The sequence below is a fragment of the Helianthus annuus genome, chromosome 11 (genome assembly GCF_002127325.2).
Source record: "Helianthus annuus cultivar XRQ/B chromosome 11, HanXRQr2.0-SUNRISE, whole genome shotgun sequence".
Lineage (NCBI taxonomy): Eukaryota > Viridiplantae > Streptophyta > Magnoliopsida > Asterales > Asteraceae > Helianthus > Helianthus annuus.
In genome coordinates, this window is record NC_035443.2 from 143,942,799 (window position 1) to 144,014,887 (window position 72,089).

The 72,089-nt window shown below is 39.9% G+C and overlaps 4 protein-coding genes across 6 annotated transcripts; all 4 read left to right on the forward strand.

Moving 5' to 3' along the window:
- Positions 1 to 4,307: 4,307 nt before the first annotated feature.
- LOC110927029 (organic cation/carnitine transporter 7) lies at positions 4,308 to 11,142 on the forward strand. Of its 2 annotated transcripts, XM_022170623.2 has the most exons (7): positions 4,338 to 4,460; positions 6,073 to 6,259; positions 7,706 to 7,974; positions 8,951 to 9,188; positions 9,737 to 10,250; positions 10,351 to 10,553; positions 10,653 to 11,142. In XM_022170623.2, the coding sequence occupies exons 2-7, from the start codon at positions 6,197 to 6,199 to the stop codon at positions 10,908 to 10,910; spliced, it is 1,545 nt and encodes a 514-aa protein (XP_022026315.1). In that variant the 5' UTR covers positions 4,338 to 4,460; positions 6,073 to 6,196; the 3' UTR covers positions 10,911 to 11,142. The 2 variants fall into 2 exon arrangements, with proteins under 2 accessions (XP_022026316.1, XP_022026315.1); XM_022170624.2 differs by lacking the exon at positions 6,073 to 6,259 and having other exon boundaries at positions 4,308 to 4,460.
- A 2,441-nt stretch (positions 11,143 to 13,583) lies between these two features.
- Positions 13,584 to 20,456, forward strand: LOC110927028. Of its 2 annotated transcripts, XR_004871036.1 has the most exons (3): positions 13,584 to 14,126; positions 15,626 to 15,909; positions 20,355 to 20,456. XR_004871036.1 is itself a non-coding variant. In XM_022170622.2 (2 exons), exons 1-2 carry the CDS (start codon positions 13,635 to 13,637, stop codon positions 15,794 to 15,796), a joined length of 663 nt encoding a protein of 220 aa, XP_022026314.1. In that variant the 5' UTR covers positions 13,584 to 13,634; the 3' UTR covers positions 15,797 to 16,008. The 2 variants fall into 2 exon arrangements, 1 of the variants encoding a protein (XP_022026314.1); XM_022170622.2 differs by lacking the exon at positions 20,355 to 20,456 and having other exon boundaries at positions 15,626 to 16,008.
- On the forward strand, positions 17,286 to 20,425 carry LOC110927027. The gene is made up of 2 exons (XM_022170621.2): positions 17,286 to 17,873; positions 20,057 to 20,425. The coding sequence occupies exons 1-2, from the start codon at positions 17,379 to 17,381 to the stop codon at positions 20,228 to 20,230; spliced, it is 669 nt and encodes a 222-aa protein (XP_022026313.1). The 5' UTR covers positions 17,286 to 17,378; the 3' UTR covers positions 20,231 to 20,425.
- Positions 20,457 to 22,149: 1,693 nt separating the features above from the next.
- On the forward strand, positions 22,150 to 24,166 carry LOC110927026 (oil body-associated protein 2C). Its single transcript, XM_022170620.2, has 3 exons — positions 22,150 to 22,467; positions 22,553 to 22,635; positions 23,656 to 24,166. The coding sequence occupies exons 1-3, from the start codon at positions 22,191 to 22,193 to the stop codon at positions 24,025 to 24,027; spliced, it is 732 nt and encodes a 243-aa protein (XP_022026312.1). The 5' UTR covers positions 22,150 to 22,190; the 3' UTR covers positions 24,028 to 24,166.
- Positions 24,167 to 72,089: the final 47,923 nt, after the last annotated feature.

Sequence of the window (72,089 nt, forward strand, 5' to 3'; positions counted from 1 at the left end):
AAAGGGTTAGGAGATAGCAACTTACAAGGTCGAATGCAACATGGGCTTAGTAAAGTTAGGAAGTTAGAAGACTTTGCTAGAGACCTAAGCAAGACCATGTCAAATTTGCCACCAAATGCTGAACTTCAACAGGTATTAAGGGATGATTTCTTAAACATCATCATGGATACCAAGCCCTACAAAGCCTACAGGACTGATTTCAAAGACTGGCCTCTTGAAGCTCTTAAAGAAGAAGTAGATAGAATTGAATTAATGAAAAAGGATCCTCATATGAAGAAATCTGCACCCATCTGGAAAAAATACAAGAAGGTTGATGTGAATGAAGCATTGAGGTATAAAAGAAAGAGAGCAGAACTTGTAGCAGCTAATTATGGGACTGCTAGATCCATTGCAAGATGGTCTAAGCAGAATATTGATCTAACTTATAAAAAGTTAGAAGAGCTAAGAAAGACAGATCCATCCCTTCCTAAGAAGCCAGTATATGATGATAAAACCACTGATAGACCTCAGCAGACCTTTCCTTCTAAAAAGTTGTTCTCATCATCAGATGTATCCATCAGTGTCTTGAACCAAAGAAAAAGACAACAACTGATTGATGAGGAAGATGAAAAGAGGGATGCATAATTTAGAAAAGAGGCTATCAAGAATCAGTTACAATTTGGATTGGATGAGGCTTCTCTGCAACTTCAAGCTCAATTTGCTAAAACAATTCAAAGGTTGGCAAGCAGACCTCAATCCCCAAACTCATCTCAAATAAAACTTCTCTCAAGAAACCCATCGGACCCAAAAATACTAAAGTGGAAGTCTGACAAACAGACCCACGTATTGACTCTGCTCAGGTCTGATGGTAGTGTTGAGAGGTTATCAAGGGAGGATGCACTTGGTCTGAATGGAACTGACCTCCAAGATCTAATGAACCTTCAACTTAAAAGGGATGAAGATGACACCGACTCCTTGGATTTTGAGCTCCAGTTCAAAGGGAAAATCCAGGAAAGGTTGATGAGAGAATAATGATCATAAATAAGGAAGTGCTTTGGTATCATCTGTTCTAGGGGGAGATTGTTGGCTCATGTGATCCTTCCTTGAAGAACAGATGATAGGAAAGCCAAAACTGGTTCTCAATAGATGATCACCAATAAGCAGTGCTTGAAGACTAATTCCCTCCGATGGCAGTGGCACTTAACAACTGATGATCCTAAAGACTGTTACATTATAAAGACTGTTATATCAAAGCCCTGTTGATTGCAAAGACTGTTGAAGACCAATCAACTGTTGGTGTCAAAGTGTTGCTGAAGACAAAGTACTGTTGGAATCAAAGGCTTGATCAACCTCAGAGGAAAGCACTGCTCAGACTCATCAGTGTTTAAGCATCATCCGTGGATTGCTTCATCAGTGCTTAGTTTAATTTCTTTATTAATGTAATAGTGTTTGTATAACATCAGTGTTTAGAGGTTGTTATAGCTGTTAGATGTCACTGTCTAGGTGACGTCAGCAAAGATGCCACAGTGGTTAGATTTGTACTATAAATAGACAGTGCCTGTACTGTTCTATTAGCTCTTGGCACACACTCATCTTGTACGAACAACTATTGTGAGCTCACGCTGAGGGGGAGTTAGTGTTCATGCATGCATAAGTTGAAACTTTGTAATCTTTCAATCTTTTGACTAATGAAAGCATTCTATGATGAACGCTAATCTTTCCTTGATTGTGTTATAAAGTTTTACATTCATTTCCACTGCAATTATTCTTTGTTTTATCTTCTTCCATTTACCAACTTAATTAAAACAACACAATCAAGTCAAACTCAGATCCTAACAAGTTTTATAAGCTTTGAGCAATCAATCATGCCCCGTATCATTTCTAATGCGGTTCCGGGTGTGACATCAAATACGAGGCAATCAATGTCGGCCAAAATAAACCTATTCACCCAATATTTTTCCATGGAGTTGGGGGTGGATCGAGTAAGAGGGAGGTTTGTTCTGGCCGATGTTGATGGTTTGGCCGACGGGTTTCATGTGGTGGTGATGTGGCCTCCCGATTTAGGTGGTGGTGTGTGGTGAGATGACGAAGAAAAAAAGTGTTAGGATTTAAGGGTAAAGAAAATCAGTAATTTTGTGACAACTCGCATTTTCGGGTTATTACCGAACACATTTACGTACTTTTATACTCTAGGTGAATTGTGAATATTCATACGTATAACTATTTTAAACATGCAACTTATAATATACGATATGGTTTCGTACAAACATTAAAGTTAACGCGGTTAACTTTCTACGCAAACTGGATACTTTGTACACATGAGTGGTGTAACTCGTCATAACACAAAGTTATTTGGAATAACTTTCGATACAAGATATCTCAGTTTACTTCCTACGCAAGTTTCAAGGTTTTGAAACTTGAAGGACTAGTCTTGTCATAAAACATAAAGTTAATGTATTAACTCTCCATGCAAGTTCAAGGTCTAGAGGCTTGGGGGTCTAATGTGGGAAATAATAAAACTTGGAATGATGATATTCTATGCAAGTTTCCAAGAGTTGAAACTTGAGGGACTTGAAGTGGCGGAGGCTGGAGGTGAGGGGTGAAGTGGCTGGTGCTAGGGTTTCATGTTTTTCTATCTGATGTTAGTATATGGGGACACAAGAAAAAGGTTAGAAGAAGCTGACCTTGAGGGCGTGCAGACCTTTTTTAATGAACTGTCTTTCAACAAAAAAAAACACTATGCAGACCTAAACGGCTGCGCGTGGTCTACTCGACACAGAGAAAAGAGGACAATAAGTGCTTTTTCTGAAAAAAAACAAACACCACCTTAATATCTATTTACTCCAAGAATCATCTATCTTAGACTATGCGCGGTGGAAATGCGAAGTGGGCATGAAGTTGCCCCATAACGCCCCATAATGCTCCATACATCGCCCCCAGGGGCGTGATCTTCATTGTTTTTTTTGTCCCAGACATGTTTATTAAAACACCCTCTCTCAATTGAATGGTCCAATAGAATTGTTTGCTTTTTGTTTTATTTTTCTAAATACCACTACACCCATTTTTAACTTCATATTACATAATACTCCGAGTACCATGTGTCGTTTCATGCCAAAGGAATGAGCATTATGATAATGCTCCACTACACATGATGTTATCGTTTTAAAACACTAGGGACTACAAATGGACTTTTCAATCTTAAGAACCAAATTTGCAATAGGAAAACACCACAGACACCATCCTTACTCCCTACTAATCAACTCCTTTTGAGTTAATTGTCATTTCAGTCCCTTAGGTTTGATCAAATTTGCCACTTTAGTCCAAATAGTTTTTTTCTGTCATTTTAGTCAAAATAGTTTTTCTTTCTGCCGTTTTAGTCCCTGACTTTTGTCATTTTCATCCACCACCACCACCACCTCCCACCACCCACCCCAACACAACCTTCTATCATCGCCACCACCTGCCTGCACCGTCCCCACCCTACCCACCCACCTCAGCACCATCGCCACCCACCATTTTCACCACCACCAGCCACTTTTCTGCCACCCACGTCATCAACCAACACCACCGCCATCATCGTAAACCAGCAACCACCGCCATCATTTTCACTGTAAATCGACACATCACTGTCCTCATACCATCGCACCTACAAAAAAAAGAAAAAAAAAGTGGCCTGACCAAAATGTCCCTAAGTTAACTGACTTTTTTGAATGGAGTTAGTAGGTTGGATTAAAATTGCAAAAAATGACAAAAGTTAGGGACTAAAACGACGGAAAGAAAAACTATTTAAACTAATATGACAGGAAAAAACTATTTGGACTAAAATCACAGTTAACTAACTCTTTTTAAGTTGTATACACATGTTTAAATATAAATCTTTTTTTTTTTTTTTTTTTTTTTTTTTTTTTTTTTTTTTTTGAACGGCCAACAAACTCAATCCCGAGCACTCTCGGGGCACCCACTGGACAAACGGAGTACTCCGAGAGTAACCCGAGTCCACCACCAATTCCGGGGAAAACCCGGTAACCCACCCGCCCGTAGGCACGACGGTGAAATTATCGGTAAAACCCGTTTGGCTCAAGGATCCAACCCAGATTTCCCTGGGTCTCCTATCATTGCCCACCAATGCCTCACTCTGCACCAAGTGGGAGTCGAACCTGCATCTCTCAAGAGAAATGCAAGCCCTCCACCACTTGATCTAGAGATCATTGGCGTTTAAATATAAATCTTAAATCTTAAACTAAGATTTGGCAAAAAGTAAAAAGAAAAAAGCAAAAGTGCAAATACGAAGTAATTGACACTTGACAAGGTTTCTCCCACCAACCAATGAAAATCAAGAAAACCTTAATAAAAGTCATAGATCTTCCCAATCTCACAAATTCATGGAAGAGACTCGTCAAACCGCACACAACAAGATCCATCGACATTTTCTCCTCTTTCTTCGTTGATTTCATCCCCTATCTTCCTTCCTGCTCATTAAGGTTCGATCTTTTCCGTAAAGCATTCATCTTTCTTATCTTTTTTGCTCTCATTACCAATGGCATTCGCCTTTCTTGATTTATTTCATCTGGGTATTTTTTCAATTCTTAAACCGTTTTAACTAGGGTTTTATTTTTTATTTTTTTATTTTTTTAATCATTGACATTGATGTGCATATGGTTCCCCAATTGATCTGATTTGTGTTTAATCTGTACGATGTAATGTTGTGGGAATTTGTATTTGATTAGGAATATTCTTTCAGTTAATCTTGATTTATATGATGAATAGGAAAAATAACTAATTTTGTGGATTAAGGTCAAAATTATTACTTTTGTTTTGTTTTTTTTATATATGTGGAATAATGGGTAGTTGGGATTGTTGGTGCACATGGAACAGAGAAAGTGTTTCAGATCTCTTTAAAAGATTCAATTTTTTGTGTTTTTTTTTTTTTTTTTTTTTGTTCTTTTTAAGATTCTCAGTATGTACAGATGCATTCCCAATAGGTGCCTATAGTAGATCCATATGTTGGAAACCTTTGAAAGTTTGAATACTAGGTTATAAGTACGGCGAGAATGATGAGGTGTAGAGTTTGATTAAGAAGTGTACTTAATGCATTATGTTTGTATCTGATTATGCGTATAGAGGGTCGCTCAATACTGAACCGATTTTAAGTAGAGAACTGCGAGATTTGTATAAAAGCCTTTGCATATTGCTTTAACTGTGATACATAAGGCGGTTATGTAACCGAATAACTTCATCGCTTTCTCTCTGTCACTAAATCTGGTATGCGTCGAGTACAAGTAAGTACGCAATTTTCTACTTAAAATTGATTTTGTAATGAATGTGCCCCTATGCGTCTATTGTTTCTGTTGGTAACCAAGACTCCAAGCATTGCATTGGTGTGAATTCTTTCAAGCAATTTGAACAAGGTAGGCGAAGAAAAAAATGTTTGTTATAATGCAGTACATCGTGGGTGGACATACATGGAAGACAAATGCATGCTCTAGATAGAACAAATACAAGATTGTTATTGTAGTGCATTTCTTGAGAAATATGTTATGGTAGTACATTTAGTGTATACTCATAGTTTAAAAAAACGGCTGAGGTGTGTGCCTCGAGGTGAGGCGCCCAAAAAACGAGTCTAAGGCGGCGCCTTTGTACGTGTGCCTCATAGGGCTGAGGCGGTAAGAAAAGGTGTGCCTCAGGGTTTTGATGTTTTTGACCTTTTGTGTCATATGCAAACATTTCATGTCTTTTTTATGCTTGTTTTTGATGAATCGGATGATGAATTTAGTTAGTATTTTATTTTTTATAAAATATATAATTTTTATATTTATCTTTTAATTCCGCCTCGGGCTTACGCCTCAGTTCGCCTTGAGGCCTACACCTCGAGGCACGATTCCTTACTTTTAAACATTGTGTATACGTGGTCAACAATCTTGAATGTGTGTAGGAGTTAGATATAGGGATCTAGTCATGATTTGTGCTGGAAAGTAATAACTAATAACATAAAAGTAGGAAATTTTATTGCTTTTTTTCATCATTTTGTCATCTTACAAGTTAGATGCTAAAATGTTGAATTTGGCATTGCATGGTTCAATGGGTCACTTAAAGGCTGCAGCATGCCGATATCTAAAGCATGCAGCGATTCTCTAACTTGATTCCAGGATGGGCCTGGGCTTTCCAAGCGCTCTCACGTTTTTGAATAATAAGAAAAAAAGTTGTTCCAGCCGATACTATGAGAAAGAATTTCAGTTTCACTTCCACTCAAATCCAAAAAAGGGGTTCGAGTTCTAAATTGGTAATTAAATGCATGATATCTGTCTCCATTGCTATTTACCGTTCACAATTGGTAGTTAGAGGTTAACATGGAATGGGTATTTCTTATATGTATATAAAGTAGTGTACAAACATGCTAGAACATCCGTTTGTGTTCTAATCTATGCTGTCAAAGGCGCATAGGCCTCACGTGGAGCATAGGCGCAAGGCGCTTAAAAAGCGAGGGCTTTTTTAAGCCAAGCACTGAGGCACATAGTATAAAAATGCCATTTTTAGGGGTTTTAGACATTTTTTAGGCTTGTTTAGGCTGTTTCAGGTTGATTCGACACTTTAGGGCTAGTGTAGGATGTTTAAGACCTGCTCGAAACGATTTTTGGCCGGAATTTGGCCTAAAAGGCACCTTAGTACCTGATAATGTGCCTATTCAGGTGAGGCGCGTATGCGGCGCTGCGCTTATGCGTCTAGGTGCACGCCTAGTGCGCCTTTGACAACATAGGTGATAGGTCCTAATATTCACAAATTGTGATATTCAGGCTTGGTATTTTCATCTGTTACATGCATATTTAAGGTGAAGAAATACATATGCGGTCTATGCAGTTAATATCGGTGGGATATCGGCCCTCTACAAAATATCGGTGTCAAATATCGGTTCCTATATTATCGGCGATATTGACCGTTATTTTGGATGCCTTGGTTGATGTGGACTCGGAGGAAACTTCGTGGCTTACGATTAGATCATGTTTCAAATATTGGCACTTTTGAGTTTCGACTTTTGATATCACTATTAATATTATATATGTTTTACGTTTTGTATAAATTCTTCCTGATATTAAAATTACTGAGATGTTGGTCCATTGGTCAAAAGGCTTGCCCTCCCTAGTGGAGACGCAGGCTCGATTCCCGCTTGGGCCATTTTCGAGGGACATCCGGGTGAAGGGACGAATTGAGGCTTTAACCCCTGGTTCGAACCTGATGGGAGGCGAGGGTTTACGAATTCCATCCGGTTTCCGCGCATCAGGGGGCACGGTCTCATGGTGGTCGAGGAGTCGACCTTGGACATAGCCCCGAGCAGGGTGGGTTTACACGTGAGATTCTTTACCGTTCAAAAAAAAAAGTTAACATTACTGATATCCCACCGTGTTAACCTATATCTCAAATATCGGCCCTTGACCGATATATGATTATGGACTGCATTAACTGCATGGTATGCAGTGTCCAATCATGTAGCAGACATCACTAACGCGAGAGGTTAACCATCTGTTGTTTTAGGGTCTCGAAGTGTGCTTCTTTGATCTTGCCCGATATAAGCCAGATGCATTCTTTCTATATCTTTATGCATGTATGTATGCATGCAGCATGTTCATACATCATGAGTTATTGATTTACTTTATCCAAATTCCATCATGGTTGGTATTTTTTTTTTTCTCTACTAAGTATTTCCCTTGAATGCATTGTAATGGTGGGGTAGATGGGAGATGAGGGCCAAAGGTACAGTGTGGATGATGCACTTGCAGCAGTTGGGTTCGGGAAATTCCAAATTCTAGTGCTTGCGTATGCAGGGATGGGCTGGATTTCAGAAGCCATGGAGATGATGCTTCTTTCATTTGTTGGACCCGCACTCCAGTCAGCATGGAATCTTTCTTCTCATCAAGAGAGCATGATAACTAGCGTTGTCTTTGCTGGCATGTTGGTTGGCGCTTATTCATGGGGCGTTGTTTCAGATAAGCATGGAAGGAGGTATAGTTTCTCTCTGTTATTTTTTTATAATGTTAACTCTCTTCCATTACAACTTCAAATTTCAAAGGAATCACAAAGTATGTTACCTAGGTGGAAATTTCGATCCGTTTATTTATGAAAGGGTTGATTTGAGTTGTGTTGTATGGCAAACGGATTAGATAAAAAATAGCTAAAAAGGGAATGGTTAAACGGGTCGAATGGGCATAGTTGTCAATAGCGGCTATAGCGCTCGCTGTAGCACGCTACGTAGCATTGCGTCCATATGGCGCTATAGGGTTTATGGCGACAAATAACGACTATAATTTTTTTTATAAATATAAATAGTGCTACCCATTAGGGTTCTTTTGTTTCACGATTGAAAAAAAAAGCATATTTAGAAGAAATATACATGTAAAAATTGTGTATTTTGATAAAATAGACACGTAAAATATTTCTTAAAATTTATACTACTTTATCGCTAAACATGAAATAGCAAACGCTATTTTGTTGCTATCGCTACGCAGCATATAAGCAGCTTGTCGCTATCGACCGCTATTTGCTATTGACAACTATGCGAACGGGTTTGACAGTTCCCAAGAGTTATCATTTTATTCAAAACTATAGATCACTAACGAACCCTCATTGTTTTAGTAATCATAACTATCACATTAATTTTTTGTAATTTTTTTTTAACAAAAAGGACCAAAGCTTCTTTTGCGGGTAAAGTTTCAACCCGTAAAAAAATGGTCCGTTTCTTCCCAAACTTGTTATGACCCTTACCAACCTGTGTAACGATTTATCTTCACACTATATTTGCATTCTTTTAGTTTTAGATCTTATTATACAAGTGGTATTCTCTCTTCTTAGGTCCTATCCACATGAGAATGGATTAATTATTTTTTAACTAAATTTGCAACAACCTCAATTTTCATCAGAATTCATCGCTATAAAATTTGCTTACCGAATTACCGGATATGTGTTGTTAACTATCTTGCAGGAATGGATTCCTTATTACGGCAACGGTTACTTGTGTGGCTGGTTTGCTGAGTTCTTTAGCTCCTAATTATATTTGTTTGATTATTCTACGCTGCCTCGTTGGTATCGGTCTGGGAGGCGGGCCTGTACTCTCTTCTTGGTTTTTAGAGTTCATCCCCGCTCCAAGCAGAGGCACTTGGATGGTCGTGTTTTCTGCCTTTTGGACTGTCGGAACTATTTTTGAAGCCTCCGTTGCATGGGTATGGGTTCACTTCCACTATACCGTTTCCTAACTTCAAGTTGATTGCAATATTCCAGTTTTCTAGCTTCTTAGTTTGTAGTTTATGTAGAGTAAAATGCCATTTTTGTTCAAGAGATTTGGTCAGTTTTGCGACTTTCGTCTAAAGGTTTGTGTTTCCGCATCTGGATCCAAAAGGTTTGAAATCTTGTCATTTTCGTCTGGCTCGTTAACTCCATCCATTTTTCTCCGTTAAGTCAGGGGTATTTCCGTCTTTTTTGTTAACTTAAAGGGCAATTTGGTCGAACGGATTCGGTCAGGGTATTTTAAATGGTTGTCCATAAAGTGAAAAAGATTTTAAGTTAACAAAAAAAGACAAAAATACCCCTGACTTAACGAAGAAAAATGGATGAGTTAACGAGACGGATGACAATGGCAAGATTTCAAACCTTTTGGATCCGGATGCGGAAAAACAAACGTTTGTACGAAAGTCGCAAAACTGGCCAAACCTCATGGACGAAAACCGCATTTTACTCGTTTATTTATTTATTTATTTATTTATTTTTGTAGTTTGTGATGCCAACGTTGGGATGGAGATGGTTACTTGCGTTCTCATCTCTTCCTTCATCGCTGCTACTTATTTTCTACCGGGTAGTCCCAGAATCTCCTAGATATCTATGCTTAAAAGGGAGGATAACCGAAGCGCGTATAATCTTGGAGAAAGTTGCAAAAGTTAACGGGCAGCCACTTCCCGAGGGAGTTCTTGTTTCCGATCACGAAATCCAGTTGAACGAAAAGCCAACTGAAGCAGAAGAGGCACACTTACTCTCCTCCCCCAACGGTGAAACCGTTGAGCATGGTACAAAACAAAATGGCTCAACAATGGCTATGCTCTTTTCGCCTGAACTGATCAAGCCCACACTGCTTTTATGGGTCGTCTTCTTTGGGAACGCTTTCTCGTATTATGGTCTTGTTCTTCTAACCACCGAGTTGCATAATGGTCGAAACAGCTGTGTACCCGCTCATTTGCAACCTAAACATCAGGAGCTTAGCTATAAAGACATTTTCATCACTAGTTTTGCAGGTATGCGCACCAGGCACTTGTTTTTTTTATGACATTAAACTCTATTTTGTTTTTATACATTCTTCACTTTGGAATATGACTGACCTTTAATTGCTTCTAGAGTTCCCGGGGCTGCTTATATCGGCGTTTACAATCGACAAGCTTGGTCGTAAGCTCTCGATGTCAATAATGTTCTTCCTCTGCTGTCTTTTCTTGCTCCCATTGGTATCCCATCAACCTCAAACCGTCACAACCGCTCTTCTATTTTTGGCTCGGATATGCATCACCACAACGTTCACAGTGGTCTACATATACGCCCCAGAGGTGAATATACAACCGTTCTTTTAACTTGAATATTTGTCTATGTGAATTTAGTTAAAACTTTCAACTGTCTAACTACATTCTCTTCGTCTGTCATTGTAGATATACCCGACATCAGTGAGAACGACGGGTGTTGGTGTTGGCAGCTCGGTGGGACGAATTGGCGGAATGATATGTCCTCTGGTGGCGGTCGGTTTGATACATGGATGTCATCAAACTGCAGCCATCTTATTATTTGAGTTTGTTATTTTTTCTTCAGGTGTATGTGTACTGCTTTTTCCGTTTGAAACAAGCGGTCGTGATCTCACTGATCATGCTACTACTGTTCCTGAAAAGGCGAGTACGATAACTACAGCGTGAAAGACGGGTTATTTCCACCATCGGGTGATCGGTTGAGGTGTAGTAGAATGAGTGTTTTGGCACATCTTCATGGAAGATGTTAAATTAGTTTACATATATTATATATGGTAGCTAGGAAAAGGAACTCTATGGAACACATACAATGGTCATAGTTGTAATTAAGAGGGGATATGTTTGTAGTTTACATTGATATATTATTTCATGTATGAATAAGAAATTCTTTTTAGCATTCCATGTTGATTATTTATAAAATACTAGCGTCACAAAAATAATTACACACGCGGATTGGATAAGAGAAATATTTGGATATTTTTATATAAAATTTAAAAGAAGGAAAAATTGATGTCATATGGTGTTTGCTCGCTATAAAAGTGAGGTGAGTTGGAATTAAGATTTAGTGGTATTAGACGTAAAATGTTTTAAAAAAAAAAATAAAATAAAATAATGGTTTTAGTAAATGGAATAGAAAAACAAAAGAGAGAAGAAAACCAGGATTTAAATAATGGGTATTTATGTTTTGATTAGGTTATTTAACAACTTAGATCAACCTGTTTATCTTAACGAGCTGGAACTTTAAGCTTGAACTCAACTTGTAAAAAGCTTGAGTCAGCTCATGGACCTCATGGCTCGTGGATGCAACTCGTTTATTCTTTCCAATTTTTTTACGAAATATTACTTTTCTTTTGCATTTATGCAAAAGATATGAACAGATTCAACATGAGTTAATTAAGTGAGCCAACAAGCTTAGAGTATTGCAAAACTTGAGCTTTGTAAAATCTAAACCGATTGTTACCAGGATTATAACTTATAAATCTTAAATTCTAGGCTTAATGCAAATCACCCAAACTAACAAGCACACCATAACTCAAACTCAGTTCATTACAAACCAAGACAACTTAACTTCGCTTAACTCGTTTACAAACTGAGCCACCTCGTCTTTACAACAACTTTTTTCAAACCAACCTGGAGAAAAACTATTTTTAACATCACTACATATTTATCAACCAATTGTTGGAACCAAATTCCATTTATGCCCTTTAACATCACCTCATCTTTGGGTGGGCTGGGGGAAAACACGTTTGTGTCGACTTTACAAGCGTGTGTTCTCTCTTGTTGGGCTTTGGACAACAGGTTTATTGCTGGCCAAACAATGCTTAAGGCGGAATCAGGTAAAGTGGCTAAACACAAAAAAGCTTGCTTGGAGAACTAACACGTGTTTATCCCCTTTGTTTTTTATATATTTGGTTCCCTAGCCCCTAAAGGCTGTGGAATTCCTAAACAAGGTTCAACGAGTAGTCAATAGTAATTTCTCGAGCCCTAAGACCCATAGCTTTGTCTTTAGTAAGATCGAGTTTGCTATGCAAAAGGGAGTTTGTAACTTAACTTGTTGCCCGTTTAATTGTAAAACTTGTGTTAAATGGTTGTTTTGGTGTTAGACCACACGGTGTGGGCATGGAAATCTGGCGTTGTTGCCTCTCCCCGCCGTGCACACCGGCCTGCCAATGGCGTGGAGGGTGGCGTTTAGCTTGAGGCGACATGTTTTCCATCGACGTGGATGTTTAACGTGGGTCGATGTGTCACGTTATGAGTGGGTGTTGGGTGCCAATGGTAAAATTTTATTTTTTTACTTTCTAAAATTGTATAACCTCCCCTATATAAACAATCCACTCCTTTCATTTTTTTACACTTTCTCATTTCCTCTTTAACTTTTTTACACTTCAAAAAATTCAAAGAAAATAGCAACGATTTCGTGGACCGAAGAAGAAGACATCGCGTTGTGTGAGTCGTGGGTCGAAGCGCTAACCCACTACACACCTCGTAATCGCTCTAGTGGTTCATTTTAGGGGAGAACTTTCCAACAATTTTTCATTCATAAGGGTGACACCACCCAAACCGTGGATGCACTTTCTTCACGTTTTAGGACTATCCGTCTAGATAGTGAAAGATTTGAGACGATGCACAACGCGGTGTAAAATGAGGGTGGCAACCTTGTGAAGGACGACATCATACAGGTCGCCCTCATCAACTACAGGCACGCCAACAACCCTAACTTCAAACATGTTTCGGCGTGACTGATAATTAGATTTTTGTTTAATTATGTTTAGGTTTAATGTTTAGTTTTAATTATGTAATGTTTTTTACTTTATTTTGTGTTTTTTTTAGTTTCATTTTTTTAATTGTGTAATGTTTTTATATTTTAAATTATTTAATGTTTCTATTAATGTTATTTGTTTAGTTAGTTAAATTATGTAATGTTTCTATTAATGATATTTGTTTAGTTAGTATAAATGTTTTTTTTTTCTTAAATTTAATAGAATATATATAATTTTTAAATATAAGATAATAATAATAATAAAAATGTGTGTTACGTGTGGAATAACATCACTCTTTCACGCCTCATCTCACTCTTCCAATTTTTACACCATATCACTCTTCTAACGCGTGTTAACGTGACAGTCACAGGTCACATGTTGAATAACGCGGATCAACTCCGTATAGTATAGTCTTGATTGGTTGTTTGGCCTATTAGTATTAAGATTTATTTACCCTTAATTGTAATTTTAGACCCAATTTTTTTCATCGCTCGAGGCCTAAATTTTTTTAAAAGTTTATGAGGAAAGCTCCGCGAATAGTCTTGGTTGTTTGGGCTATTAGTATTAAGAAAAAGGTTGTTTAGCGCCTTTAATCAACTCTCTTTCTCTGCCTGAACAAAGCCCGTGGGCCATGGCCAGCGGAACGCCTAAATCTCCGGCGGTTCTTTTCATCTTACTAATTACCATACTACCCTCCTCCACCTCTCTCCCCATCCCCATCCCCAACCCCATCACCTTCCACTCCCTCTTCTCCCTCTCCCACTCCCTCCTCACGCGCGTCGCCACTCTACGCGCCGCCCGCGGTGACATTTCCGGATCAATCCGAGCCAGAACTCTAGCCCACAATATTAAAAAACACAGCCGTGGGTTTAGTTTCTATGGGGTCGTGTGGTCTGTTGGCTCGGACTACTTGAAAAATTATGCATGGAGAGATGTTAAAACGGCGTCGTTTGAGATGGTGGGTGCGGTTTCTGATATGAACGAGTTGGTGAAAGGGTTGGGTGAGTTGGTGAGTTTGGAATCGAAGGTGGATCGGGTTGAGTGGGTCCGGAGGAATTATGAGACTTTGCTTAAGGTTTCGAAGTCGCTGGTTAATCGTTTGCTGAGAGTGTTCAGTCAACCGGTGAGATTTATTACACTTTTTTTTTATAAGTTTTGAGCTCGGCTCAGTTCCGACTTTGTTTATTATCTATCAGTTAATTCATATTTAGGAATGTTTCCAAAAGTCAAGCTCGTTTGTTTATTATCTATCAGTTAATTCATATTTTATGAATATTAGATTTTGACAATCCCATATATTCTTATTCTTTGTGCTAACAGTCCCACTTAAAAAATAACAAGAGTCCCAACTATTAACATGCCTCTAACAACGTATTGGCGACCTGACTAACAGAACCCTAACGTCGTTAGTCTCCAATCACCGGAAAAATGTTTTTGGCTGGAAAACTCAACATTTTCGTCCCAAACATCTTTGTAACCTTATTACGGATCTCTAGGAACTTTTTTCTAGTAAAAACACCAATTATTGAGGTCGTCGGAAAACTCTTTTTTCGTCGCAAAACTCAACTTTTTGGCCGGAAAACTCAACATTTTCGTCCCAAACCTCTTTTAACCTTAGATCGGACCATTAGGAACCTTTTTCTGGCCAAAAACATTTTTCCGGTGACCTGAGACTAACGACGTTAGAGTTCTGTTAGTCATGTTAGTCAGGGTCCATTGAAGGCCAATATGTTAATAGTTGGAACTGCTAGTTGTTATATATGAAGTTGGGACTGTTGCGGCCAACAACGAATAGTTGAGATTATTAAAATTCAATATTCCTATAGTTTATCATATTTTATAAATTATAACTATTATTATATACAAATAAACATTTAGTATATTAAATTAAAAATAGGTCTGTTTAGGCTCCCGAGCCGGCTTGTGCTCGATAAGTGAAGCTTGGTCTTGAGCTCATTTACTAAACAAGTTTGTTTTTAGGCTCAAGCTCGTTTAACCTAGACTTAAGTTAGATATTGTGTTAGATGGTATGATCGGTGGGAAATTTATTAGATGTAATAAACATGACAGGAATATATATGATATGAGATTGGAATGATGATTATTAGACAAGTATTATTTTTACAAGGGTATTATGGTCTTTTTCTACAAAGTTTGTGTATGGATTTCTTTTCTCCGTCATCTATATATGATGAAATGCTTGTACCCTTAGAATATTTGATTATGAATATGAGTAGAATTTATGCATTCCTCATAAAACTCTAGTAATGATGATGTTTCTAGAGTATGGTGTTTATAGATTTCTTTTTATACTATGCGCCTTAAAAATACCGTTTAAGTGAGGCGCATAGTATAAAAATACCGTTTTAGGGGTTTTAGACATGTTTTAGGCTTGTTTGAGAATGATTCCAGGCTTGTTTAGGGCAAGTATAGGCTATTTTAGACGTGTTCAAACCTGTTTAACTGATTTTTGGCTGGAACTTGTACTTGAGTGACTGAGAATGTGCCTATTCAGACGAGGTGCATATCCTGTGCTGCGCTTGTGCGTCTAGTGCGTTTTCGATGTGAATGTATGTTTTTGGTTTATTTATTATAATTTCTTTTTTTGCGATGTGAATGTAGGGCCCCTTGAAGGATGCGGTTGAGATGGTACGCACAGAAATCGTGGATGGCGGGTTGTTGCAGGACTGCCTTGAGTTGGGTAGTAATGATTTAAAGGGTGTGATTCAGACACTAAAGGATCTTACTTCACAGTATACCACTAGCAACAGCAGCAAGACAGAAGAGTTATGAGTTGGTATCCTGACTTTGATGTACCTTCCATCAAATGGTGCTTTCTCTTTAATAATATCTGGGACAATCACTGCTGAAAAACAATCTGGTAGATTGGCACTGTAGGAGTATAGGTTCAAATGAAAATCATTATGAACATAAGTGACTACTTTATGCCTTTATGGTTCTTGGATCTATTTGAATGGATGGTTTACATCTCCTTGTTATGTGTATACTAGTTTTGGGTCTGGTTTTGATAGTTTTTATGTCAAACAATGAGTCAAGCAGTCCTTGTAAACAGAATCAAATCGTTGACAATTAAAACCGAACCAAACCGTTACTAACAACCTGGTTTTGTTTTGGTTTTATGGTTTGGGATTATTATGTATATCCCAACTTGAATAATAAAAAGCATCAAGTAAAATATAAAAAGATACATAACTAAAAATTTTGTTTTGTTTGATTTTCCGATCGGTTTCAAGAATAAACCGTGAATCAAACCGTTCGGTATGGTTTGTGATTTCTAAACCGAGATTCAAAAAACCCATCATGAAACTAACCTGAGAAACAACTTTGATGATTTCACAAATTTGAATTAAAACATAAACACCCGTGTAAGTTGCTATTTGCCACCATATTTATGTAGTTTCTTTGGCATTGAGTTGAACCCCTAAATAAGTCAACTCATATTAACTCGATTATCTTAAAGAGTTAGAATTTTGAGCTCGAGCTAAGGTAATAGATCTTTTGCATAAATGCAAAATTTAAAATAGATTTAAAATAAACAAGCGATCCAAGATAAACCAGCAAACTAAGTATATTTTAAACTAGCTAAGAGCAAATCTCAAACACAAACAAGTGTTAAACAATTACATTCCACATGTTAAAATCACGCCATCTCTTCTAATTTAGGCTAAAGTACGGCAATCTATCCCTAACCCACAAAAGAAATCTTTTTTAATGGATTCCGCCATTGTCAATATAGAGAACTTAACGTTATTGAATTCTTTGTCATTTCTAGCATTTCAAATTCCTCACATACTTTTTTTAAACATCCAGTAAAGCCCGACCACCCAGGTAGTACACCCATTTATATAAGGCACCTACATCTGCGTTCGCAGCCAGCACTGGTGATCGGACCGTCACCAATTTTAGGGGAAACACACGCCCGATGACCCACTGTGATAAAAACCTAAGCTAGTGCATGACATTTTGTCACAAACAAGACTCCAACCAATGACGCATAACCACAAACCGTACTATTCTTTCGCCATTCTCCACATACTAGAACAACAAACTACTAGGGATGAGCATGGTATCCGTTCGGTACCGAAAAACGAGGAAAATTGGTACTGGTACTGAATATACCGCTTCGGTACCAGTACCAGAATTTACTCATGTTTTACCTATAAATATCGATACCGTGCCAATACCAAATATATCCGATACGGTTCGATACCCGTACAATACCGATTCGATACCAACTGCCTGTACCAAATACTCGTTCCTACGCACCACTTCCATCACCGAATTCCGTTTTTTGCCGTTTAAATTCTAACCGCCTTTGAATCGACTTTCTCTTTCTATCAATCACCCAAAACCCATGGCCATCGGAACCCCAAAATCTCCGCCGGTTCTCTTTCTCACTCTCATCCTACTAATTACCATACTACCCTCCTCCACCCCTCTCCCCATCCCCATCCCCTCCACCTTCCACTCCCTCTTCTCCCTCTCCCACTCTCTCCTCACGCGCGTCGCCAACCTACGCGCCGCCCGCGGCGACATCTCCGGCTCAACCCGAGCCAGAACCATAGCCCAAAACATTCAGAAACACAGCAACGGCTTCAGCTTCTATGGGACAATGTGGTCTGTTGGGTGGGACTATTTGAAGAACTATGCGTGGAGAGACGTTAAAACGGCGTCGTTTGAGATGGTGGGTGCGGTTTCTGATATGAATGAGTTGCTTAAAGGGTTGGGTGAGTTGACTGGGTTGGACTCGGAGGTGGATCGGGTGCAGTGGGTGAGGAGGAATTATGGGAGATTGTTTAAGGTTGCGAAGTCGCTGGTTTATCGGTTGCTTAAAATGTTCAGTCAACCGGTGAGATTTATTACACCTTTTATCTTTTTTATTTTAGTTTTATAAGTTTTGATTATCTTCCATTGTTTGATGATAACAATTTGGGGGTGTAAACGAGCCTAGCCAAGCTCTTAAGATTACGAGAGCTTGCGCTCGGGTGGGTTTCGGCTTTGTTTCTTAAGCTTGAGCTCAGGTCTCGCTTATTATTTATAGTTAATTCATACTAATTATAATTAATTGTTTTAGATGTTATATAACATAATTTGTATAGGGTTAGGTTCATTTGTGAACAACCCACTGTGTAAACTAATCCTAGCCCTTGATTATCAATACACAAGTGTAAATCAATGGCTAGGATTTGATCAGGATTTGATGATGAAAATACATTAGTGTATTTTACGATTTGATGATGTAAATCAAGGGTCAGGATTTGTTCACCAAGTTCACAAATACACTAGTGTTCACTCAATCTAGAACCCCAGCCGATGTGTATATACATAGTTATTTCTATCATAGTGTAAGTATTGGGAGAAAACCCATAGTTATTGAGAAAACCCAGGAAACTCTAACCTTTCAACATTTTTTTAATTTTGGAAAAAATACACATGCAGTATACATGTTTTTAAGAGTTTTGAGGAAAAAAATGCGCCGAGGATATTTAAAAAGAAATAAACAAGTTTGCGCAACGCGACTGTAGCATACGTTACACATGACTGTTACATACGTCACACAAAAACTTGTTTATTTATTTTTAAAAAAATTGGTCGGCGCTTTTTTTTTTACTTATTTTTGCTCAAAATCCTTAAAAACATGTATATTAAATGTGTGATTTTTTTTCAAAATAAAAAAAGTTGGGAGGTTAGAGTTTCCTAGGTTTTCTCAATAACTATGAGTTTCCTATATAACCTTCCCCTTTTATCATATTTTATAAATAATAATAATTACTATACAAATATATAGTTAGTATATTAAATTATAAATAATAGGCTTGTTTACGAGCCAGCTTAAGCTTGATAAGTGAAGCTGGGGCTTAGGCTGGTTTACTAAAACAGCTAATTTTTGGGCTCGGGCACAAGCTTAAGCTGGGCTTAATTCGATGCTGTGTTAGATTGTATGATTGGTGGGAAATTCAATTAGATGTAATAAAAATGGCAGGAATCATGTAGAAATATAAAAAACATGAGATTGGAATGATGATTATTAGACAGTTTGTATATATTTGTATAGGGGTATTATAGTCTTTTTGTACAAAGTCTGTTACATAGGCTTTAAGTTCTGATTATCTGATGTTGAAAACTAATGTTCAACACAGCAAACAACATTTTTAGTTAGCTGCCTGTAGGATGGATTTCATAGGCCACACTCCTTAGTTGTTGATGATTTGCGCTATCTATGTGCGCACGTGTAAGGACTCTTTTTGGTGTTTTGCGGTTACTCGCTGTCAAATACTGAAAAGAAGAGTATCTGTCACACAAAGGTTTATACTAGCCCTCACAATGCGCTGTGCTTCTAGGTAGTTTACGTCGCTAGGCGTAAACAAGTGCACGACCGAGAGAAGAAAAACACAAATACACAATAATACCAATTGTTTTACCTCACCTGCACCTAGCCAAAGCATAGTTGTCAATAGCGGCTATAGCGACCGCTATAGCGCGCTATGTAGCGAGGTGACCAAGTGTCGCTATCTGGGTCATAGCGACCAATAGCGTGGATAGCGATAGTTAGGGTTTTTTTTTGATGTAAATAGCAATTAGATATGGCTATAAAATAGCTGGATTTATACGTTTTTGTTAAATATACATGTAAAATAGCATATATACCAAGGTATTTTGATATAATATACATATAAAAATTTTCAAAATTCTTTTTCTAGTGTATTGCTATTTATAAAATAGTGGTCGCTATTTGTCGCTATTCGCTATTAACAACTATGAGCCAAAGGCGCACAGGGGTTGAGCTTGTGAAAGTTTCTCTTCTTACTCGTGCACTTTTGACTAATCAAGCAAACAATACCTACTTTACATTATGTTGTCCATGATTAATTTTTTTTTTTTTTTTTTTTTGTGTAAACTGTGAACTGCTAAAGTTGTGTTGCTTAGGTTTTGAAATGAAGCCAGGCTCACATACTAATCTTTCCAACAACTTCAACTAGGTTTTGAATGATATTATTATTATGTTATTTATTTATTTGTATGTGAATGTAGGGTCCTTTGAAGGATGCAGTTGAGATGCTACGGACAGAAATCGTGGATGGCGGGTTGTTGCAGGACTGCCTTGAATTGGGTAGCAATGATTTAAAGGGTGTGATTCAGATACTAAAAGATTTAACTTCACAGTATACCACTAGCAGCAGCAGCAGCAGTAAGACAGAGTTATGAGTTGGTATCCTGACTTTGGTGTAAATTCACTTTAACACTTCATAAAATGTTGCTTTTTCTTAATAATATGTGGGGCAATCACTGCTGAAAAACAATCTGGTAGACTCGCATTGTAGGAGTATAGGTTCAAATGAGAATCATTATGAACCAAATTCTTGGTTCTTGGATTTATCTGAATGGATGACTTAGATCTCCCTTCTTATGTTTGTACTAGTTACATGTGTTTGCGGTTCGGTTTTGACGGTTTTTATGTCAAATCGTGAGCCAAACCATTAGGAATAGTTTTGATCATGGTTCAAAAAGAACCAAATTGTTGAAAATTAAAACTGAACCAAACCGTTACTAGCCATTTGACTTTGGTTTGGTTTTATGATTGGTTTATTGGGCCAAAAAGCATATAAATACAATTAAAATAAAGTGGTAATAAACAGGTTCACCGTTCACACCATAATCCAAGTAGAGGTGTACATAAAAAACCTGTTCATAAACCGACCCTATAAAAAAAAACAGTTTGGGCCACTATAAGCCCAAAAAAACCAGTTTGGGCCAAAGTGGTTTGAGCCCGACCCAACTCGGCGGTTTGGAAACAATTCGAGATTTCAAGTGCTGCATTGGTTTGAGCCCGAATCGTTTGGGACCATTTGAAAAAACTAGTTTGGGAAGTAAAAAGAACGGGGTTCTCCCGGTTTCACTGTTAGAGCCTCCTAACGACTAAAATAGCCGTTAGGCCGTGATAAACACCATGTTTTTTTTTGCATTCTAGCCCTCCTCTATGTTAGTATAACTAGGTTAGTAACCCGTGCATTACACGGGTTGAACTATAAAATTCATAAAATTGTAACATAAATGTTTAATACTTGGCATTATTTTTTAACTTTTTTAATATGAGGACCATAAAATAAAAATGTAGTAGAAATAGAAGAGTTTATTACAAGTTTGGAAAACATGTAATAAAACCTAATGATTATACAAGTAGCTAACACAATTCAAAACCATCAATATTAATAACAAATATAAATTCAAAATTACCAAAGGTCACATACCAATAACTAATAACAAACACAAATTCAAAATTACCAAAAGTTTTGCGTTGCAAATTAGAAACCCAAAATGAAAGCAACGAATCACCACCCGTTTGCAAATCAACCTTAAGTTAAAGTTTACCTTGAATTACAAACTGACGAATTCATATCACCTTTGGTAATCCTCCAATTCCATGAGCAAGATCAAGCTTTAACGAACCATTGATTAAATTACCCGTTTTCTTATATTCTACATCTTGGGCACCAGCGTGAATGTCTCACAATCACGTTGAGTTGGAATTGAAATTACAACATATTTGTAATCAAAGTAACACATTAATTGCTTACACACCACATGCCAAAAAAATGCATACAAAATCTATACGACATGAACAAAAACTATCACAAAATTGTTAATAGTGTTAAAATATATAACAAACCAGTTTAATAACGTGCTGATATAATTTTTCGTAAAGAATAGTGCTATAAAGAATAGTGATGATATCACTCACATATGTGTTAAAATCAATTATCTTGATTAATTTTCATGTGCTAATAGTGCTATAAAGAATAGTGATGATATCATCACATCTGTGCTAAAATCAATTATCTTGATTAATTTTCATATGCTAATATGATTTAAAACTGTTACTTTTATGTATGTATCTTTTCAGGTGTTAGGATCTATTCTTACGGTTCTAAAATAAATATGGTTTTATGCCGTAATCAACCCAGTGTATGCCTAAAAGTGACTTTGTTTTATCTTAAAAAACGTCACCATCACACGCGTCCAAATTTCCACCACCTGTCACCTCTTGTTACACCACCACTCGCCACCTCTCTTCCACTCACCCATGCAACTTTCTTACATCTTCATTACATTACATTACACTCAAAAACAAATCAAACTACAAATCATAACATAACATCATCCACCGATGTCTTCCACCAATGAACCCACCGGAGCCCAAAAAAACGGTGTTCCGATGACCGGCAAACCGACGTCGGTTGGACAACAAGTGCTAGACAAAGGAGCACAGATGTTACAATCTTTCAAACCCATCAATAACATGAGTCAACATGCTTGTACTTTTGCTTTGTATAGTCAAGATATGACTCGACAAATCGAGACTCACCACTTTGTTACACGAGTTAATCAGGACTTCCTGCAGGCTGCTGTTTACGACTCCGATGATTCCAACGCACGGCTCATCGGTATAAGTGTTGTTGATCAATAGGGTTTTGAAAATAAGTATGTTGGTTTTTTTTGAATTTGGTTGTTTGTTTGTTTGTTTTGTAGGGGTAGAGTATATTGTTTCTGATGCCATCTTTGAAACATTGCCACCTGGGGAACAAAAATTTTGGCATTCTCATGCTTATGAGGTTTTTACATTTTTTTACTACTTTCTTTTAGACTTGGGTGGGGTGTTCATGGTTCGGTTTTTATGATTTGATTGATTTTTTTAAGTCAAACCGCTAAATGTAAACCGAAACTTATTTTCTTAATAGTTTTTAAACATCTTAAAAAGAGTTAATTGCTTGGATGGTCCTTATGGTTTCATGTTTTTTCATGTTTAGTCCCCACCTTTTGAAAATAGCATGTATGCTCCCTATGGTTTGTCATTTTGTTACTCGGATAGTCCCCCCACATTTACTCTGGGGACTATCCGAGTAACAAAATGACAAACCACAGGGAGCATACCTGCTATTTTCAAACTAACTGACATCTACTCACGGACTATCCGAGTAACAAAATGGCAAACCATTGGGAGCATACCTGCTATTTTCAAAAGGTGGGGACTAAACGTGAAAAAACTTGAAACCACAGGGACCATCCGAGCAATTAACTCTCTTAAAAATTAAGTCTTAATAGTTTAATATTTTTTTTTAAATCAACTTTTAAATGTTTAAAGATCAAGGTTTTAAAAATAATAAAAATCAAGTCTTAATAGTTTTAGGCTCTAATATTTTTTTTAACTTAAAAAATTAAGTTTTTAAGTAATTTCATTAAACTTTTGATACATTTGGTTCCTTAGCAGGCCGTGTTGTGAATAGTAATCCCTCAACTAGGGTCGTTTCGTCTTCAGTTGAATCGGTTTTGCAATTCAAAGGGGTTGAGCGCAACTTGTGCGGCCCCTCTTCAAAGAGGGAGGTTGAGGCGCAGTTTGTTGCCCGTTTACCTGTCACTTATTTATTTCTAATTTCTAATTTGTTATTTTGGTATTTTAATATTAAGTTTTTAATTATTAAAAGAAAGGTTTTATAGTTTTTATTTGTTAAAGAGCTTTTAAAAACTTATAATAAAAACAGCTAAACAAACCATAAACACCCTTGATTTCTAGACAGGAAATCTTTTTAACTTTTAAGTTTTGAGTACGTTTTGAAATCTTCTATGTATTTTAGATAAAGTCTGGTCTTTGGATACACCCACGAATGCCGGAAATGATAGTCATGCCGGAGCTAAAAAACCTAGCCAAAACCTACGGCAAGTTTTGGTGCACATGGCAAACCGATAGAGGCGACAAGCTTCCAATCGGGCCGCCGTCGTTGATGATGTCCCCACAGTCCGAAGGCATTGGCGTGGTGAAACCAGAGTTGGTGAAGAAAAGAGACGACAACTACAAGCTATCGAAGGACGATTTGGTGAAGTCGAGAGTTGAGATAGCAGAGCCGGAGTGGATAAACCCGACTGCTGATTACTGGAGACAACACAAGAAATGTTTTGAAGTGGACATTGAAAGTACTGAGATCAAGACACATACTGATTACAAGTGAGTTGAGTTTGTGAGGTTTGATTTGCAAGTGGTGTAGGGTTGTATATTTGTTGTAATAGAAAATAATAATGGCTGCCTGTTGGGAAAAAACCTCAAGACTAAATAATCGGTTTAAACGAAATTGTTATCTATGGACTAAAGAAGCAAGATCGATTTAGTTTCTTATATAATCATTATGACCAAGGTAAGGGGACCCGGGTGGTTCACTAGTGATAGATTCTAGTGATGGGAGCACCTAATCAAATCATGTCATGTAAGCACCTAATATTCTATCACTAGTGATAGAAATGTAGGAGGGGTGGTATCACTAGTGATGGGATTCTAATGTACAAGTATTAATGCACAATGTACAAGATACATATTCATCCCCTTACATATTCAACGCGTTATACCCATCACTCGTTACACTTCATCACTCGTTATATTAGGGGAGGCGGCGGTGTTCCACGAGTGATAGAAATGTATCACGGTAGATAACGACTCCACCCCGTCCCCCCTAATAGATTTTAAAATATCCAGGCTTTTAGAAATGATTGGTGTGTGTTTGAGATTGCTTATTTTGAGCTCTTTTTTACTTCTTTTTACTTTTTTTTTTTACTTTTTAAAAGCTGGGGGCATGAAAAATGGGTGTTATTCGATATGTGGATGTCATGTAAGCGCGCGTCAGAAAAGTGGGGTGGTGGAAAAATGGTCGGGGCGTGGAAGAGGGGTGTTATCCGCCAGGTAGCACATTTATTATTAATTTTATCTAATAATTATACATTATACATATTAAATTGAATTGCCAATGAATAGTGTTTTGAATTTTTAAATATTCTTTTTAAGTTTTGTAATAAAAGATTATTTATTATTTAGTTTATATGTTTTAATAACTTGCTCATGTTAGTTTTTTTAATCTAACTTTGTAACTATACTTTTTAAACATTGTGATATAAATGTTCATGAAATGGATATCGTACCGCTATCATACCAAGTAGAACCGCAACCGACGATGTATAGTATTTACATTTTTTTATTCAAAACAACGTTTTTTTTTAATTGTATATTATATGAGTGCCGATAACAATATTAAAATGCATTTTTTATTGTAAATTATACGAGTCTTGATTAAAAGTATTATGGAACTATATATTTCTGAATGGATCATACGAATACAATTTATCCCATTATATAGGGATCAGACCTAATCTCTGTACAAGGAAATACAAATCATAACCATAATACAATATCGTAAATATAGAAACTCAATCAATCTCCGCTAATACTCCCCCGCAGTTTGAGCGGTCAATGGTCCAACGGTCAAACTGGATCGGAAGGACTGAAACAGTTGACGTGAGAGTCCCATGGTGAAGATGTCAGCGTATTGGAAAGGGGCAGGAACATGTAATACCCGAACATGTCCAAGGCGAACCTTTTCACGAACAAAATGGATATCTATTTCAATATGCTTCGTACGCTGATGCTGAACTGGATTTTCAGATAGGTAGACGGCGGAAACATTGTCGCAGTAGACTACCGAAGCGTGAATGAGAGGAACTCGTAGTTCCAGCAATAAATTACGGATCCAAGTAAGCTCGGCAACAGCATTGGCGACTCCTCGATATTCGGTTAAATTGTGTGGATATGAGGCGGTGAAATTTGACAAAAGTGGAAAATGTTTCAGATTTGTATTTTAAGGGGTAGACCCAAACAAAATGCGAAAAATTATCTATCAAGACCATATAATATTTGTATCCTGTTTGACTTGTAACAGGAGATGTCCAAAGGTCACAGTGTATGATATCAAATGGTGCAAATGTAAAAGAATTTGACGAGTAAAATGGTAAACGTTTACTGTTTGATAGTTGACAAGAATGGCAAATATTAGATGATTTATGTTTATTACAAGAAAAGGAAAATAACGACTAAGAACATCCAAGACTTGAGTGTCGGGGTGCCCCAAACGATCGTGCCATGGAAGGGAAGCAGTGGTGATGAAGGTAGCTTGCGGCGGAAGTTCTGGCGGTGTTACTGGATATAGATCCCCGGTGCTATTGTGGCGGGAGAGTAGATGCCCAGTGCGAAGGTCCTTCAAAGAAAAACCAAAGGGGTCAAACTCAATAGAAACACTATTATCACGAGTAAACCGCCGAACAGAAATTAACTTTTTAATAATCTGTGGGCAGTAAAGGATGTTAGGTAAAATGTATGTACGATTGGGTAAAGTTAAGTAGCCTGTTCCAGACCCTTGAACTAGCAAAGACGCGCCATTGCCGACCAAAATTTTACTACTAACAGGAAAAGAGTTGGGTATTTGAATCGTACCTTGTTCGTCAGTGGCGTGTGAGGTGGCGCCTGTATGCATGATCTGATTTGGATCCTGATAGTTCAGCTGCATAGATGCCATTGCCGACTGGAGATCAGAAGGACAGAGAGGATTGTAACCGGTCGGTGTATTGGTGATGTAGTGGGCCTGCGGAGTCAAAACAGGAGAATAGGGAGTGGTCGGGTATTGGGCTGGGTTAAAATTTTGGGCTGGTTGAGGTATGGGGTGTTGTTGGGCTGTATAGTGGGCCATCGGAGGTGGTGCAGCGGGCTGGGAGAAGTGGGTATTTGGCTGAAAAGCGGGTTGTGTGGGGTAAGGGCAAGGTGGAGTATTCCACCAAGCCCATTGTGGGTAGGAGGGATTGTTTGGAGGCCATGTTGGCTGCTGTGAAAGGGTGCCACGGCCAGAACCGCTTCCGCGATTACCGCGTCCACGGCCCCGACCACGTCCACGAGTTCGATAGGGTTGCTGGGGTTGGTTGTAATAGGGCTGCTGGGGTTGGTTAGTAGGGTTGGATTGTGAACCTGCTGGTGTTCGGTTGTGGGTAGTATTCGGCTGTTGTCCAGAAGCAGTAACCAGAACCGAATGTGTGGTCTTTTGGCGTGCCTCCTGTCGAATGATCTCGTCCTGCAGCATACTGCGTGCGAGATCCCAGTCAGCGTTGTTGGCATTGATGAGGGAGGCCGTGGTATCATACTCTGCAGGTAGGCCTCGAACAAGCTGTAAAACAAGTCTTTCTTCGGTGACCGGATGGTCAACATCTTCAAGTTGATTGGCGAGGTCCTTAAGACGCTCGCAATAATCGTCCAACGACGAACAGGCTGCCAAGGTAAGGTTGCAGAATTTAGTTTCGAGAGCACCGGCCCGCGCCTTTTTATTGCTGAGATAAACTTTTTCAAGTTTCAGCCAGGCATGACGAGCGGTCGGTCCAGCATCAAGAACACGAGGCAGGTTGCTGTCTGACACTGTGCTATAAATCCATTGAAGCACAAGTGCATCCAGCTCTTGCCAAGATTTAAAATCTGCATCAGTTTCAGCCGGCGAGGGGGAACCATCGATATGATCAAGGACCTGATAAGCCAGAGCATGCAGTCGAAAAAGCTTGACCCAAGAAGTGTACGTAACCTTAACACCGTCAAGGATACGTATCTTCGATTGGATGTTCGTAACAAAGTATGCTGGGTGCAGGGTTTTGATGGTTTTGTCGGCTGAAGATGATTCGGGTCCATCGTTCTTGTTGCCGAGATCATCTTTCTTGTTGCCGTCATCCATTGAATGCTAGGGTTTGGATGAAAAAGTAAAGGGGGCTGTCAAGGGTAATCAGAACCTAATGCTCTGATACCATAAAAGTATTATGGAACTGTATATTTCTGAATGGATCATACGAATACAATTGATCCCATTATATAGGGATCAGACCTAATCTCTGTACAAGGAAATACAAATCATAACCATAATACAATATCGTAAATATAGAAACTCAATCAATCTCCGCTAATATTGATATGTGACGAATCTAATCGATCTTGACCAAATAACATCGATAACGATATCGGCAATATCAGAAACCGGTATTTGTTTTTAAGTTTTTTGATTAATGTAAAAGATGCGTCGATATCCTTTTGAGCATATCGCGACTGTGTTTCTTTAGTTTTCATTTTCAGTTACTGTAACGAACGCTGGTATTAAAACGAACACAACTGAACTGATACTAACTGAGTTACCGCCGCATAGCACGGGGGAAAACCCACTAGTTATATATTATTAATGACTTTTTAAAAAATGGCAGTATTACTAATATAAATAATAAAAACACTTACAAAATTTAAATAAAAAAGGTTACGTTACTAAAAAAATCGATTACATAAAACGAAACATAAATACATAATCTAAAATTACCGAAATTAGATACGATATTTATCCATGATTTGTTTTTTTAGTTTCATGTACGTTTCCCGCTCTCCGTCTTCAAGGTGATCGATCTTTACGGGTATTTTTATATCCGTTCGCTTTTGCTTTTCTTCATAAAGGCTAAAAGCTATTATTTTTTAAGTGTTTCTTTCTTATTGGATGTTGTTGAACTATTAGAATTTCTTCTTGGATGCCGTTTCGCCACTTTTTAGGTTGTTCTTTAGGTTGTTGTAGTGGAAGGCGATCATTGCAGTGTTTATTTCATGTCACTTAGATGAGAGACTATCATTTTTTCGATAGAAATCTCGTCCCAAATTATTGTGATATTGTGATAAAGAACGTTAATTTGGTTCCAAAAATCATCACTATTTTGGTTGATACCTATCAAAAAAATATACATTTAAAAAATATGTTATAGTTATGGAATGTATTTTTACAATAAATAAAAATATACCTATAACCGAATTCTCTAAAATCGAAAGCCAAGCTTTCATCAACACCAACTCTTCTTCGTTTGTCCACGGATGTCTAGGACGATCCTCTGTTGCTTTTTCCTTTTCGGACTCGGTTCTTTTTATGGTTTCCTTTTCTTCGCATAGAGGATTCTGGTGGTGTAAGTTGAGTTTCCGGTATGGATTCGGGTGTAGGTGGAGTTTGTGATAGAGGAGTGAGTGGTTGTTGTAGGAACCTAAAAGGTAGGTTGGTAAGAAGATGACCGTACGATAATATGTGCGCATCGTTAAAACGTGTTTGGTTCGATTGAGACCCTTGAGGCAGCAAAGCGGTGTTCGGTATTTCATCAAAACCATACGGGTTATTTGGATCAAAGTTGCGGTTGTGCGGATGCATTACTTTTTATAAAAAGCTTGAGAGATTTTATAAAAATCAATGTTAAGTAGAAGAGAGTGAGGTAAAAATGGTGAAAACGGTGAGTTTTTTATTTAGGTGGGGTGATTGATTTTTCAAAATAAAGTATCTTTTTTTAAATAATGTCGTTGCGGTCCAACGGCTACCTGTCACATCCAACCAATGCACGCCACGTCAACGTCCAATTAACACAACGCCGGTGGGATTCTTCATGTCACACCCCAACCCGCAACGAATATGGTACTGATTGTCCATAGCTTATGACACTATTATAAGTTTAAATATTTAAAGTCACCATATTAAATATGTCACACATAATCATAGAAAACATACATAATTAATACACTATTCAAAAGATAAATAGTTATAAACAAGGTCCAATTTATTACTAAGACATGTCCTACGTGTCTTTGTCTTCAACTTTATCTCCTACTTATATACCTGCATCATGCGTAAAAAGGTTTTAGGTCAACAAAATGTTGGTGAATAGATCTAGATTTTAAATACCAAATTTTTATTGTATTAATTGATTTATTTTACTTAGTAATCTTTTAAGAAATATATATTTAACATGCAATTTCATGTGTTATAGAAACATTCATAATTACCACAGCAACAAATAACCACAATCACAATATAGATATAATAGAAACAATAAGACTCAAAGACAATAGTGTGCATTAGTCTCAAGCCCGAAGAGCGAGTCTAATACTGGTGGCGATACTAGCCTACAACCCATGGCCGTGGGAAACCTAGTCAGCCAGGTGGATCCACGTGAAACCTGTGACACAAAGCGAGTAAACACATAGATATACACAAATGCAACAATAGATACTAGAAATAATATAAACAATGAACGGGAAACACGTAGTGACACATTTCCCTTGCATGTTATTTAATTGAATAGAAAACAATAGAAAAACATGACACATGATACACCCCAAAAATATTTAATGACTAAAAAAGGGAGAGAAATATATCTACTCACTGATTCCGAAGAAATGATCCACGAGAATTACCGCGCGAAAGAATTTTTGGCATATTCTAAAACAATAAGACTGCGGGGAGTGGAAGGGCTTGGGTTGGTGGCATTGCTCGACACGTGGCGAGGGTGGGATCCACAAGCTTATGTTTCCTTTTCGGACTCGGTTCTTTTTATGTTTTCATTTTCTTCGCGTAGAGGATTCTGGTGGTGTAAGTTGAGTTTCCAGTATGGATTCGGGTGTAGGTGGAGTTTGTGATTGAGGAGTGAGTGGTTGTTGTAGAAACCTAAAAGGTAGGTTGATGTGTGTAAAATGCAACATATAAATTACATCAAATGAGGCATAAAACTAACCATTTTTAAGTACTAATGTTGGAAAAAGTGTGCTTTTGTCTTCCTTTTGTATTTTCAGGGTTAAAAGAGCTTAAATGAACAAAAGAAGCAAAAATGCAACCAAATCCAACATAAATACAAAGAAAAGGAAGAAACGTGGCATGCCCGACTCCTCGACAGCATCTCCCAAAACAAAAACAAGAAGAAAGCTGAGCATGGGGTTGTGCCCAGCTGAGCATGGGGCTGTGCCCAGCTGAACACGGGGCTGTGCCCAGCTCAACACGGGGCGTGTCCAGCTCAACACGGGGCCGTGCTCAGTGAGCACGGGGCCGTGTCGAGGATGGTCAGCCCTGGCAGAAAAGACAAAAGTGATAGAAGCTTCTGTTGCCCACCACGGGGTCGTGCCCAGCGGACACGGGGGCGTGGTCAGAGTACTGCAGACGCATTTATTGTAATTGCGAATTACAATTAATGAAGAGAGAGAGTGTCAGACGGACACGGGGCCGTTCCCAGCGGACACGGGGCCGTGCCCAGGCCTCTGTTCAGCCTATAAATAGGAGTGCTTGGCTTCATTTCAACTCATCCCTTGGCACACCACCTCTCTCACATTTCATCCACCACCCACCACCATCACAACACCATCATCCACCACCATCATCCATTGTCCATCATAGAGTGTGTGAGTCGTCTCGGGATCCAAGATTGATCGTAAGAGTTCTTGACAATCAAGGCCATTGTTGGTGCACTTTGTGTCTGTACTTTGTCTGTATTTTGTAATGTATAAAACGATGTCTTTTGTCTGTTGTGTTTACGTCTTTGTTGTGTTGTTTATGTGTTGGTATGTGTGTTTGACCAAGTCAACCATCCTCCTGGTTTGACTTGGCCAAACATCAACACTTAGTGTTTGAAAGTTAATATGCTTCGAAGGATGTCATCGAAGGATGGATTGTATCCTTCGATGACCTCGAAAGATGATGTTTCGATGATACTGATCGACCTCGAAGGATATACCATCCTTCGAGGTATGTTAGGATCCTTCGAGATCTTTCGATGGCATTTCTGGTCGATAGATGATGCTTCGACCAGAATGCATGATCCTTCGTGCATGGTTATCTGTAATGGGTATATATATCCCATGAGGGTTTCACTTCACATAGTTCTGTGTAAGTTTTGTTCAAAGTGTTGAGAGCTTTTGTGTGTGAACCCAAGTCTTGTAAGAGAGTATTTTCAGTTTGGTCAAGGTCTGTAACCGTGTCCACTGAAATACAAGAGAAAACTTTGATACTTTGCTTGTCTACTCTTTCTCTTGTTGCCTTACTTTCATCTAAACTACGGTTTGCTTGCTAGCTTGGATTCCGCACTCGCTAGTGGGTTAAACATAACAAGGAATAGGTTAAACCTCAACCTCCGAGGGACCTACAAGTGGTATCAGAGCCGTGGCTCTTTTCCTTGTTAAAACCGGGTTTTTGTGCAAGACTTTGGTTGTGTTTGGACAAAAGTTTCTTGGTTTAGCACCCGTTTTTAGTGTGTTTTCTGCATTTTTAACCATAAAAACGTGCTCTAAACTAACCGGGTGTGTTACGGGAAGGTTTGGGTAACTTAAAAATCGTATTTGAAAAGGTTTGTGTTTTCCGGCCAATATTCCGGTTAAAATTCCGGTTGCTTGGTGTGGATAAGAAGCTTCCTTTTTGGGTATTATTTTCAAAAGTCAAATCTGATTGGTGAAAAGTTGTTGTCAGATCATCCCTCTTTGCCGAAAGTTGGTCACCAACCACATCACCTTTTCACCAACCTGTCGTCCTTTCTGTCAGTGTGTCAGACCGTCGAAAGATACCTTTCGAGCTCGAAAGATCATCCTTCGATCAAGGAGATTCGAAAGATAACCATCCTTCGAACATCCTTCGAAGTCAGTGAATTATCCTTCGAGTCAAGGAATCTTTTCGAAAGATACATCCTTCGAGTTACTGTTCATTTCGAAAGATAAGGATCCTTCGTGTAGGTGAATCTTTCAAGGTTATCTTTCGAGGTTATTGTTCGAATCTCAACAGTGATCCTTCGAACACTGTTGATCCTTCGAACAAGTGTCATCTTTCGTGCATCCTTCGAGTCTTATATTGTTTAGACTTAACAGTTTGTGAATTTCAGGTCTTTCGATCCTACATCCTTCGGCTGTTTGTAATCCTTCGAAATTTTTAATATAGTTTGTGAAAATCAATTTTTCTAAAGTTAATTTTCACCTAATATATTAAATATAAAATGGGAACAAACGGTCAATGGGATCCATCCGCGTGGACTACAACATCCTTGGCTTCGCAATCATCTAATACGCAATCATCTGCTTCTCAATCTGATACAGATTTCAAGAATGCTTGGATGCAGGCTATTACCCCACCTTCAGCTGCCATGATATCTGCACATCAGTGGGCTTTAGTTACAAATCAAAGCAGCAGTATTCAAGCGATGATGCAAAATGATAATGAAACGGGTACAAATACAAAGCCGCCAAAGCTTAATCACATAAATGATTGGGGTTGGTGGAAAGAAAGATTGAGAACGTATGTTCAAGGACAAGGTCAAGATTTATGGATGTATTTCTTCACTCCATTTGAGAATGAGTTAGAAGTCGCAGGATCTAATCCTCAGACTTACAGCAGCCTGTCAGATGAAGATAAAAAGAAGTTTGAATTGGAGAAGAAAGCATTTATGATTCTCACGCAAGCGCTTCACAGAGACATATACCATCAATTTGTCTACTGCACAACTACAAAAAATTTGTGGGATATGCTTACGATGAGATGTGAAGGAAATGCTCAGTCAAGGAAGATCAAGCAGGAACTGCTTAAGAAAGAGTTTGAAGGTTTTACTTGCATGGAGAATGAGGGTCTAACAGAGTTGTCTACAAGATTTCACCATCTGTTGAGTGAAATGTTTGCTTTCAAAGTTTCTGCCACTCCACAAGAAATGGTAAAGAGATTTGCTGATAGTTTACCAGCAAAGTGGAGCAGTTATCTCGAGATTCTCAAAGAAAACGGTGTTCTAGATACACTCTCCATTTATGAGCTAATTCAAAAGTTAGAAAACAAAGATGTTGAAGAAAGGCTCAAGGCGAAAAGAACAATCACTCCTCAGAATCCAGAAGTGTATTTTGGGATTGCAGGTGGTATTCCGGGAGATAAGCCAGCTCCTCAGCATGCTAAACTTCAAACAGCTTTTCTTTCTAACACCGGACCGTCAACAGCAAATCAATTTGATCCCTCAGCATATACTATGCTCTCAAGACCAGATTCTTCTTCTTCTCAACAACAACAGTATGTGCAACAGACAGCTCAACAATTCACTCCACCACCTTTCCTGGATCCAAACAAAGCTCAACAGCAACAACCACAACAACAAGGGTTTTATGGAAGTTCTTCAAGCTTTCAAGCTACTTCCAACCCTAACACTGTCAGATTGGACACTTCCAATTTCTCAAAAGTCAGTGTTGAGATAGCCAAGGAACATATGGAGATGTTGAATACCTTGGTCAGCGCTTATTGTGGGTTGGTTGCAGGTCAAATTGGAAATATCAACCTAACCAACGAAGATTATCAACAGGTTGATAAAGAAGAGTTCGAGATGATGGATATAAAGTGGGCTCTTGCGAGTGCTATTCGTAGAGCTAAAGAATTTATGGAGAGAACAGGAAGAACCAACTTGGAAAGCAACAACAACACCAAGTATGGTTTTGATAAAAATGCTGTCACCTGCTTCAACTGTGGTGAAAAAGGTCATTTCAAGCGGGAATGTCAGCCTCAGCAACAACAGAACAATTCTGACAGACAGATAGTTCCCGTGGGAGGAAATACTTCTGGATCTGCAAACTCTAATCCCCACAGAGGATTAGTTGTTCAAGCTGATGAGATTTGCAACTGGAATCTTCAGCTTGGTGAAGGAGGTAATGGTGGCACAGCTTGTTACGCCAAGGTAGTTGAAAAGGTTGAAGAACCCGTGCATGCTGGTGAATCTTCTGAAGATGAAGATAGCTCGGGTTACAGTGGAAGTTTGGATGGGGAATCACTTGGAGATAGTGATTTATCTAGTGATGCTTTGGATCTGGAGGTTGATGAGTTATTGGCTGATGCTGAAGCCTTATGCAAGAGAAGATCTATTCTTTGTCAGAAAGCTGCTGGAACTTCTGAGAAGCTTTCTCAATTTTTCTCTGAAGACGGATCTTTCTCTTTTCATACAGCCTTTATGGCTCATGTTGAAGGACAAACCTCTCAGGTATGTGATTCTAAGCCTGACTCTATTTCTGCTACTGTTGAATGTATTAAATGTCTTGAATATGCAGAAAAGGAAAGTCTTTTTGAAATCACACACAAACACAATCAAGAGTTGATTGTTGATCTTTCAAAGGCAACTGAGGCTAATTTGTTTTTGACAAGAAATGAAAAGGAGTTTAAAGCTACAATTGCGTCACTTAAACATGATGTTTCTGAACTTCAAAAAGCTGTTTTAAGAAAACAATATGCTAATAACAACTTAATTGACACAATTGAGCAACAGATGGTTGAGTTAGCCACAGCAAAGTGTGAATGTGAAACAATCAAGCAGAAATTGGAAAGCTATTCCAATTCCCGCTATGTTTTGGATCACATTATTGATGTGCAAAAGAAAAAGAAGGATGAGAAATTTACTGGGGTAGGATTCAAATCATGTCCTCCTCCAATGAATCATAACTACTCCAAGTTGCCTGATCACGAGGAGATGCCCCGTTTTGAACCTACAGTGCCACTCAATCTCGATGATTTTGCAGTAGGCCTCGGGTTCAAAACAGGTACATCATCCTCGGGGCAATCTGAGTCTGAGAAAGTGAAAACTTCATCGTTTGTTAAGGAACAGAGTCCTCCGATTATCGAGGATGCTGATTCTTCAGACGATGAAACTGAAGAAAATGAGAAACCACAGTCTAACTTGGTTACACCAGAAATTCCAATTGAGAATCACATCTTGTGTGATCCCCCGGTGAAACCAAGTAAGATTGAAACACCAAAGGCAATGAAGCCAAATGTACCTAGCATTGAAAAGAATAACTTGTTGTATACGCTCAAGGGAGACAGTAAAATCTATGCTGACAAAGATTTTCCAATCAAAAACGTAAATCAAGAGTTAATTGAGAAAATTTTTGAAGGAAGAACTGATAAGTTTTTGGGAAACAAGGGTAACAAAGTGACGGTCACTCAATGTGAACCAATTCCGTGTGAGGTAATTAGAAAACAATACGGAAACCAAAAACTGTCAGTTGAGCGAAAACAACAAGGGAATTCTGGAAAAGGTAAAGGGCAGGTACAGGATAAGAAAGCTCAAAATGCTCAAGCACCAGAGGTTCAGCAGCCCAAAACTGAACAACCAAAGGTTCAACAACCTAAGGTTGAACAGCCTAAGGCTACTCAACCTAAGGCTGCACAACCTAAAATTCAACAATCTAGGGTTGAGCAACCTAAGGTTCCAAGGGTGCAAAACAAGAGAGCTCCTGTCAAGAAAGGAGAACAGAAAGTGAACTTTGTTGAATCAAAGGGTACGGACAAACTGGAAACATTTCAAAATAAATCTAACATTGATTTTATAAAACAAGTTAGAATTTTAAAGCGAAATGATGAGAACAATTATACCCAACACACAAATGGATGTGACTTAGGTCCAAGTACATCTAAACCACAAAGTTCAGTCTCTGGTTCTCAGTCGGGTCATCAACACGTTTCTCCGAGGTTTGTAGAGCGGAGAATGTGTTTTGAATGTGGAACAATTGGGCACATTGTAAGATACTGCCCATATTTGAAAAAGTTGAAGGGAAAAACAAGTGCTCCCCAAGAAACCAATTACCAAAAACAATCGGTTTCCCCGAAACAAGACCCACGTGTCTTGAAGGAAAGGGAAAAGAAGGAAAAACAAAAGAATAAAAAGGTAATTGAGAAGGCCTTAAAGTCTGAGGTCAAGGATGAACAACCTGTACAAGCTAAACCTACAAATGTAAAACCAGTAAACACAAAAACGTTTAATTCAAATACTGGTAAAGGACAACAAGCTTGGAAACAAAAACAGGTATTGAATTCAGAGGGAGCACCAGAGGTTTTATTTCCTAATCATCAAGTGATAGAAATCACTTTCCTTGATGATCAAGGACGACCCAAGTCAACAAAGGCTTGGGTCCCCCTCTCAATCTGATGTGTTAATTGCATGTGCAGGCGGCTCCAGGAGGAACTATTAATAGTCTTTGGATTGTTGATAGTGGGGCTTCCAGGCACATGACTGGAGACTATCGTCTTCTGTTCGATGTTCGAAGTATCAGAGGCGGATATGTTGCATTTGCGGGCGACAAGGGAGGTTATATCACCGGCGAGGGAATGATCTCTAATGGGATTGTGAGTTTCGACAAGATCAATTATGTGAAGCAATTGGATCACAATCTCTTGAGTGTCTCTCAAATCTGTGACAAGAAGTTCACCGTGCATTTTGATGATGCCGGTTGTTATGTGCTGAAGCCAGGATTCAAGATTCCCGCTGAATGGATTCTCTTATCAGCACCAAGAGTTAATGATTTGTATGTCCTTGATATGAGCCAAGCAATAACTCAGTCAAAACAAGTTACTTGCTTCATTTCAAAAGCCACTGAAAAGGAGACGATCTCTTGGCACAGACGAATGGGTCATATTCACCTCAGAAAAATGAATCACCTAGTCAAAAACAACTTGGTGAGAGGTGTTAATGTGAAGAACTTTCAACTTCAAGATGTCTGTGTGCCATGTCAAAAGGGAAAGCAGACCAAGAAATCTCATCCATTGAAGAAGGTTAACACCGTCAACATGCCACTCGAGCGTTTGCATATGGATCTTTTCGGCCCAGTCAAACACAAGAGTGTGCACGGAGAAGTTTTCTGCTTGGTAGTTACTGATGACTACTCAAGATTTTCATGGGTTGATTTCATGGTCCACAAGAGCGAGACTCCAGAAATTCTGAAGAATTTGATCACCTTGTTGGAAAATCTGTATAATCTAAAGGTGAGGCGAATTCGAAGCGACAACGGTACCGAGTTCAAAAACAGGGTTATGGATGAGTTTTGCACTGCAAAAGGAATCCTACATGAATACAGTTCTCGGTACACGCCACAACAAAATGGAGTCGCTGAAAGAAAGAACAGAACCTTAATTGAGACTGCAAGAACCATGTTGGTTGAGTCTCAGCTTCCAGTTCGATTTTGGACTGAAGCTGTTGCCTCGGCTTGCTACACATTAAACAGGGTTCTCACAGTGAAAAGACATGGGAAAACGTGCTTCGAACTCCTACACAAGAAGACTCCTGACTTGGAATATCTAGAACCTTTTGGTGCACCATGTACCATGATTGAGCCTGATGGGAAGTTTGGTGCAAAAGCTATCGAAGGTTACTTCCTTGGGTATGCTACTCCTAATCTGCGAGTATGGAACCTGACTACCAAAAGGATTGAAGAATGGGGTGAAGTAAGAGTTCAAAGATATTCTAATCCTCCGAAGCCTTCTGGAGATCCATGGATGTTTGATTATGATGGTCTTTTCGACTCATTCAATCTGCCGACATTTGATGATGATAATGCAATTGCTCAAATGTTGTCTGAAAGCGAGAATGCGACTGGCTCTCAGTTAGCTCGTCCAATCATTGTTGACTCACAAGCATCTTCTTCTGTCAACAATCTCGCTTCAAATGAGGTGTTTAATGATGCTGTCGATTACAATTTGTCATCGGAAGATGAGGAGTATGTTGATGCAAATGATGGTGAAGCACTGCGTCCGGTTCAGGGTACTTCAGAAGCAACGGATCCAGTGTCTGCGCCAATTATTCAAGAAGAAAATGCAACATCTTCTACAACTCACCAGCTTCAGAATGATATCGGGAATTTAAATATCACTAACTTGAGGTCAAATATTGAAGTTCCTCAAGTTACTGAAACCCGAATTCATAACATTCATCCTCAGCAGAATATAATAGGTGATGTTCTCAGTGGTGTAAGGACAAGAAATCAAATCAGAAACAACGAAAATGCTGGCTTGTATGCTGAGATACGAGAATCGGGACAACAAAATGATTGGTCTTTCGCCTGCTATGTTAGCCAAGAAGAGCCTAAATCTTGGAAGGAGGCATTGAAAGATGATTCCTGGGTGGAAGCCATGCAAGAAGAACTTCAGCAGTTTGAGAAGTTGGGCGTATGGAAATTGGTTGATAGGCCCGACAACTACAAAAAGATCGGAACTCGCTGGGTGTTTAAGTGCAAAAAGGACGACCGTGGGATTGTTGTCCGAAACAAAGCAAGGTTAGTGGTTCAAGGCTTCAGTCAGATCGAAGGTATTGACTACAATGAAGTGTATGCACCTGTTGCTCGTCTGGAGGCTATTAGAATCTTTCTAGCCTACGCATCCTTCAAGAAATTCAAGGTGTACCAGATGGATGTTAAAAGTGCTTTTCTACACGGAGTAGTCGAAGAGGAAGTATATGTCGAGCAACCACCGGGGTTTGAAGATCCATTACATCCTGACAGGGTTTTACTACTTAACAAGGCGTTATATGGTCTTCATCAAGCACCTCGGGCTTGGTATGAAACGTTGTCTACCTATCTGCTCAGCAATGGTTTTCGACGAGGTTTGATCGACTGTACACTCTTCATCAAAGAAAAAGGTGAAGATCTTCTGTTGGTACAAGTGTATGTCGATGATATTATCTTTGGTTCTACCGATGATAAGTTATGCAAAGAATTCGAAAAGGTGATGCAAGATCGATTCGAGATGAGTGCGATGGGTGAAATGACGTTCTTCTTGGGTTTGCAAGTTAATCAGTCCGAATCTGGAATTTTTATTCATCAAACCAAGTACGTCGGAGACATCTTGAGCCGGTTCCAGATGTCCGATACGAAGCCAATTTCTACTCCTCTTCCGCAGAATCACGGGATTACTCCGGATGAAGAAGGGGATGCTGTGGATTCTTCGCTTTATCGTGCTATGATTGGATCTTTAATGTATCTCACCGCATCAAGACCCGACATTATGTATCCAACTTGTCTTCTCGCTAGGTATCAAGCGAATCCGAAGGTCTCTCACTATGCTGCTGTCAAGAGGATCTTTCGTTATCTGAAGACTTACCCTGACACCGGGTTATGGTATCCTAAGGATGATAACTTTGATCTCACAGCTTTCAGTGATTCTGATTTTGGTGGCTGCAAAAAGGATGGAAAATCAACTACAGCAGGATGTCAGTTCTTAGGCAATCGCCTAGTCACTTGGCAATGCAAGAAGCAGACATGTGTGGCTACGTCTACATGTGAAGCAGAATACATTGCTGCGTCTAGTTGCTGCTCCCAGGTTCTATGGATCCAACAACAGATGCGGGACTACGGTTTTGAATTCCTAACTACTCCTATTTATGTTGATAATGAGGCTGCCTTACAGATCACTAGAAATCCTGTACAGCACTCGAAAACGAAGCACATCGATATTAAATATCACTTCATACGTGATTGCTTTGAAAAGAGACTTATCGATGTGGTTCATATTCATACCGACCACCAACGTGCCGACCTTTTTACCAAAGCATTTGATAAATCAAGATTTGATTATTTACTTTTGGTAAACGGCATTAAGGTGAAGCAAGAGTAACCGACATCAGGAAATCGTTTTTGTAAATATTTTTCTAAAAACCAAAAATCCAAAAATATTTTTACTTCTCTTTATTTTTGAATTTTAGGGGGAGAAAGTTTCAAGAAAAATACAAAAACGTTGAAAAACCACAAAAATACAAAAATATGTCTTTAATTTATTTACTTTCTGCATTTAAGGGGGAGTAAAATCCAGAAAAACACAAAAACAATAGAAAAACAAAAATGAGTTTCTTGGCAATATAAGAGAAAGTGATATTACATCAGAGGTCGGTTGAAACATGTTTCCAGAAATCAAAAGAAAAAGAAAATGATAAGTAGCTCTACTAATGATGTACCGGTAGACTCACGATCATTTTAAAATATGCAGGAGATATAAACATAACAGACTGAAAACCGCGTGGGAACCGTTCATTGGCATATGGTCTTGGTACCGAAATTTCGTTTGATAGATTGCCGAGGTTCTGAGATATTCGGGGTTTATGCTGTTTATCATCTGGGTATCATGGTTGTTTCTATAAAAGACAAAGTCTAAGTTCTTCCATGATACCATACATACGTGTACATATCTCATACTGCATTCGACCTCAATAAGTGATAAACAATCACATGTCCATCAAATAAGTGATAAAATATCACATTTATCCGGGAGTCAAGTTCGTCTCTCTGCTGTACGGAAGTACTGACCTGTTCACGGACTTGCTCCTGTGCCCTCATGCATTGAAAATCAAGTTCCTCATCAATAAGTGATTCTATCACATAGGGCTTGTTTTCAAACTCAAATAAGTGACTTGTTCACATTGTAAATATATATACGTTAAAAACGGATGATAAACGGTATACTCCCCAGTATGATGAATCGCGTGCATACCTTGATACGGGAATGTGTCGTGAAGTGGATGAACACCGGTCGGTAAGTATAAATCATATCTTAAACGTATCTCATTGTATTATGATTACACTGATTGTTGAGTTTAAGTGGATAACAATATCGGTAATTGTGGTAAAATATTTATCAACTTCTGTAAAAATTTTAAAAGGAAATGTGTTTTGACAAAAGACCGCAAGCTGATATGATTCTCTTCACCAGAAACTCGCAAAAATATTGTTGTGCTTGTATATATTTATTTACTGCTTTATTTTTAAACAGTTTTTGTTCGTTTGGTGCATATCAGCACGACATTAGCGGTGATGTCGTTTGATAACATTCAAAGGATTTTAAAATTGTTGTCTTTTTATTTTTATCAAACTTCAAAATCCAAAAAGATTTTCAATTTAACTTTATTTTTGATTGAATGATGTTGGTGCTCGATCCGATACCTGACAAGCCGAAATACTTCATAAAATTAACCTTGCTGAACTTCATAACGGACAATTTTCAAAATGGTCATTTTTGAAAAACCTCAAAATTTGAAAAGTGTAAATTGGAAATTCCCTAAAAATCCAAAGTGTTGGTGGGAAATCTGATCCTTCGAGGAAGCAATGGCCCTCGAAAGATCAGATGGTCAAGAAAGTCAATGAAAGTCAACATTCTTTGTCGAAAGATGCTTGGTCAACGAAGGATTTGACCAAATGATCCTTCGAGTTGACCAGACCCCTTGAAAGATGGTATTAGATCGAAGGATATCTTTCGAAGGATTCCAAAATATCTGGTATCCTTCGATCCAGATCTTTCAAATATCTGGATCCTTCGAACCAGATATGGATCCTTCGAACCAAAAGTTATCCTTCGAGACAACTGTTCATCTTTCGAATGGGTTTGAGTCTTTCGAGACGGTTAGACTTTCGAGGTCTTGGTATAAAAAGGTCTTCTTCTTCAATTGTTCATTATCAGTTTCAAAATTCATCTTAAAACCCTCTCGAACCTCTGCCGAAATTTTTCTCAAACTTATTCAGTATCAGGATTTAATCAACATCACTTGGTAGGATGATCATGATTTAATCATTTAAACAAACATTAAACAAAAACATAATGAACATCTCATTTGATCATGGTTTTTATACACTAATGTTCTTATTTGAGATTATGTGAAACTGAAATAGTTTGCAAATGAGTCAATATTAGTTGTTGATGATCCTTTGATGTTCCTTTAGGTGCTTGTTTACATTTAGAATGTGTGCTTTTGAATCTTGATAACAGGGTGTTTGGTTTGGGTTAAAACAGGGGATGTTAGGGTTTTAGATAAAGTTAAATGTTTGGGTTTGTGTTCATGATTCGGTTTGAGTTTAAAATGTTAATGGTGTTTTAAATGGCTTGTAATGTTGTTTTTTTGTTTGATATAAAAACACACTTGAACAAATTTAAAACATCACCGGAAATCATACCGGAAAACACTTGAAACATCACCGGAAAAATGCACCGTTGAACAGTAGCCGGAACGAAGGATGATGATGAATCATCACCTCGATAGATGTGCTAAACAGCATCCTTCGAGGTGAATCTCGAAAGATGTTAGATTTCACGAAGGATCATCCTTCGATGTGATCAACCTTCGAAGGATCAAGACATCTTTCAAATTTTCTTGATTCTTCGAAAGATGATCTTTCGATATGTTTGTTATCCTTCGGGAAAAGTGACATCCTTCGAACCCTGTGTCATCTTTCAAACAGATTGTCATCTTTCGGGCTCAAATTCAATCTTTCGATGGACAATTGGATCCTTCGAAGGAGTTCAACACTTAGAATATTTTCAGGAAATTGGAAATTTTCTAAGTGTAGAATTCTCTGTTGACTGTTTGACCCGTGCTTATTATGTGTCAATGTGATGTGCAGAAATGGCACCAAAGGCAGCGAAAAAGGAACGGGCCAAACCAACCAAGAAAGTGAAATTAGAGCTGGAAGCTATGTCTGAATCTAGACATAATATGGTGGCGTATTTACAACCGGAAGGAAGCATCAGTCCAGAATTTTCTGGCATCATGGAATATCTTCACAGGGCACGCATTAATTACGCTATCACAACTCAGCATGTCGCATATCAGTCTCACATTAAGACTTTCTGGAATACAGCTGGGGTTGAAACGGTGGATGATAAGGAAGTAATCAGGGCAGTAGTCGCTGAAAGGCCAGTGGTTATTACTGAAAACTCTATCAGAGAACGTCTACGGCTTGGAGATAAATCTGAAGACCCAACGTCTATAGAGCTACAGTGTCAGCGTGGGTTACTGTTAAGGATTAAGTACAGCGAGAACGTTCTTACCAATCAAATCAACAAGAAGTTCCTGCCGCTTCGATATAAGTTCCTTCTGCACATTCTCATTCATTGCCTAAGCAACAAGCGCTCTGGGTATGATTTGTCTCCTATTGATTTGACGGGATTGTTTACGGCGCTGATTCTGAACAAGCCGTTCAACATTTCTCGGTATATCTTCAATAATCTGAAGGAGAACACTCGGAGGCCACTTCCGTCAGATTCACAGCGAACTAACACCAAGTTTTGGTTATACCCTCGATTTCTGCAAATGATGATAGATGATCAGATTCCTGATCTTGCTAAAGCAGAGGCAGATGTGCTTCCTGTGAATCCGATGAACGAACGCACACTGCTAATCTTCAAGTCTATGGGAGTTTACAAGGGATCGGATCCGGATAGGAAACTGATTGGTCATCTTAATGCTCCTGACTATGAGGCTCCACAGAATCACAGATGGCGTCGTGAAGGAAGTGTTTCTGATAATGAAGAACCAGCGTTAATTGCTATGGCTGATGAGCAACTCACAGCTAAACATGGAATCAAGGCAACTAGAAGGTCTGCTGGAAGTTCTGGTCCAGCAGCTAGTACTGAGGTTGATATAAATGTGGCTGCTGAAGAGGTTCAGGATATGTCTGTTGATCCTGATGTTCATATTGTTTCTGGTGGTGATGGTGGTGCTGGTAATGTTGCTGGTCAGTCTAGTGTTGCTGCGACTGACAAGGGAAAGGGCAAGATAGATGAGGCGAGAAAGCTTATTGATGAAAGCAGTTCATCTTCCGAAGAGGAAGGAGGTTCAGGTGATGGTGATTCTTCGTCTGAGGATGATAATCCTCCTCCCCCTGGGATGATGAAAGTGTTTGATAGATGCGGGAACCCTCGGTTGATACATATTAAGAAGACGGGTGATACTGGAGACTCCGATAAGGATGATGAAGATTATACGCTTACTTCTCCAGGTTTTCGTAAGAAGAGGAAGGCAAAACGACAGGGTGTTCGTTCATCGAAGAAAACTGCTGATGACACCTCTGTTCCTGTTTCTGTTCAGCCTTCATCTGCTCCTGAGCAGCAGGTTCCTTCTTCTGGTGATCAATTTACTGAAAAAGAGACGCTGGAGCTAATGGCGTCTCCTCAGAGGTCTTCTGGGACACGCACGGCGACTGTTGATCAACAGCCGTCTGCAACTCCCACCTCAGGTACACATGCTCGACCCCCTCTCACTATTACTGGTCCTACAGGTGCCTCGGGTCAGGCTGGTCAGTCTGGTTCGTCAAGACCTGAGCCTTTAAGGCCATCTCTGGCAGAAACCTTGTCTGGATTTTCTGAAGCTGACAAGGTACAATTCCTGATTGAACAAATCAGTGAATTGGGTGATATAGTTGGTAGACACACAAGAACTATTGAAGAATATCGTGTCCTGCGAAAACAAGATGCAGTGGCACACAACCAGCTATGTAAAATTGTTGAAGCTCAGAATGTTAAGATCAAGGAACAGGCTGAGAAATCGAAAGGTTAAAAGAGGCAAATAGGGCACGAGATAGGGAGGTGGAAATTATGAAAAGACATAGTACCAATTTGGAGACTCAGGCGAAAGCGTTGAGGGAGATGGTAAGTAATCGTGATGATAGACTGATGCAGGCTTTCAAGCCCATGCACAGCAACTTCAATAGGGTTTATTCGAGGGTTGGTACATTGTGGAACGAAAGGTGCAAAACCTTAGGAATAGTTCCCGAAAGGCGTGAGGATGACCAGGATGATGATGCTGCTAATCCAGATCAAACAACTGCCTCAGGCTCCGGTGCAACTGCATCCGGTGCTGCAGGCGGATCTGGTACTCCTCAAGATACTCCGTCTGCTCCTCCTACAGCTACTACCGGCCCAACTGAACAGACTGAAACACTGGAAATGTCTGTAGACCCTGCACAGATCAGCCTGGAACCGGAAACATTTACAACAGATCCTCCTGAATCTTCAAGTGTTCAAAAGTTTCATCCTGTCACGGGTGAACTACTGGAAGAGGGAGAGTTTATTTCTGAGATGACAGATGAACAGATTTCGAGGTTGACTGATTTGGATGACGTTGCTGAGTGCTTGATTGATGCTACTCCGCTGGTACAGGATCAGACTGATTTCTCCTCAATTGAAGAAATCTTCATCAGTTCTGATCCTGAACGTCCTGTATATGTTGGAAAGGACGATGCGGAGGTGAATGCCCTTGATGATAACTTTGTTGCTGAAAAGACTGCAGAGTTTGAAAATCTTTCTTCTGATTCGCCATCAGCTCAGGAAAGCCGTGAGAAAACTGTTAATGAATGGCGAGCGGATTTCCTTGCTAGGAATCCTCCTCCGCTCGCCCCGTTGGAGCAGGCTAACTATATGATGCTGGAGAAAAATCAGGCTAGGGGTAGAATCATTAGCTGGATGTTCGTGAAAGATCTACACTGCATGGTTGTTAAAAGAGAAACGGGTCTTCAATATTTCAGAACTCTCCTTAGTATTCTCACACTTCCATATTATGATGTGGCAGTGTTGGCTCAGTTAGATGTAATCAATCGAGCTAAAGAACAGATGGTGGATCTATTCGCGAAGAAAATCAGGTTAGAGAGAAGATTGGGTTGGAAGGATCCTCTGTACAAGCCTCAATTTCCAAGATACGAGCAGATCAAGTTCACTCTTGATCCAGAGACTAACACCGTAAGGTGATGAAGAAGATACCGCTGTTAAAGATGAAGACCGACTTTCTTGGAAATTTCCGCTGCTGGGTTTATGATGCGGATACTGGTGAGGCTGTGATCTTATTCAGAGATAATTCGGAGAACTTCAGGATAATCGATCCGATGTGGATTACGAATATGTCCAGATCGGATATCATTGTTTTGAAGGATCATGAAATCAATTACTTAGTTCAGGATCGAGATCAAGCTATGAAGTTTCAAAGGATGGCCCGATACTGCTTCAATCTGCTAGTGAACGCAGGAAGTGCATGGTCATCACATCATCTAACCGTGGAAAGGACGTCAGAGACTTAAGACACGAAGACCGAGACAAAGCTACAGCCAAGGGGGAGTTTGTTGGTGCACTTTGTGTCTGTACTTTGTCTGTATTTTGTAATGTATAAAACGATGTCTTTTGTCTGTTGTGTTTACGTCTTTGTTGTGTTGTTTATGTGTTGGTATGTGTGTTTGACCAAGTCAACCATCCTCCTGGTTTGACTTGGCCAAACATCAACACTTAGTGTTTGAAAGTTAATATGCTTCGAAGGATGTCATCGAAGGATGGATTGTATCCTTCGATGACCTCGAAAGATGATGTTTCGATGATACTGATCGACCTCGAAGGATATACCATCCTTCGAGGTATGTTAGGATCCTTCGAGATCTTTCGATGGCATTTCTGGTCGATAGATGATGCTTCGACCAGAATGCATGATCCTTCGTGCATGGTTATCTGTAATGGGTATATATATCCCATGAGGGTTTCACTTCACATAGTTCTGTGTAAGTTTTGTTCAAAGTGTTGAGAGCTTTTGTGTGTGAACCCAAGTCTTGTAAGAGAGTATTTTCAGTTTGGTCAAGGTCTGTAACCGTGTCCACTGAAATACAAGAGAAAACTTTGATACTTTGCTTGTCTACTCTTTCTCTTGTTGCCTTACTTTCATCTAAACTACGGTTTGCTTGCTAGCTTGGATTCCGCACTCGCTAGTGGGTTAAACATAACAAGGAATAGGTTAAACCTCAACCTCCGAGGGACCTACAGCCATGTTTGCCTAAGTCTCTTACATCACTTGGTGAAGACAAGTGTTTAGTTTAATACTTTTTATTTTCAATCTTTTGCACTTTTTATTTGGTTTTGTATTAATGACTTTAATAACTAGTTGCTTATGTTGAAGGTGATCTTTCCTTATCGTTTGTCCGTGGTGTCTTGGCATTATTTTACTGTCTATATAAAATAAAAGATTTTCACCATTCATATCTCCACGGTCTATATGGAGGTATGTTGGCTACCTGGTCGGGGGTTAAGGGAACGGTTTGGTAAGGGTCTTGCCCTTGTTCAGCGTTTAGAGGTCCTGCAAGGGACCTGGGTCAATTTTAGTAGGATCTCCTTCAATGCCCATAGGTATTGGATGGCGGGGATCCAAACTCTTTGACCCCCTCATAAGATAACTACTATTAATACTATAACTCGGCTATTTGGGACTGTATCCCTGCTGACTCAGACTACTTAGTCGAGGGTAACGTCACCGCCAAAAGCGGGGCCTACCATAATTTGCATTAATAACTTAATTCATTATCTTCCAATAATCCAACCCTTTAGGATTGTATCCTTGCTGACTCAAACTACTGGGTTGAGGGTAACGTCGCCTTCAAAAGAGGGGCCTACTACAATAACTAAGATAATCTCTTAAACAAGTGCAAAAGTGCGAAAATAATCAAAGGTTATACTAATACACGAGTCGGATCCAAGTGATTCATCTTGTCTATCTGTTTTTATTTTTATTTTATTTTTCAGCATTTAGTTAGTTTTTATTTCTCTTAGTTTAAAAATCTTTTCTAACATTTTGATTTGATTAGACGTTAAGGATAAACCGGTACTAAAAGCTCTTGTGTCCTTGGACGACCTCGGTATCTTACCAACACTATACTACGTCCACGATGGGTGCACTTGCCCATATGTGTGTTTAGTGTTAGTAAATATCGTGTTTTATAAATTTAAAACTTGGCTAAAAGTGTAAAAAGGGCTTAAAATATACATCAAAAATATATTACACTACACGCGCATCATAGGTTGGCAAGAAGATGATTGTACGATAATATGTGCGCATCGTTAAAACATGGTTGGTTCGGTTGAGACCCTTGAGGCATTTCATCGAAACCATACAGGTTATTTGGATCAAAGTTGCAGTTGTGTGGATGCATAACTTTTTTATAAAAATCTTGAGAGATTTTATAAAAATCAATGTTAAGTAGAAGAGAGTGAGGTAAAAATGGTGAAAACGGTGAGTTTTTTATTTAGGTGGGGTGATTGATTGTTTAAAATAAAGTATCTTTTTTTAAATAATGTCGTTGCGGTCCAACGGCTACCTGCCACATCCAACCAATGCACGTCACGTCAACGTCCAATTAACATAACGCCGGTGGGATTCTTCATGTCACACCCCAACCCGCAACGGATATGGTAGTGATTGTCGATAGCTTATGACACTATTATAAGTTTAAATATTTAAAGTCACCATATTAAATTTGTCATACATAATCATAGAAAACATACATAATTAATACATTATTCAAAAGATAAATAGTTATAAACAAGGTCCAATTTATTACTAAGACATGTGCTACGTGTCTTTGCCTTCAACTTTATCTCCTACTTGTATACCTGCATCATGCGTAAAAAGGTTTTAGGTCAACAAATGTTGGTGAATAGATCTAGATTTTAAATAAAAAATTTGTTGTATTAACTGATTTATTTTACTTAGTAATCTTTTAAGATATATATATATATATATATAACATGCAATTTCATGTGTTATAGAAACATTCATAATCACCACAACCACAATCAACAAATCACCACAATCACAATATAGATACAATAGAAACAATAAGACTCAAAGACAATAGTGTGCATTAGTCTCAAGCCCGAAGAGCGAGTCTAATACTGGTGGCGATACTAGCCTACAACCCATGGTCGTGGGAAACCTAGTCAGCCAGGTAGATCTACGTGAAACCTGTGACACAAAGCGAGTAAACACACAGATATACACAAATGCAACAATAGATGCTAGAAATAATAGAAACAATGAACGCGAAACACATAGTGACACATTGCCCTTGCATGTTATTTAATTGAATAAAAAACAATAGAAAAACATGACAAATGATATACACCAAAAATATTTAATGACTAAAAAGGGGAGAGAAATATATATACTCACTCATTCCGAAGAAATGATCCACGAGAATTACCGCCCGAAAGGATTTTGGCAGATTCTAAAACAATAAGACTGTGGGGAGTGGAGGGCTTGGGTTGAGGGCATTGCTCGACACGTGGCGAGGGTGGGATCCACAAGTTTATGGTGAAAAATGAGGGGTCTGGTGTGGCGTGGCTTAGCTTGGCGTGGCCAGCCATGTGAATTTTTTTTTAATTAAAGTAGCCAACCAGCCAACCAAAGTCAGCCAAGTCACCTTGCCCCCCGCCCACGCCAGGCAGAATTGTAACACCCCGTGTTTCGAAAGTCAAAGTCAAAGTCAAGATTGAAGTCAAAGGAAGAAAAGATTGCTAATTGCGATCTGTCACTCCTTGCTCAATTCCTGTTTTGACTTTTTTGACTTATAGATAGTCTATTTGCTTTGTTACGTTAGTTGTATTATGTGAAGTAATTGTTAATAATCGAGGTTTTATCGCTATTTATCGCATGCTTAATCGCCTATCGCTTATCGCAATCGCACTCGCAACTCGAATTATGCGTTCTGGATATTGTTTTACGTGTGTGTGTTATTATGTGTTACTTGTGCGTGTTATTTATGTTTATGTTGTGGTGTTTAATCGAAACGCTATCGCAATCGAATCGAAAACACTAAACGAAGGGTATTTAGGATGATTGTATGTTAGATATAGTAGTTGGGATTAAAAGTAATTTGAATAAGAAATTCTATCGCATCGCAAAACTCAACGCACAATGCGAAACGCTGAAACTTAACCGTCAGAGCCACTCGATTGAGTGACAGCTCGATCGGATGGCCACCCGATCGAGCTGCCACCCGATCGGATTGCCACCCAATTGAATAGTCATCCGATCGGTGACCAGCCCTCTCCTCCCCTTTCCATTTATGGAAACCCTATAAATACCCCATATGTCAACATCATTTGATGTTGACAGCTCTCACTCTCTCTCACTCGCTCCAGCCGCTATTTCATCAGATTTCTCGTGATTCTTGTAAGTTTTCCACCTAAGTCTTGTACTTTCTTGATCTACACGCACTCCTACACCTTTCTATCCTTTGAATCTTAACTTTTAACCGTGAAATCACTAGATTTGAGGTGTTCTAGGATGATGTCATCATGGTGTTCCTATGAACTTCATGTTTTGGCTTCAATCCACCAAGAACAACTTGGATCTGAATGATTTCCACACAAACAAACAAAGATCTAGCATAGATCTAAACATATTCATGGTGAGAAAGGATTGGAAGATGGTTTCTAACTTTCTTTCAACTCTTTTACACCCAATGCACTCAAAACCGATAGAACCGGAGCTTGTTCTGATCTCCTACTCGTCCTTAGTGTTGGTCAGTTCAAGATCTGGATCCTAACCACGAGATTTGTGATTTTGGGTTAAACATGAACCACCGTCACGAACCAGTGAACGGGTCAGGTTTGGGTGATTCCTGACCGATCGGTTCACAAGGGTCTTGGCAAGGTTCCGATTGCTTAGCACGTAGTCACGACGTCTCGAGAAAATTTCAAATTATCAGAATAACCAAGGAAGAAGACGATCAGGTCGTCTGGGACGGATTGCCGTCCGATCGGATTGTCGTCTGATCGAATTGTCACCTGACCGGACTGCCACCCGATCGGATTGCACCTTGGGTCCTGCACTTAACTTTTATTTTAATATCTTGAGGTTTGAACATTGAACGAACTGCCGGCCGATCGGATTGCCATCCGATCGGATTACCCCTCGACTATGTGATGTTCAGACTTCAACCCTTAAACAATTTTCAACATGTTCAATACAAACGGATTGTCACCTGATTGGATTGCAATCCGATCGAGTGACAAACTGTTGTGAACTTGTTCTCACTAAGTGTCCACCAATCGGATTGTCGTCCGATCGAACAGTCGTTCGATCGACCGACCTGAAAGGTAGAGATACTTCTCTGTTTTCAAAATGCTACAACAAAAACTTCAAAAGTCAAGCCATCATACACAAACACATCCTTCCCAAACAAGGTAACAATCCAATTGAATGGTCACCCGATCGGATGACCATCCGAACGGATTGTCACCTGATCGACTGACCATCCGACCGGATTGTCACCCGATCGGATTGCCATCCGATCCACTGACACTCTACACCATTTTACGTATCGCTTATCATTATGCTATCGTTATGATCAGGCTAATCTCACCCCAGCACTCCCTTCAATCCATCATCGCTGTGAGTATACTCGAACCCTTTTTGTTTTCGCACTTATGGGTGTTACATACGTTACTTATTCTAAATCACATCGAACACACTACGCAATACTTTAACGCTAACCGTTACTGCATGTTATACGTGACTCAATGAATGCTTGTTTGTTATGTTTACACATGGATTGCTGTCTACCTGCCTTAGCAATGATAGTACTATAGTTTGGACTCAGCACCTGTTCACTCAGGGGTTGTTAAGGACAATTAATTACATGGTTCACAGTGGTGATCATGCATTACGAACTGCCTTGGGCAGTCAACCCGCAGTCATTGGTATTGATAGGATCATGTCGATAACTTACCTGCTTCATTTCACACTGTGTACGTGCTGGTTATGCGTAAACGATTTCAAACTCTATTATGCTATATTAAGCTTGTATGCTCACCTTTACATTATGTGTATTGACTTTTACTTTAACGTATGTGGCAGGTGCTTAAGATATTTGAATGCTTTGCTTGCTGTGAAATCGAGGCTAGGAAAGGTCTAGAAACGAATAAATGAATTGTCTGTACTTGAAATCCGAGTTGTCGGAACATAACAATTTGACTAGATTTTGTCTGTAATAATTATATTACTTTTTATGTCATGGTATGGGACGTGATGCTTAAATTATTGGTAATGTTAATTGTTATGGAAACTTCTGGACAATCTGTTTCACTCAGTGCCGCACCCGGATGATTCCGCCATTGGTTGGGGTGTGACAGATTGGTATCCGAGCCATAACTGTAGGGAATTAGGCAAGACTCGACCTAGTCTGGGTCGATGTCTTAGAAACGACCTAGTCTATAGTTTAAGTACCAATGGACTGACTTGTGCGGATCCTGTAGGAATTCTGCGCAAGCTTACTTGCTATTTCTCGCTCGCAATTACGCTACACTATCATAACTGCCTTTCCTAAGGTAGTCGCACTACACTATTTTGGATGAGTGATTGGACTGAGAATAGGTGTGAAAACCGCAAACTCTCGATTTAATCGCTTGTTCGACCCGTATTCATCTATAAAACACAAGAATTTGCGTTGAATCAGGAGTGAAATCCGCACTTTAACGCAGATTTTCTTCTCTATTTTATCAAAACGGGAACTAAGTTGTTAAGACAGGGGTGAAACCCGAACCTTGACGATTTATTCCGCCTATATTTTGGTTTTACAAAACTCTCACCAAAGTCTCAACAGACTCCAACAACTTGAAGTCGCACTGAAACTCGAAGAATGCATGCCATTCGCCCAAATTCGAGGCGAGAGCATAGTTCTGAGAGCCAAGGTGTGTACCAAAAAGTCCTCGTGAATAGTCGAATCACTTTGGGTAGTCGATGTTTAAACAGCCGCAGACAATCTATCCTCGATTTTTATGTGTTTCGATTCTGAGCCCGCAACTGCTGACTTTGATATTTGCCGCTTTTATGTGTTTTATGTGGTTTTACTTGGTTGCATGTTTTAATTTTGGAGATTTATTCACTTTTCGCTTCTCGTTTCGATCGACACACACACGAACCACACTACACATCTACCCCCAAAACGCCGACGAATCGTTGCTCGCTTACGCTATGCTATATGCTATACGCTATATACTCGTAATCGCCATTCTCGAACGCCGCAACTTGAATGATAGGTTCTGTATTCTGACTGCCTCTATGTGCCTCTATGTGCTTCTATGTTCCCTATGTGCCTTACGTCTCAATGTGCTTATGTGATTATGTGAATATGTGCCTATGTGACTGTATGTTTATGTACTTGTACGTGTTTCTGAGCTTTAGTAGTATTAGGCGTGTGAGGTGAGATTCGATTTTATTGTGTCTCAGTCCTGTGACGATGTCTGTTGCAGACAATGTCGTCTACTGGATCCCATCGCTCTCGTGCCTTGAAACGCAAGCTAGCTGACAAGCGACTCGCTTGTCTCGTCGCTTCCCAAGCCGTTAAAGTGATTCCCCAGATCGTCAGTGAGCTAAACGAAAATGGCAGCAAATCGTCTGTAGAGTCTCGAACCGATGCACCGAAGACTGCTTTTAGCTTTAAGCAGTTCAAAGCTTATGGTCCAAAGGAATTTACTGGCGAAGATGGCCCTACGGCTATGTTTCAATGGTTTGATTCCATCGAAGTCACTCTACGTCAGAGTGGTTGTCCTGAAAATCTTCGTACTCTGAATGCTACCGGCGTTTTCCAGTCCCGCGCTCTAGACTGGTGGACGGCCGAGAAGAACAAACGCGGAAATGACGCAGCCTATGAGCTGACGTGGGAAGAGCTAAAGGCCATTATGATGGACGAATTATGCCCTCCTCATGAACGCCAAAAGCTGGAGGACGAATTCTGGCATATCAAGCAGAAGGATGGAGAAAACGCAACTCTGACTGCTCACTTTAAGCAGCTCAGTATCATCTGTCCTGATCAAGTCAAGAACCCCGACGTGACAATCAAGAAGTACATCCGCGCTCTGCCGGATTGTGTTGCAGACTTTGTCCAAGCTGCAAAAACCAGCAACCATCGAGGAGACCTATCTGCTTGCCGCTGAAATCAATGACAAGCGTGTTAAGGCTGGTGTCTGGGACAAAGCCTCGAAATCATTGCATCAAGCTACCATTGCCGCCACCACTGAGACCGTCGCCGCTGCCCCGTTATCGTCATCATCCAAGTCCTCTCGTCGCAAGAGGAAGAATGCAAACAAGAATTGTGTTGTTACCACCGCCGCTCCACTACAAGTTGTTCCAGCTCAGCAACCGCAACACCAACAACACCGCCAAGCTGCACCAGTTACCTATGCGCCGCCTGCAAAGCGCGCGTATACCGGTCCTCACCCTGCCTGCTCGACATGCACTTATCATCACCCGGTGGGTATTGCCTGCAGATATTGCGTGCATTGCAATATCTATGGCCACTTCACCGCCAATTGTCGAACCGATCCCGGCAACACCGCAACTCCTTCCCCTGCTCAACAAGATCTCCTTACTGCCCCGCAGGGTCAACAAGGGCTTGCTTCGCATGAGGCGATCCTAACCATTTCGCCAACATGTGCCTAAACAGGGTGGTCAAGCAGGAGCCCCAGCAGCAGCAGCAGCCTCAACAGCAACAACAACAGCAACAACAACAAGCACCACGTGGACGCACCTTCAACATCAATGTTCGCCAAGCTCAATCCGATAACAATGTGGTCAATGGTACGTTCCTTGTGAATGGTATTTATGCTTCGTGTTTATTTGATACTAGAGCCGATAACCGTTTTGTATCGTTGGAATTCGAAAAGCTCATTAATCGTAAGCGCTCCCATCTACCCTCGTCATTCGATGTCGAAGTCGCCACTAGAAGAACCGTCGCCGTTAATTCTGTTCTCCGTGATTGTACCCTCGAGCTCAACAATCACATCTTCCCAATCGATCTTATTCCAATGCAACTCGGAAGTTTTGACATCATAGTAGACATGGATTTTCTTCGCGAGAATCGTGCCGAAGTTGTGTGTTTCGATAAGATGATTCGTTTCTCGCTCGCTAATGGCGATTTATTGTGTGTTTATGGTGAAACTGCGTCGAAAGGTCTCAAGCTCATGTCATGTACCCAAGCTAGCAGGTATCTCCGCAAGTAATACAGGGCTTTCTTGGCCAACATTGTTGTAAAGGGGAAGGAAAAGAAAGGTAATCCGGGAGTTAAGGATGTTCCCGTTGTGTGTGAATTTCCGAATGTGTTCCCTGATGATCTTCCTGGTCTTCCTCCGAGTCGTGATATCGACTTTCGTATCGACCTCATTCCTGGAGCTAACCCTGTTGCTAAAGCGCCTTATCATCTCGCTCCCTCTGAAATGCGTGAACTCTCAAGTCAACTCCAGGAATTACTTGATAAAGGCTTCATTCGCCCTAGCACCTCTCCTTGGGGCGCACCGGTCCTTTTCGTTAAAAAGAAGGATGGGTCGTTCAGGATGTGCATCGACTACAGGGAATTGAATAAGCTCACCATCAAGAACCGCTATCCCCTGCCTCGAATCGATGACTTATTTGATCAGCTGCAAGGTGCCTCATGTTTCTCGAAGATCGATCTACGCTCAGGCTATCATCAACTTCGCATCCAAGAGGCGGATATACCCAAAACCGCTTTTTGCACCCGTTACGACCACTATGAGTTCGTTGTTATGCCTTTTGTTTTAGCCAACGCACCCGCGGTTTTTCATGGATCTGATGAATCGCGTGTGTAAACCATTTCTCGACCGTTTCGTCATCGTATTCATCGATGATATCCTAATCTATTCCAAGTCGAAAGCCAAACACTAAGCACAAGTCATAAGGTCTTGTAAGGGTTGTAACGGGGCTAGGCTAAGGGTAGGATTTAGGATATTTTTTTAAAATGGCTAAGGCGAGGAAAATTCGATTCTTTATTACAGACCACGAATCTAGATAAAACTAAATACACTATCAACTATAAGGCAACAACTTCCGCCTTTTATTCAACGACTACTAACACATCTTTTTGTATTTTTCTCAATGCCTTTTCAACTCTTTTTCATAACATTTTCTAATATTAGATTTTTTTTTAACAATCAAACAACTATACAAATGTAATTCCTATAATTGAATTTTCATCGCACGGGTTTTAAAAGAAAAGGTTTAGTGGTTATGGGCTATAGGTGGTCAAACGAAAGGTTTAGGCTCAAATTGGGCAACTAGGGGATTTATTTTGGTAAGGATAGATAAATGGTTTTAAGAGAAAAGGTTTACCTAATGCCTTAATCATTCTCATGCTTGTATTCGGTCTATAGTCTCAAACGTATCAAAAGTTGCAAGTTCTACAATATATGACTAATGGTCCACTCAAACAAAGAAACACAAACATGTAATCTATGATATAAAAGCGGCTCAAATTCTCATATATCTAGAAGGGTTTGGTATGTGACATGCATAAACTACTAGTTTCTTAGGCGGATTATTCCCAAATAACCACCCACTAAATACCCGTCATGCTATTAACTTGAACTTGACCATGACAAAAGACCAAATGGTTTGTGACATCCCTCGTTGACTTAGTTACTTGTGCTTTTAAGATCGCTTTTTTTTAGACAAGATATTTTGAAAAATTTTTGAAATTTTCCCCCCATCCCCACACTTGAGGTAAACATTGTCCTCAATGTGTAGTGTTTAAATGAATGGGTCAAAAATGAAAATTTTTACTACTCCCCCATCCCCACACTTGAAGTACATATTGTCCCCAATGTGTGAAAACTAGAGTATTAAATGCACAAGGGATGTGACACGGTTAATTCCCCCAAATTTTTCACCCCGGAAATAAAATACAAAAATACACTCCACTTATTACTAAACTACGAATCAAGGTATAAAGGAAACGCATGCACCTGATTTTTGTCGCTTGATGCCCATATTTCCTTCTTCTCTTCATAAAAACCGGTTGTCTCTCGAACATCATATACCTACAAATTCTAACCCTTGTGTAAAAGCATGCTTCTCATAACCATTGAAATTTGTTAGGATTGTAGTTCTACCGTTTTTATTAAAAGTATTACCAAATCATGCGTTAAATTACCTTTATTTTTGTGGAAAAATAAATAAATTACAACAACAACACAACTAACTCACTTTCGTAGGAATCACGATTGCATTTAGCTCATGCAACAAGCCCTTTTAAACCCCCCAATAGCTTGGGAGGACGAGAGGTCTCGTGGGGGTTATATAGGGAACACACCCACAACGTTCATTTAACAAGGCAAGAAATTAAATAACAAAACAAACATAACAAAAACAAAATAATATACAACAACAACAACAAAACACATACCTCGCCTCTACCGCTGGTATCCCTCGTTAGGGTTCACTGGCGGGTTCGGCTAGTACGGATAACCAGTGAGGGCCTCGAACATATCCCTATAGTTATCCAGCGGGCTTGACTCTTGTTGAGGTGGCGGTTGGTACGGCATCGGAATGAAACTCGAGCCGACTGCTTCGGGCCAATGAGGGGTTGGATCGGATGGCCCTTGTGGGTGAGGAAGGTTGGGGTAATCGGTCCACCCCGAATGTTCAGCATATGGGAGACCGGCTTGATAATCTCTTTGATGGCGTTCTTGGTCATGGAGCACCTTGAAATTATTAATCGCCATCTGGTTAGAGAAAGCCACCGCCCCCCATCGGCGTTGGTCCAACTCTGCTTGTGCAGTTCGACGCCTAGCCTCCTCTTCTTCCCATCTCTGTCTGTGGGCCCTTTCTTCCTCTTGCAACTGTATCATGCGTTCCATTTGTGATTGTTGCAACGCATGTTGCAGCTGCTGTTCCTCCAACTGTTTTTCCACCCTCTCGCGGAAAGACGATTGAAAACCCCATTGCTCTTGTGAGTACGCCCTTTGCGCCTCTTCCCATTTTCTTCTGCTCTCATGGTGTTCTCTCGCTTCACCAATACCTGCCGATACATTGTCGTAAACCGCTTGTGTCCCACGGACCCACAACCTATATGACGGTAATTGCCTTTGGTTCACGAAATCTGCCACATCATCAGAGATTTCCCTATGCTGCTTCCTGTACCTACGCCTCGGTCCCCGTGGACCGGAAGGATCAGTCTTTTCCTCAACATCGGGCATCTCCTCATCGCCCTATTCTTCATCACCTTCTTCATCACCCTCTTTGTCATTAAACCGATAACTATCCCCTTGCTCGTCTTCGACCGTATGTAAATGACCAAAAGCTTTCACAGTGATCTTCTAGTGTCGCCTCATGGTGGCAAAATTGAATTGATCAATGGGCTTAGACACCCACAGTGAGTCTTGAGGCAATGCATTCTGTTGGAGAATCATGGCGCTAATCAACCTTGCGTAGGGAATCATCTTCCGTTTAAGCGATTCCCTTGTATCCCAGGTGTTGATCATAACAATTTGACGCCACGAGAGCTTGGGCGTCCTGTATAACAAAGCGTGCAAAACCCGACAGTCGGGTGCCTTCACCGTTCCCCGGTCTCCGAACCGTACCATAATGTTCTCTAACGAGATACCTTGAAGTATTTTTCCCATCAAAGACAAATGGGCTCTTGCATCGCTTGCACCCCCAGAACCCGGTAGTGTATCCTCTAAAAGCGTCACTGGATCAGCATCATTTCTCTTGTTGTCCAAAAACTGATCATACCCATAATAGTCGTAGGCGTCAACCCCAAGCGAGTCAAACCTCACAATAGCATTCATATGTTCGAAGGACATGACCATTTGATTTTTTCCAATGTTGCCAACTAACTTCCACCTATGAGCCGGCCTATCCGAGTGTTCAAAACGAAGGGTGGATAGCCACTCACAAACTGCCCCCAAGTATACCCGATTGGTGATGTCATCACACCAGTCAATCACTCGTTCCCAACCAAGTTTCTCAAACCTTTGCACTATACCAATCTTCCTAAACTCTTCAACATCTACCGTGCGCTCACAAACCGCCCTGTCAGGTACGGGTTTTGAAATGCCCGTAACCATTTTCATCTTCCACATCTTGGCTTCCAACCTCTTATTATTGTATCGAGAAAGAGCCTTTGTTTTCTCTTCCTTCCATGCCGAGGCCGACCCACTGTTCTTAGCCTCTTCCCAATTCCAATCTTGTCTTTCAAGTTGCCAATCGCCCTCTACTACATTGCTTAGTTGTTCCCAACGTCTTTGATATACCCCGGAGCCCGACCCGGCTCCCGAAGATGAGCCTTGACCGGAGGTCTTTGCTTTCTTACTTCCTCGGAACATGGCTACAATCACAAGACAAAGACAACAACAATTAATACACTCCAAAACCTTCAACAATCTCAAACTTTGAACATGGTATGCAATGTTGAACTTCAATCAAATTTTAGATGTAAAATCGCCTTTTTAAACTTCAAAAGTCGCTTATTTTATCATCTATATCAACTAAACATGTTTAATCCTAAGATTTTTCAAAAGAAAATCATGGTTTCAACAATGTTCAACATCACTACTATGTTCAATCATGCCAAAATTTTAGTGTTATCACATCACCAAAACTAAAGCATGCTCAAATCCCACCCAAATCGAACAAACACCCTAAAATTTATGCTAACACACCTACATTGTGATCAACAACCTACTCTTAAACAATAAGTTTAAAATTTCGGAAGAAATCAACAACACATATGAAAATCATGCATAATTTAAGTGAAAGTTCACACCTTTGATGAAGATTGACAAGAAGGAATAAAGAAAAGTGTAAAATAAGGAACTTGGATGAACACTCTTCAAAACCCTAAGAACTCACGTCGAGAAATCGTGCAAACGAGCAAGAATTGATGGAATTTGTTATGGGGGTTTTGTTCCTCTCGAAAAATCACTCAAGATAGGCTCAAGAAGCAAGTGATTTGATTAAGGATTGAGAAAGTTATGAGTGAAGTAAGGATTAGGGTTCTAGAGAAAAGTTGGGGAAGAAGGTGAAGATGGAGGAGAGAGAACACGTAAGTTACTGATTTGATGGTGTTGTGAGATGTTTGGGGAATTTGATCAGGTTTGTGGGTCACATATGTGGTGAAAAGAGGGTTCGGGTTGAGTTTGGATACCCAAAGAAGAGTTTGAATGCGATTGTGCCACAAAAAAAACGAATCAGCGTCGGATGAACATTGAGGCACCGTCGGCGACGGGCATACACACCGTCGGCGACGGTCAATGAATATTTTGCTAAGGGCGACGGCTTAACTCGCTATCTACGGTGAAAAATCATCTATGGACTTTTTGAGGAACCGTGGCCGACGCCTAAACCCACCGTCGGCGACGGCTTCTGTATTTTTCAGTTTTAATTTTTTTTTCATGAAGTAGAGGGAATTTTATTATCTTTTAATAAAGGGACTCTGTACAATAAAAATTCTTAACAATTATTAAAAATCTTTTTTGTGAATTTTTATAAGTTAAAAATTTTTAAACACAATAACCGTCAACGACCTACCACCCCCCAAAAATTCGTGTATTGTCCTCAATGCACATAAACAAGTCTAAAAACATACCTTGTATCTTCATGACCCGTTCGGAATGTTTGGACTTCACACAATCAAGAGAGATTAGTAGGAAATGAAAACGATTAATCTCAAAACACACAAACAATTAAAAGATTGTACATAACTTTACACAAAGTGTTACCGGTCCTTTTCATTCGACCTCATAAACCGGGAAGCTTTCCATGAAGCTCACCGATTCCTTGTTTTCATCCACTTTCTCGTTACCATCGAGAAACGGTTTTAGCCGATGACCATTTACCGTTTGCCGTACTCCATCCTTCGGGTCCTCGATAGTAACATCACCCAATTGTCCGACCCGGGTGACAACATAGGGTCCCATCCATTTGCTCCGGAGCTTCCCGGGAAAGAACTTGAGCTTCGAATTGTAGAGCCACACCTTTTGACCCACTTCGAACTCTTTCTTTCTCAACTTGGCATCATGCGCTCTCTTCACCCCATCCTTGTATTTAGATGCGCATTCATATGCCATCTCCCTTAGCTCCTCCAACTCACATAACTTGAGCTTTCGTTCCTTACCTGCATCATCATATTGCACATTAACCTCTTTAATAGCCCATAACGACTTGTGCACAAGTTCCACCGGTAAATGGCAGTTTTTACCGTAAACCAACCGATAAGGTGTAGTGCCAATGGGTGTCTTATGTGCCGTACGGTAGGCCCATAAAGCATCGTTCAACTTAATTGACCAATCCTTACGGTCCGCCCGCACGGTCTTTTGCAAAATCTCTTTGATTTGCCTATTTGACACCTCAACTTGCCCGCTTGTTTGCGGGTGATAGGGGGTGGCAATCCTATGGTCAACACCAAACCGCTTTAGAAGTTTTCCAAACCAAAAATTTTTAAAATGGGATCCTCCATCACTTATGATGACACGAGGAATCCCAAACCTTGAGAAAATATTGGTTTGGACAAAATTACACACTACGGAATGGTCGTTTGTCTTGGTAGCGATTGCTTCGACCCATTTTGACACATAGTCAACGGCCACCAAGATATACAAATTGCCATATGAATTGGGGAATGGGCCCATGAAATCAATTCCCCATACATCGAAAACATCGACTACAAGGATTGGTTGCATGGGCATTTCGTCCCTTTTTGAAATGCCCCCTAATTTTTGGCACTCTATGCAATTTTTGGCAAACTCATTTGCATCTTTGAAAATAGTAGGCCAATAAAGGCCACTATTCAACACTTTGTGACCCGTTTTATGACCACTAAAGTGACCACCACATGCAAACGAGTGTAGATGCTGCAACACGCTTGGAATCTCTTCGTCATCAATACCTCTTCTTATAACTTGATCCGCACACTCCTTCCACAAATGCGGTTCTTCCAACCGATAGTATTTGATTTGGGACACGAAGTGTTGCCTTTTCCGTCTATCCCAATGTGCCGGCATATCACCTGTAACAAGATAATTGACAATGTTAGCATACCATGGTAATTTATCTAGTTTCATTATATGCTCATCTGGGAAAGACTCATTGATTTCTACGGCCTTCGGATCCTCTTCAACCATCAATCGGGACAAGTGGTCCGCTACCACATTCTCAATACCATTCTTGTCCCGTATCTCCAAATCAAACTCTTAGAGCAACAACACCCATCGGATTAACCTCGGCTTTGCATCTTTCTTCTCCATGAGGTACCTAACTGCAGTGTGATCAGAGTAAATAATCACTTTACTACCCCATATATAAGACCGAAATTTATCCAATGCATATACCACCGCAAGTAGCTCTTTTTCGGTTGTTGTGTAATTCAATTGCGCATCCGAAAGAGTCTTACTTGCGTAGTATATGGCAACGGGTTTCTTGTCAACCCGTTGTCCCAACACGGCCCTCACCGCATAATCACTTGCATCGCACATTATTTCAAAAGGTAAAGACCAATTTGGCGATTGCAAATTGGGGCCTCCACTAACTTCTCTTTTAAATTGTTAAAAGCATTTTGGCAATTTTCATTGAAATCAAACGGTTGGTCTTTTAACAACAAATTACATAAAGGCTTTGTTATATCACTAAAACCCTTAATAAATCGTCTATAAAACCCCGCGTGACCTAAAAATGACCTAACACCTTTAACAGTCGTGGGATATGGTAAAGTATATATGACTTGTACCTTAGCACGATCAACCTCTATCCCCCGACTTGACACCACGTGTCCCAACACAATTCCCTCTTGAACCATAAAATGGCTCTTTTCCCAACTTAGGACCAAACTAGTTTCAACACATCTTTTTAACACTTTATCTAGGTGGTCCAAACAAGTCTCAAAGGATGATCCAAAAATTGAGAAATCATCCATGAAGATTTCCAAAGACTTTCCCACCATATCGGAGAAGATACTCATCATGCACCTTTGGAAGGTGGCGGGAGCATTACATAATCCAAACGGCATTCGCCTAAATGCGAAGGTACCGTAGGGACATGTAAACGTAGTCTTTGATTGATCTTCCAGATGGATGGCAATTTGATTATAACCAGAATAACCATCTAAGAAGCAATAAAATTTTTGCCTCGACAATTTCTCAACTATTTGATCTATGAAAGGTAAAGGAAAATGATCTTTGTAAGTTGGTATTCAACTTCCTATAATCAATACAAATTCGCCACCCGGTTACCAGCCGGGTGGCTACCTCTTCACCTGCGTCATTTTTGACGACTTGTATGCCAGCTTTCTTGGGAACCGTCTGTGTTGGGCTCACCCATTGGCTATCCGAGATCGGGTAAATGATACCCGCATCAAGCCACTTCAACACTTCTTTCTTCACGACCTCCCGCATGTTCGGATTTAACCGCCTTTGTGCATCTCGAACGGGAGTCACATTCTCTTCCGTGATGATTTTGTGCATCACCATCGAGGGACTAATACCCTTCAAATCCGCAATGGTCCATCCAATCGTCGCCCGATTGGTGACCAACACCTCCATCAACTTTTTCTCTTGCTCCACGGTTAAATTCGATGCAATGATAACCGGGAGGGTATTGCCTTCTCCAACATAAGCATACTTGAGATGCTTTGGCAATGCTTTCAACTCAACTTCCGGAGGCTCTACTAAAGACGGCTTCAATTTAGTATCAATACTCTCCGGTAAGCTTTCAACTTGGTGCGTCCATGCTGGTTTTCCTTCTCGAACCGCAAGCACCTCCAAACTTCTTACTTCCTCGTCCATGCTTTGCTCCACCTCCACCTGTGACCTGTCAAACATATAACAATCCTCCATTGTGTTTTCCCCATAAACGACTGTGTCGCAAAGAGGTATACACGTGTCAACAATGTCTGCCATATAGCATTCATCATCAACTGGAGGGCTCATAAGTCTGGAAAAAACATGCAACCTCAACCTTCGGTTTCCAAATGTCATGTCAACCGTTCCTGTTCTGCAGTCAATTTGAGCATTTGCAGTTGCTAAGAACGGTCGACCCAAAATCACCGTAGGTTGTTTAGTTGGGTCCTTGGCCACATAATCAAGTACTAGAAAGTCCACCGGATAGTAAAAATCCTCGATCTTCACTATCACATCCGAAACAACTCCACGGGTAGCTTGGGTGTCAAATCGGCTAGCACCACGGTGGTGTTCGACGATTGAAATGGACCAAACTCGTATTGGTCATACAAGCTACCCGGTAGAATGCTTACGCTAGCACCAAGATCTAGAAGTGCCCGGTTGATTTTAAAATCGCCTACTTGAATTGAAATGATAGGCGCGCCCGGATCTTGGAGCTTGGGTGGAAGTGCACCCGAAAGGATCGAACTCACGTTTTCGGTTAAATCTAATTTTTTCGGAAATTTGTGAGTGCGTTTTTGGGTACACAAATCTTTCAAGTACTTAGCATACGACGGTACTTGCTTAATTGCATCCAAAAGAGGTAAGTTAATTTTGACTTGTTTGAAAATTTCCAACAACTCTTCTTGTTGCGGACCTCTTTTGTTTACAACCTTTTTCATGGGTCCCTTCAATGCTTCGGGATAAGGGGCGGTATTAGCCTCCACACCCTTTTCCTTAGCCTTGGGGACGGGGATGGTCCCAACGGGTGGGTTGTTTTTCTTTTTCGAATCATTTTTGTTTTGACCCGTTTGACCATTCTCACGCTCATCTTCACTCGCATCTTCCACCACCCCTTCAACAAACTGGGGTGATGGTGGTTTGACACCATTATCTATGACTCGACCACTACGTAAAGAAATTTCATTTAAATGTACCTCACGTGTGTTTCTCGAGCTCGACCCTTGATGCTTAGGGTTCACCGTGGTGTCACTTGGAAGCTTCCCCATGCTTCCCTTTATCTGGGACACTTCTTCCGCTAGTTGACCCACTTGTTTTGCTAATGCCTCATGTGCTTTGTCTCGAATCTCATTCTCCTTCTTGGATTCTTGCATCATCGAAAGCATCGCATCCATCTTTGCATTCAAATCATTACCACCCCCTTAGTTGTTTGACCCGCTTCCATTACCGCCTTGATTATTGTAATTCCTTTGGTACCCTCCTTGGTGATTGTTATCCCGACCTTGGTACCCTTGATTGTAATTACGTTGATAACCCCCTTGGTTACCGCCTTGACGATTTTGATACGATGAACCGCTTTGGTTACCCGGTTGAAAGTTCGGGTTCATTTGATTCGCGGCATTCCCATATCGGAAGTTGGGATGGTTTCTCAATCCGCGATGGTAAGTGTTCGAGTTCATGTCATTGTTCTTTCTATCCCCGAACACTTGGTTGACTTCCTCGGTGTACTCACCCGGCCCCGTTGGGTATTGATCGGTCGTATGGCCAATATCTCCACAATCCTCACACACCGCAAACTGCACCGCGTTTACTTCCTTCTTTTTTATGCGAGCCATTTCCCGCTCTAAAGTAGAAATCCGATCCTTAGAATCGAGATCGGGTAATGATCGGGAAACGGGATGTTTCTTTGCTCTATCGGCCGATTCTTTCTCTTTTGACCGCTTACTCATCCGCTCTAAAAACTCCCAATCATCGTCTTCGTGGTTGCTCAGAAGAGTCCCATTACTCGTCGACTCAAGTCGGTTCCATGTGTTGTCATCCAGACCCCGTACAAAGCATTTAACCAACTCCCACTTCTCAATTTGATGATGAGGGCATCTTCGCATCATTTCCCTAAATCTGGTAAAGGCTTCATGCAACGGTTCGCCTGATAATTGGCGAAAAGATCGAATTTCATCACGAGCATCATCGGTCTTTGCCATAGAGTAGTACTCGTCTAAAAACGCCTGTTGCATTTCCCCCCATGTGCGGATGCTATTGGCCGGGAGTGTAAGAAACCACTGCTTCGCTTTATCCTTTAGTGAAAATTGGAATAAGCGAAGTTTGACTTCTTCTAGAGCAAAGTTGTGTCCCCCAATAGTATTACAAACTGAAGAAAATTCCGCAAGATGTGTGTAGGGCTCATCGTTAGACCTCCCATTGAAATGAGGAAGTATGTTGATGTAATGTGGTTTACAATCAAACATCCTTCGCTCACAAACAATAGGTGAATCGTTCTCGGTGACAATCGGCCTGAAACGGTCATTTACTCCCCGTGGAGGTTGTTGACGACGATAAGGACCATTGACTTCTTGATCATCCATTCTTCGGTTATCCCTCCTATCATCTCTTCGATCGTTCCTTCTTTCATCTCGCCTCTCATCCCTTCTCTCACCCCTTACTTGATTCCCACCTTGATTACCTCTTTGATTTCCACCTCCCACGAAACGAGGAATCCAATTGGGGTTTCCATTATTATTGTTATTGTAATACCCTTCATTTCGATTCCGTTGGTTGTTGTTTCGTGGTTGGCGGTTATTCCCATAACCGTCATTCCTTCTATTCCCGTAGCCATACTCTTCCTCCCCAACGTAATTGGCATTTTGATAGCCAAACTCTTCATCTTCGTACTCTCTTGCATTGTAGGCATTACCCCTATTAATGTATCCCCAATCTTCATCGTCATCCACTCGATCATCAAAGTAACCCCCATCATCCGAATTTTCTGTATGAATGCTTACATGTTCCAGCGATTGATAACCGGGAACACTATAAGGTTTATCATCGGGGATTGCATTTCTCAAGTCGTCGATGTTGAAAAATGGGTCTTCATTCGCGGGATTGTCGCGATCACGATTACCTCTACGATCGGAGTTGACATTCCGATCATCAAGGTTGATGGGTAATGATGTTTGTCGATGGAGGGTTTGTTGTTGGGGTGTTCGTTGAGAGTTATTGAGATTTTGGTTTCGAAAAGGTGGAGTGTGTGGTCTAGCGTTGGTGTTACCACCCGGTTGTTCTTGAGGTATAGGTTGGGTGTTTTGAGCGGGATTAAAGTTGCTCCGGTATTGGAATTGGTTCTGGTTTTGATTGGAGTTTTGATTCGCCATTGAATCGGTTTCAATGGTCGGTGTGAGTGGTGATATTTAGTTGGTTTGATTAGAAGCAAGAGTTGCTTCTAACCGGCTTGCTAGGTTCCTTCTTGGAAGTCTTTCGATTTCCGGTTCGTAGACTAAAGGTGAAGTCCTCCCAGAGTTCCGCGTATGAATGCACTACCTGTAACCTGCACAAGTAACACACCCCGAGTAACAAGGAAAAAGACAAGTACAAAAAGAAAGCTAAACAAATTAAACAGATAATCACGTAGATTCAAACAATATCCAAACACAAAGCGCACGTACTCCCCGGCAACGGCGCCAAAATTTGATCGGAGTGTCGCGCTCCGGTCAAAGATAATATTTATAAGCCCAAATTACCCTCAACAATGTGTTAGTGATAGTAAGTGGTCGATCCACGAAGAGTATGTGGTTTGTGTATGGATTCGAATGAATTAAACAATTGTGTCACGATTATGAAGCTTACTAGAATAATGTTGCGTTTTTGTTTATTTGGAAGATATGATTTTAACTAGATGATTTGATGAAAGTAAGTAACAACTACTAATTAACAATTGTAAGAAAAATGATTACTAGATCAATAATAATAAAAAGGAATCACTCCCGGTTTCGGTAATTATTAATCTAGGATATCTACAAGTTTTAGTTTCAACTCAAATGCATTCGGTTAACGGATTTAGTGTACCGTGACTTAGGTGCTACTAGCTATCAACGTCCCGAAGAACGGACAAAAAGACACTTTGTAATCAACACAAGTAAATCCTAACAATGACAACGTACAATTACATATCACCGTTTCGCAAAGTCATAACTTTTAACATCATTCGACAATTCACGAATTTGTAACAAATGTAATACTATTGTCAAAAGCTTCAAAAACCAAATACAAATTGTCACTAAGATGAAACAAGAACAATTTGAAACCCTAAAATTAACAACTACCTACACCGGGGTGAAACCGAGATGATTAGCCGCTCATGGTTGATGCAACTTGATCACCGGATGCTTGGAATGCGGATGGAGTCATCTTGAAGCTTGTAGGATGAAGGAATGATGCAGAATTAGGGTTTATGGAATGATGATGGTGAGAAGGATGATGGATTGGATGAACTAGGGTTTTGATGATTGATGTGTGATGATGATGAATTCGGGTTGTAGTGATGATAGATGGTTCAATGGTAGGTGAAAGATCGATGATTATTGGCTCCAAGCTCCAGTTTCAAAAACAAAACAAGTGTAACCCCCCAAAATGTCAATGCTGCCTTCTTTTCATTCGTTCAAGACCCCCAAATACATTTTTACGCGTTTGCAAAATAGAGGGACCGTCGCAGACGGCTTGATGCCCCGTCGGCGACGGTGCATGGATTTCTATTTGGTGCCGACGGTCTAGTTAGCTGTCTACGGTCAATTGTGGGCTACGGACATTTGCATTGACCGTCGGCGACGGCCCGTATGGGCGTCGGCGACGGCACCCAGAAAGTGTAATCTCTGTTTTTTCGCTTCCCTTGCTCCCGGTTGACCTGTTTCGCGTCCCGGTGGTCCTGTTTTCACTCCGATGACCCGAAAAGCTCCTTAAACTCCGTTAGACCTGCAAAATACATATCTAATCAAGAGTAGGAAATTCGAAACTAAAACTTGTGTAAAAACATCAAATTAAACAATTACAAGCACCGGTTTTCGACCACGTATCAAAGACTCTTACCAAACCGTTCCCTTAACCCCCGACCAGGTAGCCAACATATCTCCATATAGACCGTGGAGATATGAATGGTGAAAATCTTTTATTTTATATAGACAGTAAAATAATGCCAAGACACCACGGACAAACGATAAGGAAGAATCACCTTCAACATAAGAAACTAGTTATTAAAGTCATTAATACATAACCAATAAAAAGTGCGAAAAGATTAAAAATAAAACGTATTACACTAAACACTTGTCTTCACCAAGTGATATAAGAGACTTAGGCAAACATGGCCTTTAATTGTCAAGAACTCTTACGATCAATTTTGGATCCCGAGATGACTCACACACTCTATGATGGACAATGGATGATGGTGGTGGATGATGGTGTTGTGATGGTGGTGGGTGGTGGGTGAAGGGTAAGAGAGGTGGTGTGCCAAGGGATGAGTTGCAAGTGATCCAAGCACCCCTATTTATAGGCTGAAAAGAAGCTCGGGCACGGCCCCGTGTCCATTGGGCACGGCCCCGTGTCCATCCTTCGCTCTTTCTTCATTAATTGCAGTTTGTCTGCATTATTTGACCACGCCTCCGTGTTCGCTGAGCACGACCCTGTCACACCCCGAATTTCCACGTGTCACCGGTGGGCCCGGTGGGGGAGTATCGTGACGTAGTTGATATCATCATTTGTCAAACAACACAAATTATAATGCACAGCGGAAGCAAAAGAAATAGATTTATTTCAACCATCAAATGTAATATTAAAGTATCACAAGTAGTCGAAATAGATCCACAGGCGGATCGGAATAAAAAGAGAAAAAACTGTTCAACAGATAATTGCATCCCAAAGCTTGCGAGACTCTATGATGCTAAGGAGAGACCAGCCTATTACGTATAGCACCTGCACTTAATCTTTTTGGGGAAAATACGTCAGTTTACACTGGTAAATACAATTTAACTGACTCATTTTGAAAAGGTTTTAAAAAAAATTGATTTAAATGCTCAAGGCACAAAACATTTTATAACTTGGGAATAATTAATCAAAGTTAAACTTGTAAAAGATTTACATGTTCGTTATGCGTTCAGTCGCCCGAGTCGTGTCGGGTTTAAGGTTAATTGACACACCACTCAGTATAAGTCCGCGGCGGGAAGCCAACGTTTATACCTTAATAATATGGACATAATACCGGGTGTACGCCTACACCCGGGTGTCAAGGTCGTGGCAAAAAATGATGCCAAGGATATCCGGGACATGGTCAATAAGCTCCCAAAGGCGTAAAAACAAACAAAACCAAGTTTTCAAACGGGTCACATTGATAATACCCAACTACTAATGAGTTGGGGTCAATTGCCCGACCAAGCGGTATTTTATATACCGTACCCCCAAGCCCGTATAGGGAAAATAAGTTAAAAGTATTTACCTGAGCAAGTATAACCACAAAAGAAAAATGCACGTGTCTTTTACTGGGCTCCTATTCTGGAACGAAGGTTATAATAACCTATTAGAATCCTAACGGGTCTTTTAACATAGCCTAAGCTTAGACCGGTTAGTTTCAAAGAATAAATATGGTTTAATCGCGAGGAATGCGAAAACCGGGACGAAATGTGATTTAGACCCTACAAGCTTGGATACTTGTATAATGTGGGTAAACTAACACATTCTGAATTTAGAGACTAAGATGATACGGTTTGACCCGTTTCGGCTAATATGCGTGAACTAGTCACATAAGCCGATCCGAACGCGAAAGTGTGTAACGAGTAACCATATAAGTCATATGCAAGTTTCTTGAGATCATATGCACCAAATATGTTGTAATATCAGTAAGGTATGTCCAATTATGCCCCAAATGTTTTTAAACACCAATTACGCCTCATAAGGGCATTTCGGTAATTTTACATAAGCTAAAAAAAGATAAAAACGGGCAATCTGAGTTTTCATCTCTAGTTTCCTATTAATATATGAAATTCTACTAAATATATCAGTAGGTATTAGACCTTTTATATAAAAACTAGTTTTGACATATACTATGTCGTAAAAATGCCTAAAAAGGCGATTTGGGGCCATTTCCAGGTTTTAAAAGAAAAGTTGATACTTTTATAATTCCAGAAGGCTCAAATATTATATTTAGCATAATAAATCAGTAGGAAAAAGTTTGGGGTCAAAAGGTTTAGTAAAACTCATTCTATGGCCGAAAAGGGTAAAACCGGCATAAGCCGAATTATACTTAAAACCTCAAGTTATGCTCAGCCTAAAAATAAATAAAAATCTTTAAAATTCCCAAAATGTTATTACATAACAGTGGGTATAAGGTTTTGGTATAAAATCTAAGTTTAAATAGGCTATGCGTTAATTACGCTAATTATTTACTAAGAAAGCTTCTAATTACGCCAATGAGCATAACTCTTATTCTAGATTTCAAACTGATGTCAAATTTCGGGGACAAGTTTAAATTCAGTAACTAAGGTGTCTCCTCTTATACATTTTCAAAAATCATGATTTTTGGACATTTGGGCATAACGGTCAACATATGGGCATTTAACGGAAAAATGCATACGAACAAGATATCTAATGAACCACATTGTATAATCACAGGAGGATATACTAACATGTTATTAGGTCCAAAAGAAGCTCTAAGGCAATCTTAATCTTAACTAAAACGGGTCAGAACTGAAAGTCAAAGCGAAAGTCAAACTATGCGACTTTCGGTTCCGAACCGGGTCTAAACAGAAAATTGTCGAGTTGAACATGTTGGAACATGTTCTTATACTTATTACCAAGTTATATTAATGTTCAAACAGGTTACATACAACCTACATTGCTAATTATGCATTAATTTGAAATTAAGCATTCTGTTGACTTTTTATGATTAACTTTGACTCGACAATTGACATACTTAGAGTGGGAATCTGGAAACACCCTTTTAAGGATTTGTTACCCACTTAATTACCTTCCTAAAGGTACCTTTAATTCGTGATTTGACAGAGCACATTGTGATTAATCACGAAGTCAAACCTTAATTACGACGGTTTGACTTTTACTTAATTAACTAAGTTAGAATGGATTAAAGGAGGTTAAGGACACTTACAAGAGTCCTAAGAAGGATTATGGAGCCTAAGAAAATGGGTTGCTGATCAGGGAAGCTCCATAGAGTCTTGAACCAATGTTCCAAGTGAGCAAGTGCCAAATGATCACACTCAAGTCCCTTATATAGTGAACTAGGAACCTTAGGATCTTGCCAAGATAGTCTAGGGTAGTTAGGAGATGATCCCAGGTGTCCCTAGAGAGCTATTTACTGCCTAGCAAGCCCATAGATTCACAAATTTACGTTTTAAGTCGGTTAAACGAATTGGACAGGCAGCTGTCCAAAACTTACTGCCAGCGACGGTCTTACGGACCGTAAGCTTTAGGCCTTACGGTCCGTAAGGACCTCTTGCGAACCGTAAGCTAAAACCCTTACGGTCCGTAACCGACCTTACTGAAACATCTCCAGGTGCCTTCCTTACGGACCGTAAGCCTAAGGCTTTGCGGTCCGTAACCGATGGCCAGAGGACAAAAACTTGAGAACTTTCAAGTCTTGACCATGCATT

Excerpts from the sequence above, each read along its gene's own strand:
- LOC110927029 (XM_022170623.2), top strand. The coding sequence starts at position 6,197 with ATGAGAAAGAATTTCAGTTTCACTTCCACTCAAATCCAAAAAAGGGGT. Across the intron at positions 6,260-7,705 it reads GGGGTTCGAGTTCTAAATTG|ATGGGAGATGAGGGCCAAAG; the intron begins GTAATTAAATGC and ends ATGGTGGGGTAG. Across the intron at positions 10,251-10,350 it reads TTTCATCACTAGTTTTGCAG|AGTTCCCGGGGCTGCTTATA; the intron begins GTATGCGCACCA and ends AATTGCTTCTAG.
- LOC110927028 (XM_022170622.2), top strand. The coding sequence starts at position 13,635 with ATGGCCAGCGGAACGCCTAAATCTCCGGCGGTTCTTTTCATCTTACTA. Across the intron at positions 14,127-15,625 it reads TGAGAGTGTTCAGTCAACCG|GGCCCCTTGAAGGATGCGGT; the intron begins GTGAGATTTATT and ends ATGTGAATGTAG.
- LOC110927027 (XM_022170621.2), top strand. The coding sequence starts at position 17,379 with ATGGCCATCGGAACCCCAAAATCTCCGCCGGTTCTCTTTCTCACTCTC. Across the intron at positions 17,874-20,056 it reads TTAAAATGTTCAGTCAACCG|GGTCCTTTGAAGGATGCAGT; the intron begins GTGAGATTTATT and ends ATGTGAATGTAG.
- LOC110927026 (XM_022170620.2), top strand. The coding sequence starts at position 22,191 with ATGTCTTCCACCAATGAACCCACCGGAGCCCAAAAAAACGGTGTTCCG. Across the intron at positions 22,468-22,552 it reads TTCCAACGCACGGCTCATCG|GGGTAGAGTATATTGTTTCT; the intron begins GTATAAGTGTTG and ends TTTGTTTTGTAG. Across the intron at positions 22,636-23,655 it reads GGCATTCTCATGCTTATGAG|ATAAAGTCTGGTCTTTGGAT; the intron begins GTTTTTACATTT and ends TATGTATTTTAG.